General features: G+C 52.3%; 1 protein-coding gene across 1 annotated transcript; it reads left to right on the plus strand.

The window, feature by feature from the left end:
* Positions 1-2893: 2893 nt before the first annotated feature.
* On the plus strand, positions 2894-56901 carry RAB6B (RAB6B, member RAS oncogene family). The gene is made up of 8 exons (XM_082654795.1): positions 2894-2980; positions 28758-28816; positions 49579-49632; positions 49816-49921; positions 51178-51289; positions 52323-52416; positions 55047-55113; positions 56763-56901. Exons 1-8 carry the CDS (start codon positions 2911-2913, stop codon positions 56825-56827), a joined length of 627 nt encoding a protein of 208 aa, XP_082510921.1. The 5' UTR covers positions 2894-2910; the 3' UTR covers positions 56828-56901.
* The last annotated feature ends 5300 nt before the right edge of the window (positions 56902-62201 follow it).

Consider the following 62201-nt stretch of genomic DNA (forward strand, 5'->3'; position numbering starts at 1 on the left):
TATGAGCTCTTTAAATACATTGAATACTAACCCCTTATCAGTCATATCATTTGCAGACATTTCTCCCATTTAGTAGGTTGTCCTTTCATTTTGTCAATGGTTTATTTTGCTGTGCAAAAGCTTTTAAGCTTAACTAGGTCCCATTTGTTTATGTTTGCTTTTGTTACCTTTGCTTTAGGAGATGGATCCAAAAAAAACATTTCTGCAATTTATGTCAAAGAGTGTTCTGCCTATGTTTTCCTCTAAGAGTCTTATAGTACCTGGTTTTACATTGAGGTCTTTAATCCATTTTGAGTCTATTTTTGTATATGGTGTTAGAGAATGTTCTAACTTCATTCTTTTACACATAGCTGTTCAGTATTCCTAGTGCCATTTATTGAAAAGAACAAGACAACAATGTCCACTCTCACCTTTTTTATTCAGCATAGTTTTTGAAGTCCTAGCCACAGCAATCAGAGAAGAAAAAGATATAAAAGGAATCCAAATTGGAAAGAAAGAAGTAAAACTGTCACTGTTAGCAGATGAAATGATACTATCCATAGAAAATCCTAAAGATGCCACCAGAAAACTACTAGAACTCATCAATAAATTTGGTACAGTTGTAGGTTACAAAATTAATATACGGAAATCTATTGCATTTCTATACACTAACCGCAAACTATCAAACAGAGAAATTAAGGAAACAATCCCATTTACCATCACATCAAAAAGAATAAAATACCCACGAATAAACCTACCTAAGGAGGTTAAAGACCTGTACTCAGAAAACTATAAGACACTGATTAAAGAAATTGAACATGATGGAAACAGATGGAAAGATATATCGTGTTCTTGCATTAGAAGAATTAATATTGTCAAAATGACCATACTATCCAAGTCAATCTACATATTCAATGCAATCCCTACCAAAATACCAATGGCATTTTTCACAGAACCAGAACAAATAATTTCAAATTTTGTATGGAAACACAAAGGACCCCAAATAGCCAAAAAAATCTTGAGAAAGAAGTACAGAGTTGGAGGAATCATGCTCCCTGGCTTCAGACTATATTACAAAGCCACAGTAATCAAAGCAGTATGGCACTGGCACAAAAATCAGACACATAGGTCAGTGGAAGAGAATATAGAACCCAGAAATAAATCCACACACTTATGGTCAATTAACATATGAGAAACGAGGCAAAAACATACAATGGGGAAAAGACAATCTCTTCAATAAGTGGAACAGTTGTTCTGATTTGCGTTCTAGACATTCATTCAAACTTTCAACAACTATTTCCTAAGCTCTGAGCTAGGTCCTTGGGATTCAGTAGTGGAGCCTCAACTGCTGATTTCATGGAACTCACTCTCTGGTTTTTAATAAGCAATGAGAGACTCTAAGTAAACAAACCATGGAGCCAGACAGGGAGACATCCCAAGCAAGCCATGTAAGTCACAAAGAGGTCAACAAATGTCCTCTGGAAATCTCCAGAGATGAAGGCTGCTTCTCACTTTTCTCTCTGTATGAAATACACATATACACATGCAACTTGTTCCTAAACATTTGGGTTATAATCCCAAATAAATGTTCATTGAACAGTCCTAAAAGCATAGACCACGTGGTGGCAGCACGGTAGAGGCAGCTTTGCAAAACCTCAAAGCTAGCATTAGCCAGAATGCTAGGACTGGGTTGGGAGTGCTTCTAACACCTGGCACCTGCTCCTTGTTCTCACCCACTCACAACTTACTCTGTGTGCCTTAAAAGGTCGGATGAATACAGAGGCAAATGGGAGGTCTCCCTCCTGTGCTCCAGGAGCTCATTGTCCAGATACACCTAATTGCCAGGGCAAGGAGCGGCATTGTCAACACGGAGGCCCCAGGGTCCAGGGATCCAGGGCACCGTTCTGGAGATGGAGGTGCTGACATTCAGGGCCTCATTGTTCCTTCTCTCCCACGGGGCATTAGGTTTAGGATAAAATGATCCTTAGGAGCGGTTGGTTTGAAGGAGGTACGCCTTTTACTGGTGCTTCCTCTCTCACTGGGCATGTCTGTGGGGACACCTATGACCTCACAGATTGTGCCCAAGAGGAGGGATCTGGGTCTAGAGAGGGTAGGGAGGGCAAGAGACGCACAAGATGACAGTAGAGCCTGTCTGAGCACATACGGTCCACCACACCCTGGCTCATCCTCCACTCCTTTCCTTTCCACCCTCTAGGATGGCCAGGTTGAGTGTGCACTGGTGTTGCAGGAGGTGGAGGAAGGGACTAGCATCTAGGTTTAAAGACCAGAAACGAATATCCCCTGATAATTTCACGTCATTTTCTGGATTCAAAGGAGGGGTAGAGTGGGGAAGACAGACGTAGAGGGGCAGTGAGATAGGGCTCGATTCGGGGATCTCTCTGAGGCACGGCGAGGCGGTTCTCTCCCCCGCCGGGTGCGGGCTCCGGGTGGGTGGACTGGCGCCCCCCAGCCCCGCAGGCCCCGAATGACATCAGAGGCTGGGGAGCGCGCAGAGCGCAGGCGCGGGCGGAGAAGAGAGGCGGGAGGGGGGCCGACCAGTGCGGCTTGGGAGAGCGCTCCTCCGCCCTGCGCGCAGTCCCTGCGCCCCGCTCAGCCCGCGCCTCGCTGTTCGCGCCGCGCCTCGGGCGTCCAGAGCGCGCCCCTCGCACCGCATCAAGCGCCGCCCGCGGCAGCCCAGCCCCAGCCTTCCTCCTCCTCCTCTTCTTTCTCCTCCTCCTTCTCCTCCGCCGCCGGACACGCAGCCGCAGGCCGGGGCCGGGACGCAGCTGGGGAGTCAGGGACGCGCGCAGCCAGCCCTTCCCCCTCCGGCTCCCGCACCGCCGGCCGCCTCCCCTCGCCCTCCTCCTCTCCCCTCCCTGCTCCTTCGCTTCTCCTCCTCCTCCTCCTCTCCCAGCCCAGGCTGCCAGCACCATGTCCGCAGGGGGAGATTTTGGGAACCCACTGAGAAAATTCAAGTTGGTGTTCTTGGGGGAGCAGAGTGGTAAGTACCCCGCTTATTCTCTTGGCTTGGCGTCGAGTCGAACCCCCGCCAAATCATCCACCCGATTGGGACCCCGGCCCCGGCTCGAAAAGGCCCCTCGGTGCCTGGGTAGAGGGGAGGTTTGGGGATGAGAAGTCGGGGCCGGCTCGGGCGGGGCCGGGCAGGGGAGGGCCCAAGGGTAAGGGCCGAGGAGACGCTGGGGCCGGAGGTGGGGGTGAGGGTGGGATCTGGGGTGGGGGCTCGGGGTGCGGGTGCAGGTGCGGCGCGGCGGGGAGGCCGGAGGGCGGCGGCTCGCTCAGCGGCGCCGGCCGAGGCGTGAAGGCTCCGGGCTCGCTGGCTCGCTCGCACTGCGGCACCGGCTGCGGGCGACCGCGCAGGTGGCGGGGCGCCGGCGAGGGTCGCGGGGAGGACGGCGCCCCTCTTTGGAGAACGAGACGGGACTGGCGTCTGGCCGCTCCCCACCCCGCGGCACCGGAGGGGTTCCCTGGGGCCCCTGCCCGGAACCGTAATTACGGGCACGTCCAGACCCCAGGGCAGACGGCCGCGGGCGGGGGGAGACCCACAGATGTCTCCTCTGAAAAGAGCGGGTGCAGGTCGTGGGGGAACAGGGCGCCTACCTCCCCTTGCTTACGTCCGACTGGGCACAGAAGGTTCTAGACCCGCTGCCCTTCGCCAGTGTGTATTAGCCCCTATGGGGCTCAGGGATCTGGGCGATGACAGCAAGGGTTCCCCAGTGCGAGGCAGATTTGGGGGATGGTACGGGGCGCCTCACACCAAGAGCCGTGACGCCCGGGGCTGGGCAGAGAAAGGACCAGGCGACACGCCCTGCCTGGCTTCCCAGCACCCCTCCCGAGAGCGTTGGCGGTGGATTCTTCCCACCCCCCAGCTCACCGCCCTTCTTGGGGGAGGGGAGGTCACCGTGGCAGCGGGCCAGGGGCCGGGGAGAGGGGGAGACAAATGGCTTACGTACTGCCCAGCAGCCTCCCCAGGGAAAGCATCTCTGAAATCCAGGTTAGTCGCGAGGTGGGAAGACCAGGTTGAGGAGCATGGACCCTCTGACACTTGTAGGAAGGAGTGGTTTTTCAGAGCATCCCTCCAGAGGCCTCCCACCTGGGGCTGCAGGGAGACCAGCTGGGCCCTGACCAGCTCTGCTGTGGGAGCAGGACCAGCAGCTCTAGCTCTACAGACCAGTCCCGTTCACCTGGCTTGGTGCCTGTCTATACAAGGGGCCAAGACACACACAACCTTGGGAGGCCCTGGTGGGCTCCGGGAGCAGTGCTGGTGTGATGTGTGTGCCTATGGGCTGTGGAGGTCACACACCTGCCTGCTGCTGCTGCTCATTACAGCTCAGAGAAGGGTGTCGAAAGGTGGTCGAGTTCTGACATGGGTTTTGGGGCCAGGCTGGGCGTTTCAGAACAAAATCAACTCAGGCAGCCAGCCCTGTGTCCTGGACTCTGAGTTTCTGATCTTAGTAGATTCCAGTTTCACAAAACTAACTTTTCCTTGTGCCTAAAGGGGTTTGGGGGGTGGGGGTGGTCCGCACATCCCAGTGCTAGTCTTAGCGGGCCTAGAGCCCTGGGAGTTGAATTCTTAGCTGTGTTCCCTTGAGCAGATTTCAAAGCCTCTCTGAGCCTTAGTTTCTGTCTCTGTAAGATGGTTGCCTAAGGGCAGTTCTCTTACCCCTTCATGTTTCCTCAGTGTCTCCCAAAGGGCCTGGACCATGGGAGGTTCCCAACAAACACTTGTTTATTCCAAGTCTGAACATGCTTCAGCAAAGGACCAGGGGTTTGATGAGGAGAATGGTGTCTTTGAGGTAAAACTTTGGGCTCCCACGGAATCTCTGATGGGCTGAGGCCCCTACTGAGCCCTGCAAACCGCCTTTGCCCCTAAAATCACAGAAATGAGACCTGAAGGCCTCAGAGAGTGAGCCCCCACCTCTCCAGCATGTTTATATGGGAAGTTCCAGCCCCAGGGATGGGGTGTCGACCCAGAGTCCTATTGTGAGTTGTTAACCCTTCTGGGACTGGAACCACATCTCCTGTTCCCAGTCACTAACATGCCGTTGGGAAATAAGGTGACCTTGAATTGGGGAAGCCAAGAATTGGGGAGCTTTCCTGATAGGGGGTTAGGGTTGCCATACTCTGGCCAGGCTTGTGGCTATGTTGGGTGACCTGGTGGAGATACCGGGCTAGTTGGTTGGGAGCTTGCTTTCTGGGCCCTTTGAACATGGTCATTAGGGAAAAAGGCACTGCCATCAGTGCCACTGGCTATTAGCCACTCTGGTCCCTTCTGGCAGGGAGCCCTAGGACCCTGAAAGGCCTCCTCCCACTTTGTTGTGTCATTAGTGGGTTGTTTACCTTCAATTTTACAGAGCTTTTGGGGTCCCTGAGTTAGGCAGGAGACATGGGCATCTCTGAGCCTGGTGGGACAGAGGAATTGCCACCGCAGCCATGGCTTCCATCTTGCCCACATGCACTTTTACATGTGTTGGTCCTTTGTGCCCGCATCCTCTACAGCCTGTGTGGTGGAGGGAATTCTGAGTTCCCACTGAATTCTGGCCATCACCTCCACCCTGGGTCTCCCTCCCTGTGTGACCTTGGAGGTACCTCCCCTTCTGTACTCAGGGAACTTGGGTCAGCTGAGCACAGCAGGGACTTCTAGAACAGCATGGGCTGGCCTGTATGAGCTGAGTCCCCTGGAAAGGAGCCAGGGGAAGGAGATGGCCTTCTCCTGTTCCCTGTGCCTGGCTTACTGGTAGCATCTCTCTAGGCCAGTGGGCGAGGACAGCTGGATCCCAGAGAGGAGTGCCCGGCCTGGAGCCCAGTGATGAGGAGGGTGCCCAGGACCAGATAATCCCAGGGGCATCGGGCCTTCAGAGATTCCAGGGATCTGGTTTGGGTGGGAAGCCTTGAGGAGCCAATCTGGAGAGAATACCTCTAGCCCATGAGAGAGTACCACCTCCTAGCAGCCGAATGATTGCCTTACTGTGGAGCATGGAATACAGGCTGGCCAGTATCAGCCTGGCAGGGGGAGGGATTGTGGAGAGGTTGCTGTGGACCCAGGATGAAGGATTTCCTTGCAGTGTGGAGGCTGTGCAATCCTGCTGGGGCTCAGATGGCTCTCTGGGCCTGCTGGCCGTGCCCTTGTGCTGATGGCAGTGGAGGGTGAAAGAGGGGGTGATGCACACCAGTCCCGACTTGGGCACTTGGTGGCATCCAGAGAAGGCAGGCATGAGCAGATATCTGAGGAAGGAGCTCGACCTGGGGGACACAGCCCTCCTTCTGAGTTCTGATGGCGTTCTGTGGGGCTCCAGCTTCACGCGGGGCTTCTCCGAGTGTGTGTGGCAGGGAGGGGGAAGTGGGCTGTGTCTGCTGCACTCTGGCCTCTGCTCACCTCCCTTCCCTGAGACTCCTCCAGCCGGAGCAGGAAGATTGATGGACACAAGTTTGGTCTCCTTCCCCAGGCTGAGGCCAGTAGGCCAGCTTCTCCCTGTGACCAGCCACCTTCCTGTCCTTCCCTGGCAGTTGTGTTGCTGGAGGTGCCATCCATGCCGAGCACGATGTGAGTGGCATCCCTGGACTCATGCAGCATAGTGACCCAGCAGGCAGCTTTGGTTGTTTTCCATTTGTTCAACCATCCCTCTCTCCCTCCCCCATCCGCCTCTCCCACTTCCTCCTCCCAGCATCCGTTTATTCATTCAGTCAGATCTTTGAGTGTATCCCTGCCTCGTGGAACTTATAGTCCACTGGGGAGCACAGACATCTGCAGATATAATTACAGTAAAGGTCTGCGAGGGCCGTGACGAGGGAGGAACAGCTGCTGCAGAAGCACATAGCAGGACGTCCTGCCCACCTATGGGGGCAGGTGTCAGAGGCGCCTTCTAAAGGCGTCAGAGGGGGAGACGCTTCTATAGGCAGCATGCTGGTACTCCTTCTTTGGGCTGAGTGCGGGGAGTAGGTCTTGCAAGGGGCCCACCCTCTCCAGGGAGTTTTGCCTGCTCTTCTCCCTCCTGCATTGAGGAAGTGCGTGGGGTAGAGAGCAGGACAAGGGTGGAGAGCAGGACAAGGACAAGGAGAGCAGGACAAGTAGCAACTGCTGAGAGGGAAGGGTTGCCCCTCCACTTTCATCCCTGTCCTCACTGCCAGGAGGGTCCTGCCTGACCCCTGCCTCCCCGCAACCCACACTGCTGCAGCCCCACAGGGAGCCCACCGCTGGCTTGGTGGTTGTGCCTGAAGCCCATCCCAGAAGTGGACTCCTCCCAGATCTGCTGGCCCTGCTGTGCCCAGCCTAGCTGGGCACTCACCATGGTGGAGCTTTGTTTTTTTCTGAACATTTTTAGAAACAATCACATGCTGCCCCAAGACCTCTGTTGTCTTGGTTCCTCAGGATTTTAAAATGCTTATTAACTTCTTTTAGGTACAGAAACCCTAACTGAATTTTAAGCCCCTTAAGGGCAAATTTCAGCACCTTAAGGTGACTAGTCATCTTAGTCATCCTACCCCCCTCTCCGCCTGCAGGAGTTTTGTGCTCATTAAATATCTCATTTGAAAATGATGAGAGATCTTTGCTGTGTGGGATTTGCTGATGGCCCATCAGTAGATTGAAAGCGACAGGAGTCAAGGCCGCTTTGGAATAGGATTCTTCATCCTGACACCTGCCGCTTTCTCAAGCCAGAGGATTTTTATCTGCAACACTTACAGAGTCCTTCATAGAGGATTGGCTCATTTAGCCTTGGTCATGCCCACCTCACCGTTCATCTCACGGAAGCTGAATTTCTCAGGGCACCCCCATCTCCACCATCTCTGCAGAACTTTGAGAAGCAGCAAGGCCACCAGAGGTGGGGCGGAAGGGACACATTCAGACCTGGCAGAGCTCACTTTGAGATCTGAAGTGAATCACCCAGTGTCTCAGCTTCTTGGTCCTGCTTTCTCTCTTCCCAATTTTTCTCCCTGCCTCAGTGGCTGGAATGAGAGAGGGAACCTTGGATGTCAGGTGCAGGCCCGGAACCTTTGCTTTATTTGTTTAAAGAACTGGATGTAAGGTCAGACAGACAGACACCAAGATGAGAATTAACCTGTACTTGGTATAAGAGAAAAGTGGCACCCTCAGTGCTGATGATAGATGCTCGAGAACTCGCCAGAAGACAAAAAAGAAACTGTGAGAACACGTTCTGGTGGTGCAGGTGTAACAGTAATTACCATCGTTTGCATGGTCTGATTATCATTATCATTTGCAGCCTCCAAATTATAATGAATACCATTAAAATATAACAAAATAACCTCATTGTCCTTTCGTTACTTATTAAATCCCTAAAATCAGCCCATGAATATTTATCCTTATAGGTGTTGCCTTGACATTGCAAGCTCGCCCAGGGCAGGCCTGAGGGTGGTACCATCTGTGTCCCATCCAGGCTGCAAAGTGTTCCTGTCCTCCCCAACCGTTCTTCCACTGTTGCAGAATGAATGAGCCTTTGAATGTGCAGGGCTTTCTGGTCTCAGTGTAAATCATTTAGAGAAACTGATGGACAGACCCGTTGGGGAGGGTGAGGAAAGGTTAGGTGGAACAGCAAAATTCATAATCATCGGGGGTGGACTACTGTACTGGGCATTTCCTCCACTGTCTGTCTGTGTATCTGTCTGTCATCCTTTTCCATTTCTCACCACAGAGAAGATGGGGAAGGTTGCCAGGGAGAAGTACTTGACGCACCCTGAGATGAGCAGCTTTTGTGAGAGCTCAAAAGACAGGCTGCCGGGAAATGGGGCTGCAGGCAGGGCTGGGCACTTAAGCCCTGAGGGGACCGCGATGATGAGGAAGCCAGTCTCTGCTTCCTGGAACAGGGCAGGAAAGGATGCAGATTCCTAACGCCTGAGGACTCCTAAGAGAGCTTCTTTACTGAACTTGAAATTTCCAATTCCCTTTTTTATTTCGGTAACTTTGGCCCTGAACTAAGTGGGATCTTTTTTAAAAAGTAAATTTTCACAACCGTGAATATGTTATCGTTTTTAGTAAAATGATTTATTTTCAGTAGAAAAGCATATTTATCCTGGTCTCCTGGTAACAAGGCCGGTGGGAGCCTGAGTGACTCGGCCAGGTGCCTCCTGTTCCCTGGGGGGTGACATACCCAATGGACAGACCAGGGTTCAGGAGAAAACAGATGATGCCTCACCCCTGAGGGCAGAGTGGAGCCTTTACAGTAAAGGTTACCTCTATAAAAGGCATTAAAAGAGTGGCAGCCTGGAGCCCCAGCAGGACGGGCGAGGGAGGAAGACTTCATTTGGGTGCGCTCTGTGCTGGAGACCACAGCTTTCCTCCAGGGTCTGGGCAGTTGGGGGATGGGCTTGTTGCTTTAGTGGGGTTTCCCTCGAGAAAGGGGTTTCCAGTATTGGGATGACTGGCTCACCCATTTCCCCCTGTGGCTGGAGATGAGGTGAGGGCAGGTCACAGAGGCTGGCTCAGCCAGGTTCTAGCTGAGAACTCATTACTCAGAAGGGAAGAACCAGTCACACTGAGAAGCTGGTTCCTACCTTCTCTGGGGGTAGTCCTTCCTCTGGCCTCATTCTCCCTCCAGGCCTGGAGATATCAGGGCCCTGGAGACCCTGATTCTGTCTAGGGTCTGCCACCAGCTGGCCATGTGGTTGGATTAGCCCCAGCCCACCTTTCACTTTCTCAATGTGTCCCTGGAGGTTAGTGAACTTGGTGATCACTAGGGCCAGTGGAGCTCTAAGTGGTTCTATAATTCAGCACCAGCTTAGAGTATGACGCCAAGCCAGTAACACTCCCAGCCTGGGCACGGCACGGGTCAGAGGGGCTGCAGGGATGAATGAATGGGATCAGGGCCTCTGCCAACTCTTTCCCCTGGAACTGCCCTGGGCTCCAGTGCAGGGTCCTCTCCAGTCTGCCATCTCTTCTCTTGGCCAACATTCTAGGCCCACCTACCTGGGCCCAGCCTTACCTACTGTGCCCTCGGGGTGCTTTGATTCATCCCTTCTGATGATGTGTTTGGCTCAGGTTGCCAGGCAACAGGGATGGAGCTGTTTTGCCCTTCCTGCCGACAGGCATTTATCTCATACAGAGGACAGCAGAATGGGTGACAGCTCCCAGGTACTCCTACTCCGGGACACTTCCTTCTGTAGCCAGGTGGGTGGGTGGTAAGTGGGGAGGGCTGGGAAGGGACCAGAGCCAAGAGGGATATGCGGTGTCCCCAGTAGACCAGTCCCAGCTCCTACTCCAGCCCCATCACCAACGGCATCCTCTTGAGCCCTGGGCTTCCACCCCAGCCTGGCCCTCTCTGTCTGGGTGTTGGGATGTAACACCCAGACAGACAGGGGCCTCAAAAATGAGGACCCCCGGTGCTCATTTCCCTCCAAGACAGTAGGGTCTTTATGACCTTGTTGGACTTCCAAGATGTGTCTAATACATCAATATGTGGCACATGCTAAATGCTCCAGTAAGAGGTAATTTTGTTGGTGAAATAGTGACGGCACCCCCCCTCCCCGCCTGCTCGTAGATGTATGAGGGGAGGAGAAGTAGGGGTGCAAGGTTTGGAGAATCACTGATGGACCGTTTTTGTGTAGTGAGCTGCAGGGCAGCGTTCTTGTGATCTGACAGGTAGAGCTGCTTATCACTTTTGTAGATGAGGGAAGTGAGGCTCTGAGAGGCGAAGACGTTTACACAGGGTGCTGGACCCAGAAGCTGCTACTGCTGAGCTGGGAAGGACCCCCGGGTCTCTGACTCACTGGCCGGCGTTTTCCCTGCTGCCTGGCCTGGCAGGGAGGGGGACAGACTCACCCTGACCGCCTGTGGCCCCACAGCTGCTCACAAGCAGAGCACCTCAAGTTCACTGCCACTGTCCTTCCCTGAGGACACGGCCCAGGGACTGCAGGCTGGAGGGTCTGCGGTGTTGTGAGTGGGACAGTTCTTGGACCTCAGCCAGTGTTGATGTGAGTGTTAACTACACAAGCAAGGCTGCGGGTGTGGTCTGCTGGGGAATCAGGGGAGGCTTCCCGGAGGAGGTGGTGCACAGTGAGCAGGAATTCACTGGCAGGTGAGGGAGGCATCACGAGCAGAGTGCCCAGCTGTGCCAAGGCTGAGGGCTGTGATGGGCATGGGCCTTCTAGGGAATTGGGTATCCTTCATGTGGCTGGGCTCTGGTGTGGTTGGGGGAACGTGCTGGGAGGAGTTGCACCTGGGGAAGCAGGGTCAGGCCACACACAGGAGTCTGGGTCTTCCCTGCAGGCAGCTGGGACCCAATAGGGGGCTTCAACCAAGGAGGGACATGCTTATGGGTTAGAAGACAAGGCTATGGCCCACTTGCAGGCAGGAGATCCAGGTGGCCTGACCCAGGCCGGCTGGGAACATTCAGAGGATGGAATTTAGAGGAGGCCTTGTGACAGGTATCAGCTTGAGCTTCCTTCCAGCCCTGAAGTTCACCTCTGCTGCGGATGTATATTTTCTTGATTCTTTCTCTGTTGACTGAGGACTCAGGAACAATGAAGGGTTGTAGAGGAGGGACTTTTGTCCTTCTCTGCAAGACCACACTGTCCCCAGATGTACCCAAACTGGCTGCCTTAAGCTCCTCTGCCCTTCCAGCCTCCACAGTGCCCTGGGTGCTCTGGGACTGCTGGCAGCCCTTCCAGGCTCTTCCCGTCCGCCAGCTGCTCAGGGCGGGTGTATACCTGGAGAGGAGCGGGCCGCTGGGTGTGCGAGCTCCTGCCTCCTGTGCAGCCTCCTGCCACTGCCTCCCTTGCTGGGCTTCTCTTCCAGCGGACACCTGACTCCCTTCCTGTGCTTTCTTCCATAGATTCCCTTGCTCTTCTCTGCCAGCTTCCAGCTTCCCAACCAGCTCAGGCGTCCCTGAGGACTTGAGGGAGGACTGTGTGGGGAAGAGCTTCCCTCCGCGCCTTGGAAACAGAAACCTAGTCTTAAGCTGGCTGTGCAAAAGGCAAAGGGTGGGAGCCAGGGAGCTGGCGTGGAGACAGGGGGCTGCCTTCCTGAACCCGGCCCCCACCTGCAGGCCCGCTCACGGTCTGATGGTCTGTCCTCAAGGCCTGAAACGCCACCCTCCAAAGCCCTGGTAACCTCTGTTCCCTGCCCCTCGTGTCTTCCACCCATGGAGGTTACTGAGCCCCACCTGGGCATTCCTTTGCCAGTGTAGCTGGTAGGGGGAGAATACCCAAATTATGCATCGTCAGCGGTCACAGCACATTTCAGTGGCCCCTGTGGGCAGGGCCACGTTAATGGTCTGCGAGATCAGAGCGGGTAAGGAGACCTGTGCCCTCGGTTGGTGCTCAGCAGAGGTGTCACCCCTGCCCAGAGTTGCTGGACTAGAGAAAACGGCCTGGAAGCTGGCCGCAAGCAGCTCAGCCCAGCTTTGACCTGTTTGAAACCCCGCTGGGTACCCCCGTTGCCCCCATCCCGGGGCAGAAGCAGGACCAAGAGACACATCCCTGGTTCGGGACTGCAGAGCTGCGAGTGTGACCTCCACATGGGCGTCAGGTCCCTCTGGGGGCGGCGTGCGGATTCCGAGAGAGGTAGAGAAAATGTTCTGACCCTGTTGACGAGCGGGGAATAAACATCACACAGACTGAAGAGGATAAAGTGAAGCATTCAAACTCACATTTCTTGTGTATTTCCCCATCCAGTGAAGGATGGGGGGTGGGGAGTCGGGAAGTGCAGGGAAGAGAGGGCCATGGAGGCACTGAGGGGAGGCCCCCCCACCAGACACAGGTGCCGGAGCGCACCTTCACAGGCCTGCTGGCCGCCACGTGCTGCGGCCTTGGGAAAGCCCGGGTGGCATAAGGCTCTAGGCAATGGTGCTGTCCGTCCTGGGGCCCCAACCAAATAGAATTAAAGGGTCCTGTGGAGGCACTGATTCCGGTTGGGGCACAGGAGTGACGGGACTAATTCTGTTTTCACGTGGAGGATGAGCTGAGGGGTGGGGGCTGCTGCTGTGAGGAGGCCGACGACCCTTGGCCAGGCAGAGCAGGAGTGGAGAGAAGGGCTCTCACCTCGGCCCCGGGAGATGAGGGAGGGCATTCTTCAGCTCCATGGCCCCAGTGCTGGGACACCGGGCTTCCATGAGCAGACTGAGCCTCGTCTCTCCCTCCCCAAGGCCAGTTGGCTCTGCTCCCCTGGGACCCTGCAGTTCCCAGACTGGGCTGCTGCAAGTAGGGTCTTGGGGCCAGGAGATTATTTGGTTCTTCTCTTCTCTGTGTAGAGAGCGCCTCTGAGAAGGGTTTATTTTTAGGGGAAAAAAAAAGCCACTCTCAGATTAGCCACTTATTTTAGGGATATTAGCAGATCCTACTTGTAGCACCAGGATCCGGAAATTCTCCCCTGACTCTAATCCGTCACTCCCCCACATCCAGCCAAAGCACTGCCGGCTGCTGCCCACGTCAGAATGTGAAATGCAGGCCTGGAAAGTTGCCTTGCCAGCCCACCCACCCTGGTTCTCTCCCACCTGCATCAGAAGAGGGCAGAACCCCAGGTGTTGGGCCAGAAGAGCCAGCTCCTCCCCTTTCTCCGTCATGCAGCCAAAGGGTCATCTAAGCCAGAGTTCTGGTCTGGACAGCAATGTCCACTCATCTGTCCACCTCACCTCGGGGGGCTGGAAGTGCTGTGGGAAATGTATGGTGAGGTAGTCACAGCCCCTGCCCACCACAGCCACGTGCAGGGCAGCTGAGGGCTTCAGTCCTAAACAGAGAGACCTGCGAGGTTCTGCAGCAGGTGACCAGCCACTAACACCGCCGCAGGAGAGGAGGCGGGGGCTGAGGGAAGAGTAGAGGGGGCATCTTTTAGGAATGTGAGATGGTTTGACAGATACAACCTAAGGTGACCCTGAATGAGTCACCCCCTTGCCTAGTCCCTTCCCCTTGAATGCAGATGGAACCCAACACTTGCTTCTAGCCAGTGTGGTATGGCAAAGATGATGGGCTGTCACTCCCACGATTGTTTCTCTAAAAGACTCCTCTGCTGGCCTTGAAGGCGTGAGCTGCCATGTGGTGAGAGGGCAGTGAGGGGTCATGTGGTGAGGAACTGTGGGTGGCCTCTAGGGGAAAAGCAGCCCCTGGCCAGTAGCCCCCAAGAAGATGGAGACTCAGTCCTCCAGTCACGAGGGACTGAATTTGGTCAGCCACCACAGACAGGAGCTTGAAAGAGGACCCCGAGCTCCAGAAAGAAACGTAGCCCAGCCAATACCATGATTGTAGCCTTGTGAGACTGCGAACAGAGGTTCCAGGAAAGCCGTGCACAGACTCCTGCCCCAGGGGAATGTGATATAATAAATGTATGTTGTTTTGATCCTCTAACTTTGTGGTATTTGTTACACAGCAACAAAAAACTAATACAGATGGGGTGAAGATTTTTCCAGGGAAGACACACCTTAGAGATGTCCTCCTTTTGCAGACAAGGAGTTGGAGCTTCCATGAGGAACTATGACCTGCTCCTGGTTAAGCAGCTGGCTGGGGCCATGGGAGGAGGGAGGCCCTCGTCCAGGGAGGCCCCGGGAGTCGAGTCCTAGTTCTTGCTCTGCTACTTCTCTCCCTTTGTGCAGCTTTGAGCAAACCCTCCTGCTTCCTGGGCCTCCAGTTTTTCCTCTGTTACGTGAAGGACTGGATCTGATGATCTCTAGGTGACTTCTTGCCATGACTTGGCATTCTGAGGCCACTCTGATCTGTGATCCTTCTAGAAGCCAGGCCTCAGGGCCTTTGTGAGTTTTAATCTCTGCTGCTCCTCCCGTGTTGTGTTTCCACTGTGGCTTCAGGAGGCATGATCTTCCTGTCCTGGGCATACTTCTATAAGCCTGATGGGTTCAGGCAAACCTCTGAAGTGGAACTCTTGGCTGTGCACCAGGAGTTACTATCTGGCCGTGACCCTGGGGTCATGTGATCCTGGGCAAGCGGCCCCTCTTCTCTGACCTCACATCTCCTAGCTCAGTGAGAGGCTTGGACAGAATTAGTTCCAGAGTCCTCTATGGCTCACACCCTCTGGGGTGCTGCTTTGGAGAAGGGCTCCTTAAGGACCTGGAGCTTGTGGGATGGGACAAGTGAGCCTGGATACATCTTCTTGGTACCCAGGCGTCCAAGTCCAGGGGCAGACCTGAATATACGCCCAGTTTCTTGTTCCCCAGCCTGGCCCTCCGGCCACCCCAGTGCCTGGCCAGCAGTCATCTCTGGTCCACAAGGGCTGGAGACAAAGAATCCTCCTTGCCTGCTGGGTGGTCCTGTGCTCACTCTCAGGCCCAGGGGTCCGGAGATCTAGAGTGCATCTTCCACCCCCGAAACAATGGTCCTGGAAGGCCATCCCTACTCTCCAGGTGAATCTTGAGCAGGTGCCCTTGAGCCCATCCTGAGGGCAGGAGGGGTCTTCTTTCTATTGACTGAATGGGGAGGTCTCCACATCCACTCTTCCCTCACCAGCTGGCTCTGGACATGCAGGGGCTGGGATTGTGCCCATTTCCTCTTTGGCAAAGCAGCAAGGTGCACAGAGTGAGCAGGCTGTGTGAGGGTATGCAGGGACAGGAGGGGGCGCTGGGCCCCCACAAGTGCGGGAGCAGCTCCCTGTGCTTGGGGAGGCCTTGGAGTCAGCACCCTTGGTCAGCGCCAGCCCAGGGTTCCTCTGAAGGATGCCATGCCTCCAGCAGCCTGTGACCTTGAGGCCACCTTCCACCTGACCGGGCAAGCTTGATCTCATGGCCAGGCAACAGCTGGGCCCCCTTGGATGGGGGCTGTGGGTCCACTGTCACAAGGCCCCTCTGACTGGACCTCAGCTGATAATCTGGAAAACACAAGCCATGGCTCTCAGCGCTCTGTCTACACATTGTCACTGCCCCACTGTCCTCTCCCTGTGAATGAGGCTTTTAATAGCAATGCCACCAGCAGTTGGCCTTAGGAAGAGAAGTATAAATGTGAGCATGTACGTATATTACTTTGCCAACCTCCATGCTGTGGATGAACCAAGAGTTCCTCTCAGTTTAATAAACTACCAAATTGCATTAACACCAGCCTTGTCAAAAGATCAGCTGGTGGTGGGAATTTAGCATGTGTTTCTTCCTTCTCTCAAACGTACATATCCTCACTATGGTTGAATTCTTCACAGCACCCATGCAGCTACTCAGACATGTGACACGATTGGCCAGCGTAGGGTCGGACTAGAGTTGGGCTGAGCCTCAAGCCAATTGGAATGGAGTGCATCCTGCCCATCCAGGTCTGGCTGTCCAGGGAAGCCAAGCCAGAGTGTGTGCACTGCAGGCGGGAGCTCCTGTTCTAGCTGGGGGTGGAGAGTGGCTAGCACTCAAAGCTAGCAGGTGCTGCTACTGCTGTTGGGACCTGGAGGGGAGACCCAGCACCTCTTTGAAGCTGAGAAGAGTGTTCAAGATGACTCAGTGAGGTAGAGAGGGTCCAGACAGTGGGTGAGCTGGCCATGGTGGGGAGGAACTCTGCAGCCCACATGAGCTGTGTGCTCAGGCTCAAGTGGTTTTCAAGAAATCCTGAAGACGTGATCCTTGATGAGGTTCTCAGTTTCGTAGCTAAGACACCAGGGGTACTAGAGAGTCCCCCCCCCCCCCACCAGGGCTTCTGGTGCTTGCTGGGTTGAGAGAGAGAGAGAGAGAGAGAGAGTGTGTGTGTGTGTGTGTTTGCATGCATCTAAGTGAGCATGAGCTCACTTAGATAGCATAAGGCTCTAGGTGGTTATGCCAAGGTTCTGCCCACCGAGCTGTCCTGTCCAGGCTTACTCCATCTCCTGGCCTGTGGTTAGAAGGGCTCACAGCAGTTCCCCAGTGCCCAGCTAGGTCCCTGTTCTTGGTGAAGACTGTTGATGCCAAGTACAGTTATATTCTATTTCCTTAGGAAAATTTCACGTTGACCACAATGTTTAATCAGAACAAGCCATTTCCTGAATGTGTGCAGAATCTGAGACAGGGATATAACATACATATGTGTGTGTGTGCATAATTTTAAAAATCGTCATATTTCGTTTTTTCCTTTAACTTTTTATTTTGACATAAGTTGAGGCTTATAGAAAGTTGTAAGACTAGTATGAAGGCTTCCCACATGCCTTCCACCCAGAATGTTAACATTTTACTGCTCCTGTGGGATTCATAGCACTTCTGTGAGGTAGGCACTTCTGCCTCCATTGTACAAATGAGGATGCTGAGCCTCAGAGAGTATAGTAACTAACTCAAGATCACACAGCAAATAAGTGGCAGAGCCAAGATTAAAATCCAGGCCTGTCAGTTGTGTGTAACCATGTGTGATGTAAGCGTGAGTGTGTAGGTGTCTTGCTCCTTCTGCCCAAAGAACTTCCTTTCTTGTGTTGTAGATCTGCTAGCAAGAAATTGTCTTGGCATCTGACTTCTTTATATCAATTCCATTTTTGAAATATTTTTGCTGGGTATAAAATTCTATGTTGACAATATTTTTCTTTCAGTACTTCAGAGATGTCACTTCATTTTCTTCTGGTTTGCATGGTTTCTGACAAGGTAACAAAGATTTTTATTCTATATTTTCTTAGGCCTGTGAGCCAATATATTCTTGTTATTTTTGTTTAAACAGTCAGTTATCTTTTAAAGAGATTTCAATGATACAAAAGAAATCTTACACATTTTCCCATGTAGTGACCATTCCCTGTGTTCACTATTCCTTTATGTGGACCCACATTTCCATCTGGTGTCATTTCACTTTTTCCTGGAGTACTACCTGTACAGATCTGCTGATGATGAATTCTGTCAGCTTTTGAATATTTGAAAAAGTTTTTATTTCGTCCTTATTTTTGAAAGATGTTGTATATATCTGAAAGTTACAGAATTCTAGGTTGATAAGTTTTTCTTTCAGGACCTTACAGATACTGCTCCATTTTCTTCTTGCTTGCATTGTTTCTGAGGAGAAGTTGCTGTCTTCTTTATCTTTGTTTCCCTGTATATAGTGTGTCATTTTTCCCTGGCTACTTTTATGATTTTCTCTTTATCACTGATTTGGTGCAATTTGATTATGATGTGCCTCTGTGTGATGTCTTTTATGTTTCCTTTGCTTGGGGTTTGTTGAACTTTTTGGATCTGTGGTTTACATTTTCTCTCAAATTTGTAATATTTTCAGTAAAACTTTCTTCAATTCTTCGAGAACTCCAAATACATGTATGTTAATCTACTTGATGTCATCCTATGGCTCACTAGTGTTCCAGTAATTTATTTCTGTTCTTTTTACTCTGTTTTATTTTAGATATTACTCTGTCTTCAAGTTCATTGATCTTTTCTTCTGCATTTAATCTGGGATTAATCTGTTGCTAACCCATCTAGTGTATTTTTCATTTCCCACATTGTAGTTTTTACTTCTAGAAGGATGATTTGTGTCTTTTTAAATATCTTCCATATCTCTGTTTAACTTTTTGAACATATGAAATACAGTCATAATAATTGTTTTTTAAAATATTTTTGTTTGCTAATTCTAACATTTGTGTCAGTTTCGACTGATTTTTTTCTCCTTATTAAGGATTTATTTTATTGCTTCTTTTCATGCCTGGTAATTTTTTATTGGATGCTAGACATTGTGAATTTTGTCATGTTGTGTATTGGATGGTTTTTGTATTCCTGTAAATTCTTAGGATTTGTTAGCTGGGACTGGAGTGGTGCTCAGTCTGGGGCTAATTATTTCCCACTTTTGGGGCATAGCCCTTCAGAGTTCTCTCCCCAGTGTGCCATGAATGAGGAAGCTTTTCACTCTGGCTGGTAGGAACAGGCACTATCCCAGGCCTATGTAGATGCCAGGTGCTGTTTCCTTTTTAATCCATTTGGGTGGTTCTTTCCCAAGTCTTGAGCAGTTTCTTTACACACCTTTGCTGATCAGTCCTCAGCTGAAGACTTAAGAGAGCCACTTCGCAGACCTCTGGTGTTCTCTCTCTCTCTGTGCACCTCTTTCCTCTCTTGTGAACTTTGGCTGACTTGTTTTCTCCAGACTCTCAGCTCTATCTCCCCACTCCCTGTGCCATGTCCTGAAGTTTTCTCAAGGCAACAATTTGGGGGCAGTTGGGGGGCTCACTTGATTTGCTTCATGTCTCTCAGGGTTTACTGTCCTTTACTGCCCTTATGTACTGTCTTGAAAATCAGTTTCATATATTTTGTCTGTCTTTTGATTGTTTCCAGTGAGAAGATAAATCTGATGACCAGAAGCTAACATCTTGGGTCTTTGTTTTTTCATTTAATCATTTATTTGTAGGGGACACTGGTCTGGGCCCATGAGTGAGAACATTGGCTTGGACAGGAGTGTTGTCTAGTTAGTATTCTTTTTTTTTTTTTTTTTTGTGGTACGTGGGCCTTTCATTGCTGTGGCCTCTCCCGTTGTGGAGCACAGGCTCCGGACATGCAGGCTCAGCGGCCATGGCTCATGGGCCCAGCCGCTTCGTGGCATGTGGGATCTTCCCAGACTGGGGCACGAACCCGTGTCCCCTGCATCGGCAGGCGAACTCTCAGCCACTGCACCACAAGGGAAACCCTAGTTAGTATTCTTGATTTTCATCTGTGATATTCATAAAATTAATTATATAAATGTAAATTTGCTGCATGATTTCTGCACTCTGGAGTCTTGGCAAGAACTTTCTGCTATCCAGCTCTTATTACAAGCTCATCATTAACAACTAGTTTGGTCTTGTCTTATGAATACTGAGAATTGTACAGTTGATCACGTTAGCTTTTTTTTTTTTTTTTTTTTTTTGCTCTGACCTCCAGAGAGCTCAGGCAGTTTCTTAGTCTGACTTTAATGATCGGGTAATATATTTTAAGATGTATGTCTGTGAACAAACTTTTTGCCCCAGCCTTCTCTTTTTAGCTTATTTATCCTTTCCCTTATATCCCTCTTAAAATTCTTAGTTGCAAATAAGAGAAGTCTACTCTCACTCTCCAGCCGATTCAAGCAGTGTATCAGAGCAATGACTGGGGAGCACAGAGTCTCTGGGAGGGTCAGAGTCAGAGAACCAGGCTTGGAGCAGCAGCCTGACTCACACCAGCACTGGTCCAGGGGTAGATGCAGTCCCTCTGCTGGGTACTGTCAAAGGCTGGTGTTGAAACCCACATCAGAATCCAGGGACATCCCACACCTCACTAGATTCATGTCGGTCATTTCTGGTGAGTCTCACGTGAGCATCTGATGGGAGAATTCTAGGTAGGATGCCTACAACAGAGCTGCAAGGGAGGCTCTTGCATTGGGGAGGATGGCTTTAGACCTCCCCAACACAGTAGGGGCATTCAGAGGAATTGGGCAGCTATCCACTATTGTTATTGATAGGTAGCTACTGTATCTGGATATTATTTTAATTAATATAGTCACCAGTGATCCTTTTGTGGGGGAAAGAAGGAGAGGGTTAACCCAGGCTATCAGATGAGTGTGAGCTCTCCTGTGCACAGCAGTCATGCCAACGCACAGCCTGGTGCACCCTCCCTCGCCTCTGTGCCCCTCCGCCCTCTCACCAGAGCAGACAGCGGAGCACAGACCCTTCTTGGGCTCTCAGGGCTCTAGGCCTGTGGGGGTGGGAGTGGGAATGGGATGAAATGTTTGAAGGTTAGTGAGACCCAAGGGTCAAAGGGACTCCGCCCACAGCTGGAAATGAGCCCCTCCCTTGGTCCTTTTATCCAGCTGCATTTCAGTCTTGGTAAGCATTGTCACTCGCCTCAGACTGGAAGCAGCCCTTAAAGACCATCTAGCCTGACCTCATTGGAATAATGACCTCTTAGCTCAGTGAGCGGCAGAGGTGAGATAATATGTTGGTGGGGGAAGGGAGTGGATGACACCCCACAGCGACTGACCCAGGGCAGGCTTTCCTGGCATCACTGGGCTCAGACAGAGCAGATGCGGACAGTTGGAGGACAGTGGGGAAGCGAGAGCATCGGGGATGGACCAGGCTCCCAGCTGGAGTAGGAGAAAGGGCCTGGGCCAGACCAGCCCCTACCACTGTCCTGCGACCACTCCTTCCGCTTCTCCCCCCTCCTCCCTCCTCGGTTCTGTCTTCCCTGGGTCCCCGGGTGAGGCCCAGGTGACTGAGCATCCTCCGGCAGAGGGAATTAACACACTTAATTAAAGTGTCCAATTAAGAGCTTTACATATTTCTTAATTACCGCCTGAGTCTTTGGGGGGATGGTTTGAAATGGGATTTTCACGTGTTTCCTCATTTAGCCTATGGTGAGCCAGACAGCCCCTCAGGGCTCAGGTAGGAGCTGGCAGAGCTCTGTTCTGCAGCAGCTCTTCTGAGCGTGAGGTGGCAGGGTGGGGTGTGCAGCAGGACCCCGGTGCCCAGCCCCCCACGCTTCTCCACCTTGCAGGAGGGCAGGGCTGGGTTTTCTGGTTTGTGAAAATAGAACAAAAGGAAACAAGGATCAGACAGATGAAGCTGGTGTCTCCAGCTGTTCGTCTTATCACCACAGGGCCTGGGGGCTGTGCACCTCATGGTCAGGCCAGGAATGGGGGACTTTGTAGGCAGGGAGGTGCATGGGACTGGTGGAGCCATCTCCCCAGGCTCCTGCAGGGCAGGGACACTGGACCAGGAAGGGACTGGCCTCCTTCCCAGCACTCCCCAGCATTTCCCATCTGTGTTCTGGAAACTGAGCTGATGGGACACCTGAGTTAGCTGGGCCCATCGTAGGAATGGGTTGCTGGTCTGAGCCCTGGGGAAGCAGATTTGCCTTTTCAGCCCTGAGGGCCACCTTGTGACAGCTTCGGACCTTCTCTGACCTGGGCAGGCTGATGGGGCTATGGGCCAAGAATGCAGAGACCCTTTCCGTGGCATGGGGACTGCTTTCCTAAAAACACAAGTGTCTGAGAGGTGGGCAGCCCGCCAGGGCAGCCTAGAGATGGCAGTGAGGTCTGCCACATCTTTCCTGCCTGCCACCCTGGGCCCAGCTCTGTGACCCCGAGGAGGACCAGGGGAGACCCCACTGACCATCCAGCAGCGCCCCTGCGCTGGTGTGGGCGGCAAACGTGAGTGAGCAGCTGGGCACAGATGGTGGGGCAAGGTTCGGGTGTGGCTCGGTGGGGGGGGGACCCCAGGGGTGGGGCACACACTGCCGGGTCTTGGCAGACCCTCTACCAAGTCTCCAGCGAACTTCTTGCACTCTGCCTCACATATTGCCCCATTTCTGGCCCTCACGGCAGTCTTTCCACCTCCACCCTCACCCGCAGTGGAGGTGACAGGGCGGAGAGGGGTCCTTCCTGGAGCAAGACAGTGTCGGAGTGGGAGTCTGGGTGCTCACAGCCCACTCAGCTGTCAGCCTGTGGCCCGGGCCCCAGCCATGCCCGGGAACTCTCATAGGCACTGACCCCAAAGCCCTGGGAGTCTGGCTTCACGTGGCAGCCATGGTGAGATTAGGGTAAGGGACAGCTGTATGCAGAGGACACCTCAGCCTCACATCACCAGACCCCTCTGGTCCCTCTCCTGGGAATGCTGTCCCCCTGATGCCTTGTCTTCACCAGTCAAGACCCAGCCCAAATGCCACCGCCTGCAGGATGCTTCTGCAATTCCCCAGCAGAGAGTGGCCTTACCTTTTTGTTGGCCTCTTGGTACCCCCTCTCAAGTTGCCTCACATCTTAGGTGTTTGCACCTGAATCTGGCTCTGCCACTGGGTGAGGGCTGCTGTAGGGCAGAAGGACATCTGCTTCTCACTATGAATTCTGGGCCTAGCCTGGGCCTGGCACAGAGTAAGCCCCCACTGGGTGTTTGTTGAATGAACAGAGAGGCCTCACGTCCTCTGCGGCTACCTAGAAGCCACCTGAATGTACAAAAATCTATTTACCTGGGACCTGCCACTGAGATGGGGACTGGAGCCCATGGGAGGCTGGTGGAGTGAGTGGCCCCCATGGGTGAGGTCCAGGTGGGTGCTGCTAGCTGGCTATGAAGGGCCACCTTGCACTGGTTGAACTTCCAGGGTGTGTGGAACCGAGCTCATCGGGACAGCCCACGGGTTTGCAAGACCTCTGGGCCCGAAGCTTAGATGTGGGTAAGGAAAGGACTGTTCCGTGGTGACATCAATAATGGAAAATAAGCTTAGATCCTCAGCTCATGAGGTTGCATGATTATTACCCATCATTATGTAATGATTTTTTTTGGAATGTAGTGCTGGTATCTGTGCTTTGGTCTGACAATTTTAAAGAAAGCTTTTATGGGTGACCTGAATCCAGAGTGATGACCTGGTGTTTGCTTCTTGTCCAGTTCGCTTGGGCTTAAGGAATGGACCCATCGTGTGCTAGTCACAAAGCCAGGTGTCAGGGAGGCGTCCTGGGCTCTCCTCTGAGTCTGACCAGTTACTAGGTCCTGTCACTCTCCTCTGCTCTCCACTTCTCCCCAGCGCCACTGCCTTTGCTTTAACTGAGATCCGCCTTCCCTCGCTGGATTCCTGCCTCCAATCTGGCCCCTATAGGCCCTTCCCCCCTTAGAAGTGTAAGTTTTCTTCCTAAAGCACAGAACTGTTGCTCTGATTACCTAATACTCTATAACAAACCACCCCAAACTTAGTGGCTCAAGAGGATGAAAATATTTACTTTGCTCAGGAATCTATAATTTGGGCAGGTCCTAGCGGGGAAAGGGTGCCTCTGTTCCACTTTGATGGCTCCAAGGCTGGACTTGAGTCATCTGAAGGCTCGCCCACCCACAGGTCTTCTGGCTGTTGGCTGCTGGCTGGAGGCCTCCGTGGAGGTTCTCCCACGTGTAGGCTGCCTTGGGCTTCCTCACAGCATGGCGGCTGGGTTGAAGGGCTAGCTTTCAGAGTGTGAGGGAGCTGGAGCATTCCAGACTGAAGCTGTGCTGCCTTTTCTAACCTCGCCTTGAGTCACACACGGTGCCATTTCTGCCACAGTCACGGGCCCACAGATTTACCTCTGGATAGAGTGTCTGTGGTACATTGTAAGAAGAGCACGTGGTATGGGGCATATTTTGTGAGCCATCGTGGCCATTATGAGCTGCCACAGCTTTCCCACCACCTCTCTGCTTAAGACCCTTCGGGAGCTCCTGCCGCCCCTAGGAGAGAATCGTGCTCTTTGGTGTGGCCACATGGCCTGACCATCTAGCCCCTGGCCCACCGGGCTTGCCTCTATCGGTCCGTCCCTTCCCTTCCTCTACAACTGGCCCCATAGATGGATTTTGGTTTAAATCAACTCAGCGGCCACACGTAGCTTCCTTGAACAGTGCTTGTCGTTTACCCCTCTCCTTACACACCTGGTCTGGCCCCATTTTCCCTGAGCCAAAGGACAGGGGAAATGACCTTGACCTTGTTGCCTCCCATCTCTTTGCACAAGCTTTTTATCTTCCTGCCTGTGTGCATTTGCTCCCGCTGTTCCCTCCGCCCGAAATACCTGGTCTCCTCTAACCCCCGCTTCCCACAGTTCAACAGCTGCCCTTGCAGCCTTCCTGATGCCCAGCCCCCTGGGCCCCCGCCCTTTGTGATCTCCGCTTTGCTGCTGGTCAGACCTTCCCATAAACCAGCGCAATGTCATTCATGAGGTGAGGTCTTTGGCATCATATCTGGTTTTATATGTCAGCTCCACTGCTTCCCAGCCATGTGACCTTGGGGATACGAACCACCTCACTGGATCATGATGAGGATTAATGAGGAAACCTAAGAATTTCTTGTCTGGCGCTGAGCAGAATCCCAGTAAGAGTTAGCGTTTCCATTCCTTCTTTCTAGAGGCTCCTAATAAGTGCTCAGGAATGCATTTTCTCACCCTCATTTGGGTGAAAGAGGGAAAATGTCTCCCTGCTTAATCATGTGGGATTAAACCACCAGAAGATGATAAGCATATTGCTGAGCCGTGAGCAGAGAGAGAAAAGCTCAATAATGATTGCCTGCTTATTTTTAATAAAATCCTTCCAATAGAGCTGAATCTCTGCCCTGGGAAGGAGCTCCACGTTGCTGCAGTGGTGTCGGAGAGCAGTTGTTAGAAGGGCAGTGGGACAGTATGACCTTGAGGACAGGGCTGTGTGGGAGGCGGCCCTCCCACAGGCTGCAAGGGGCCTCAGGAGGGCAGGGGACCTCAGGGGGAGGGTCTCCCCCCCCCCCCCACCCAGCCCTGTCTGAGCTGCTTGAATGCGCTGTCCTCTTGGACCTCCCCTTGGCTGGCCCAGTGGTGGTGCCCTGTCAGCTGACGGCTCCAGCTGTCGCGCTGCTCTTTGCGGTGAGACGAGAGTGGCCAGGTAGGTGGGCTGTGCAGGCTCTTCATACCCAGGTTCCAGCACCTTCCACCCAGAGCAGTTGTTGAGGGTGGGGTGTGGGGTCAGGAAGTGCGTGGGGCGGCCCCTTTACGCAGCCAGCTCCTTTATGTGATGCCAGGGCAGCAGTGGGCGAGGGGCTCCTTTGTAAAGCTCCGCCTCAGGGCCCTAGGGACAAAGCATGGAGGCACCTTTCCTGCTGTTGGTGCTGCATAGTGTTGCCTGGGCTCTGCTCTGAGGGCTGGTTGGTCCCCTGCAGGCTGGTGAGCCCCACCCTGGAGCCCTGGGGCCATGGGTCAGGGTGGAGGCCTGGCTCAAGCTGGGGCCGGGGCAGGACACACCAGCCGTGGTGCTGATGCACACCTGCCTGCAGTAAAGGGTGCACACTGAGGCCGCGGGGAGGGTGAGCCGTTAGAGGCCTCTAAGCAGGGAGGCCAAGCTGACAGGTTCAGACAGGGTCTGAGCCATGTTGTCCTGGCAGCCATGGAAAGAATATGGGTGGTCTTGGGGAAGCTCTGAGGTAAGGAAGAGGAGGGCTTCTGCTCTGAGAAATGAGAAAAACCACCTAGAAGAGTGGGAAGAAATCATCCCCTTTTGATAACGAGGCTGTCATTCAGTCCAGGCCTCAGTTGGTGTGCTGGGCCCCAGGTGTCCTAACCCACCCATCCTTGCTTTGCTGAGCCCTCCGTTTGCCCAACCCGTGCCTGAATTCCCAGTTTCTGGCCTTGCAGGTTGGGTCAAGCACTGCCTGAGTAGGGAGAGGCCCTGCCTCCAGCCCATCCCAAGAAAAAGGTGCCTTGACTTGGCAAGGCTATTCCCGGAGCTCCGTGACATCTACAGTGGTGGCAATAATGACCCAGCAGAATCCTGAAACCCAGCATGACCCAAAGACGCTGAGGAGCGTCAGGGATAGGAGCTCAGTCCCTGGTCCGACCACCTTATCCTGGCGCTGCTCGGCTCTGGCCCTAGGCAAGGAGCTGTCAGCTCGTTTCCCCTTGTATAAAATGGGGGTGCATGAGTACCTGCTTCAGGGTTGGGGACTAACCAGGGTGGTCTTAAGGGCTTAGTACAGCATAGCTGCAAACACAGAAGTCCTGCAAGCTTCAGGTAGGCGGGTGTCCCGTCTCCTCTGTTTACTGCTGTCGTGTAAATCTGTGCCTGGCACAGTCTTGGGGTGTGCCTGACGCGCTCCGTAAATACAGGGTTCAGGTGTTGCCTGTTACGGTGACTGTGAGAAAGCTCAGAAAATATTGGCACTGGCCAGGACCCCACACCTAAAAGTTCCTCCTGCACAGTCCCGGGACACTACTTGTTCCTTTGGCATTTTCTCCTCCCACCTAGCAGTCGCCCTGCAAGCCACTGTGAAGCCACTGGCAGTGGCTGGCGCCCCAAGAAGGGGAACTTGGCAGAGAAGCCTTGCAGGGCTTTCTGATCTCTCAGCTCCTCCGTGAACCTCCTGTTCCTTTAGTGGCTTTTGGGGATTCTGCTGTCTCTCCTCCCTGCCTGCTCAGCTGCCCCAGGGGAGAGCCCGCTGGAGAAGAGGACCGTGTCCCTTTTGCCAAGGTGTGAGGTGCTGTGTGTCACCACAGAGGGGAGCTACCAGTGGGCCCTGCAGTACCTCTCTTCCCGAGGAGGAAGGAACTTTCCATTGTCTCTTGGAAAAGGAGGATGCCGTGCGCTCCCTGATTTCGTCCTCCTCCTGCTGGCTCGGGTTGCTCCACTTTTCACTCTGTGGTCGGTCCCCCCTCAGCAGTTCCCAGCCAGGCCTTTCTGTGGCCTCAGAGCCTCAGAGCTGATCCTCCAGGTGTGGGAAGCCCCGACTTCTCACCTTTGTGTGAGTTTGAGTGGAGATTTAAAGCAATTGGAAAGTACTTTACAGATTTAACTTTTATTAGAAGCTCAAAGGGCAGTTTCCAGGTAAACTTACAAGAGATCCTGGGTGTATTACTGCTCACCCCAGAGATACTGAGAAGAGAAACGAGGCTATTCTGACACCAGCGGGTGTACTGCAATTCAGTCCTGGCGCTACCCACTCTGAGCTGGTGTCAGGCTGCCCAGGTTTAAGGGCACAGTCCCCAGCTAGATTGCCACCCACCTCAGACGCAAGCTGTAAGTGGGGTCCCCAGGAGCAGTCGCACTTCTGACCAGCTGACTGCAAATCTGGGGGTGCCCACGACCCTCCTCAGGTTCCATAATTCACCAGAATAACTCACAGAACTCAGGAAAGCACTCTACTTACAATTACAGTTTTACTATGAAAGATACAAATCAGGAACAGCCCAATGAAAAGACGCGAAGGGTGAGGTCTGGGAGGCCTGGAACCGAGCAGTGTGTCTTCTCCCTGTGGAAGACAATTGCCCTTCCCTTACAAGTGCTGGCTGTTGGGAGAGGACTGCACTCACCTGGTGCACTACTGAGGCTTCCGAACTGGAAAAGGACCTTTCCCAGAGGAACCCCATTGGGTTGCCCTGCTCCGTCCAGGCAGTGACCAGCCACCCTTCCAGGCCCAGCCTGTGGACATCCCGTCCAAGAATTGGGGAGAGGTGGAATGAGAGCTCTTGGGCGCTGGCTCTCTTGCGTTCCCTGCCAGAGTTATCTGTCTTCAGCAGCCCGGAGCACAAAGAGCTCTGAGCCAAGCTCAGCTGGTCCGGTCCCCCTCTGAGCCTCCCAGGGCCATGGCAGAGACTCGGTGGGACGGAGTAGCACTCCTTGCTGGGCCTGACCTAACAAATATTCCTATCGCCCTTCCTTCCCACCCAGATGCTCACAAATGCTGCAGCAGGCATTTCCGCCACAGCCAGGCCTCAGGGGACCTGCACAGGGTTAGGTCAGAAGCCAAACCCTGCAATTTGGGAAATTAGCAGCATTTATGGGATTCCCAAGAGACTTCCTGGTTCTTTTAGCCATACCAGTGGTTCTCCGTTGGAGGTGTTACTGCCCCTTAGAGGGCATTTGCAAATGTGCAGGGGAGTTCAGGCTTGTCACGGTGACGGGGGATCCTGAAGGCATTTACCCAGCAAGGTCCGGGGATGCTAAACATCCTGCGAGGAGCTGGACAGTCAGGCACACGTTATGAAAAATAGTCCTGCCCAAGAGAGACGCTGGGGAGTCATTTACTTCCCCTGCCCTCTGGTTCCTTGGAAAGCCACGTTCCTCATCAGTGCCCAGGCTGAAATAAAGGAGGATGTCCCCATCCTAGCCTGTGACCAAGGGCAAGGCAGTATTTCCAGGTGAGCGTGGGCCCATGTGACAGAAGCATCTTGTAACGCACACACTTGCTCTGATTCTTCAGGTATGGCTCTTGCATCAGTTGGGCTCTTATGGGTCAAGGAAGACTTGGATTTGGGTGGTAAGAGTTCACAGGGGGAGGCCTCCTCCTTGGTGCCTGGCAGGAACGCCACTGCAGCCCACCCAGTGTAGGCTCGGCTGCCTCACCTCAATGTCCCTCTCTGGGGGTCCCACCTCCCACTTCTGTTTCTGCATCTCATCTTTTCCTCTGGGCTTTTTTGTTTCATTATCTGTTTTTGTCACATGAAATGTGTTTAGAGGAGCCTAGCTCGGATCACGGCTAAACCCCTCTCTTCTTGTTGTTTTACAGTCGGGAAGACGTCTCTGATCACGCGGTTCATGTATGACAGCTTCGACAACACGTACCAGGTGAGTTCCTGGGTCCCTTCCCCCCACCAAGCCCCGCAGTGTTTGCAGCCTTGACAGCCACCTGGACACCATGCCAGCCTCCCTCCCAGGGTTGCTGATGCTAGGATGAGAGTGGGGCATTCCTGGGACCTAGGGCATCCATCTTGCCTTGGAGGAGCTTCCCATCTGCACACTGGTCCCAGCCCGGTAAAGACCCTGGGCCCTTCTGAAGATGCAAACCTCAATAAGGGAAATGTTTCCAGTAGAGAAAGGACACCTTTCAGTCTGTGTTCTCTTGCCCCCCATGGCAGGTCTAAACTATGACAGTGTTTGGTTTCTCGGGGGCATCACCATGTGGAGGAGGATGGGCAAGAAGCAAAATGAGGGACGTGAAAGAGCAGTAGGAGAACTTGCTCCTCCAGCGTGGCTGTGTGCTGGACCTTCGTGAGTGCGTACACACAGACACACGCACACACACGCATACACACGCACACACGCCCACATACACACACACGCCCACACATACACGCGCACAGACGCCCACGCACACACGCACACGCACACACACCCACACACACACACACACAGTTGCTGGGACACTTCTTTCCCTGGAGAGGCTGGTGTGATGGGCCTGCACTGCTCTACATGGGCAGGAGGCTGGATAGAGTGACCTGTGTGCTCCTGGCTCTCAAGGGTGGTCTGGAATCAACCAGAGGAGGCTTCACGTAGCCTAAGGCTGAGCTCTTGAAGGTCAGTAACATTTCACTTTCCTGTCACCGCTGATGAGCAAATGAAGTGAATTTCCCCTGCAACTAAAGCTGTTATCACAAGGCACCAGACTTAATCATTTCAACTATTTTTAAGAAAAAATATATTGTTTTCTTCCTTAAGACAGACACAAATAATAATTCAATTTTCTAAGCCGGTGGGTTCTGTGAGATAGTAGTTCCAAGGGATGTTAGTAGGTGTTATTTGAGGGAAAAAAGGCAGGGAGAAGGGTTCGGGGCTTAGGGAACACTGGTGAACGAAAGTAAATCTACTTTTCTACTGCAGGACTTCTCAGGGCCTTTTACTACATCAGTGTATGGTTTTGATTTGCTGAAAGGGAGATGTAGTGTGCAGGATCTCCCAGATGTATTTGGTCATGGAATCCTTTCGTAATCGAGTCCTCAAAGGATAAATGTTTATAGAACACACTGGGGACTGCTGTGCTAAGAGGTCTCCCACATCCTGGGACCTACAGAGCATGCAGAGCACAGCCCACTGCAGATTACGGTTCTGTGTCTACTCTTTAGTCTGTCTGTCTCACTCTGGACCAGCCAGCATCTTTGCCTCATACACAGCTCCTTTCTCTGCCTCCCTCTAAATCCCTACTTTTCCTCTGCTGTCATCTGAAATACCAGATAACTAGCGGACTTGGTAAGAATTGACTGAAGGGTAAGGACATGGGGCCCCGAGTGCCGTACACAGCCTTGGACATCTGCTCTGGGATGATTATCTCAGCCACACTTTGTCTTGCTTGGTACAGGCCAGGCTCTGTACCACGGCAGGTTTGCAGAGCCCTCTCCTCCCTGTAAGGGGAGTCCTACTGCGTCGCTTTGCATCCGAATCACAGCTCTAACTTCAGTTCTCAAGTCTGACTTGGTATTTGCATATTTGTGTGTATATTCATGTGTGTGTGTGTCAGTGAATGATCTCACAGATATTGTTTTGATTATTTGATTTTTCAAATATTAAGTTACTTATAATACGTCTTGTTGATGTCCCATTGATAATAAGTGATGCCCTTGGCTGGCTGGTGTTCTTGGCAGTGGTGGGCAGTAGAGATGGCCTCAGAGCCTTTGCAGTGGTCTTCACTGGTGTGGATCAAAGCCTCAACTCCTCCCCATGTCGTTTGAGTCTCCAGTGTCACCTCCTGTGGCCCACTGCTTGTCCCATATCCCGTGGTCCAGCGGGCCTCCCTGCTTGCTGCTCCCCGCTCAGTGACATTGTCCCACTTCCATGCCTTGGCTCATGGTGTCACCTCTGCTGGAATGCCCTTCCCTCTTCTCTCCTCTGCTGTGGAAAATTCCTCTGACTCATCAAGGCTCAGAGCACATGTTTGTCTGTGGTCAGGACCCTCCTCATGCTCTGCACCCCTCCACGGCTCCATCTTCCCTAGCACACTGTCCTTGGGGCTCCTTTGCCCTCCCAGCCCTACAGGAACTCCTACTGCTCTGGCTGCTGGACGGGCTCTCAGCTTGGCCGAGGCCAGGACCCCTCAGATCCACCTCTGCATTCATGGGTCCAGAGCAGGGCCTGCCCACAGCTGGTGTCAGCTGGTGTCAGAATCCACCACAGTGGCTTCAAGAGGCCCTGTCTGCCTTGGTTTTTAGACTCCATCTGACTGAGCGGCCACAGTGGCCCAGTGTCGATGTCCAGCGTCCTGGCAAAAAGTGAAGAAAGCCCAAGTCCCTCCCCACTGTAGGCTCTTCTGACTTGCTTTTTGGCTGCAGGTAGAATTTCTCTCCCAATACCCTCTAAGATGGTAGTTAGGCTGGGAGGCTGGGGCTCCAGTTGTGTGCGCACACAGGCCCATTTTCATGAATTCTCTGGAGATGGAGAGGGGGAAATGTTACTTTTTCTTAACATGGTGGCAGAGGCACTTGGGAAGTAGACAAGATGCCCGAGGGCCCCGGGGGATGTTCCCAGTTGTGCCCCCCTACGCTGACCACTCCCCAGCACTGCCCACAAATACCCTGTGTACCAACCAGTACAGCCCAGCAGAGCGCCCCTGTCCCCGCCTTGATTGGCTGAGGTGCCCAGAAAGTTCCCAGGGCAGCTCCACCGCTCCACCGCTCCACCCCTCCCATCCTTATGTGTGTCTCTGGCTCTGTCTCCCGCCCCCTCCCCTATTCACTTATTCTGACAACGGTTGTTTGTCAAGTGCTTACTCTGTTTGCAGAGAAGTGGGAGAAAATGACCTGGCCACAGAATCTGGCCCTGCCCTGAGCCAGGCATGGAGGGTAGAGAGGGTTCAACCTCATCCTGGGTGGCAGCGAGTCCTCCCTCTGTCTGGGACTGAACATGCCCGAGGCCCCAAGGAGCTGGCATGAGGACCTGGGCACGCAGAGCGCGGTTCCCCGCCAGACCTCTCCAGGGTCCTGTCCGCCTGGCAGGCCCAGGGGAGATGCTGCCTTGTTGACCTGTGGCCTTGGGAGCGGGTCTCCTGCCGCCTCCTGCCTGGCATTTCCCCTGCACACACGTGTACCTTGTTCTCCTCTTGACATGTGCATTCCCCAGCCTCTCACCACCCACCTGTCACCCCATCTAAATCCACTCACTTAAAGAAGCAAAAAGTCAAGACTTACAGCCTGGTGAGATTCATGTCTGCAACAATGCTCTTATATAAAATCCCAACTAAAAAATGTCTTTCAAAATGTACTAAGAAGAAACCCCTGGTACCTGCGCCATGATGAGATATGGCCCTCTCTGTGGGCCAGACTCCCTTTCCCCTCCCGGTGGCCAGTGAAACCCACCTGTGGGCCTGGCCCTTGGTCCACCTGTTTGAAACCTGCACTAGAACCAGAATGGGAGGTTTCAGCCCCCCAGGTGGTGGCTGTGGGTGAGAGGGGGGAATCTGGGAGCAGCCCTCTTCCTGGGGTTTCTCATGGGTCCCCCATCTTGGCTGCACGTTAGCAGTACCTACTGGGGGGATGACTGGAGATGCACAGGCTGGGTCAGGCATTAGCATTTTTAAATCTCAGAGGTGACCTGAGATGAACTGATAACCAAGGCTGGAGCCCCCGACCTGTCCCTAGACCTCCCACCCAGCACAAGTTAGGAAAGCAGCCAGTGGGTCCCGGCCCGCTGGGGCTTACCTAGGTGCTCCTGGGAGTGTCTCTGGAGGACTGCACTGGAGCACTCCTTGGGTCCCACGGTGCCTCTGGGAAGGGGACAGCATGGCTGTGTCCACTGTGCCCTCACAGGCCGAGGGACTGCCTGAGTTGCTGTTAGTCCCTCAGTGATCTGGGGGCTTTCCTCTCTCCCTGCTAGCTGTGTATTAGTTTCCTGGGACTGCTATAGCAAATTGCCACAAACCAAGTGGCTGAAAACAACAGTTTATTCTCTCACAATTCCAGAGGTTAGAAGTCTGGAATCAGCAGAGCCACGCTCTCTCCAAAGGCCTGGGAGAGAATCCTTCCTACCACTTCCAGTCATTGGATTTAGGGCCCACCCTAAATCGTGGATGATTTTTCATCCTGAAACCCTTAACTAATTACATTCACAAAGACCCTCTTTCCAAATAAGGTCACATTCTGAGATTCCAGATGGACAGAATTTGGGAAGAGGACACTCTTCAACCCACTACACAGTGTCCCAGCACCTCCCAGTCTGATCCCATTGGGGACCCCTCCAGGCTCCAGGCCCCTCTGGTGCTTCACGTGCTACTGGCCCAGCATCTGACCCGGGGAAGCCATTTCCCCAGGAGCCTATCTGGCAGCAAGTCTTTTTGTTCTTACAGGGCTTTTCAGAATGATCAGATGTTTCTTTATGTAACATTTGTAAGTTGATTTAATAAAGTAAATAGGTTCACTGGGGCCTGGTCATTGACGCCATGGAGCTGCCCATCTGGCTGCTCAGCAGCCCCCAAACCAGCGCCTGCCCCACCCCGACAATTCACCCCTGCAGCACGGGTGGCCTTTCAGGGGAGCCGAGCTCCCGCTGGGTCTCACAGTAGCACATCCCAGGTGCTCAGGGAGGGGGCGTTTGTGATGACCTTGGTATGTGAGGGGTCGTCCGCGTGGGGCTGGACGCTTTGAAGTCTCTCTTTCTGGGGCAGCAAGTTCTGCTAATGCTTGTCCAACCAGACTCAGGAAGGTGGTCTGGAGGCTGCCAGGCTTGGGCAGCCAAGCCCCACACCTAAAGTGTCTCCACATCGCCTTCACTGGTGGGCCTGAAGTGGGCCACAGTGAGGAAGAAGGACCTGGGGATGGGTCAAGCCTGAATGTCCTCCTTGGACACCCAGCCTCACACTCATGGGCGCTGCTCTCTGATCCCCTCCCCTGCCGGGGCCAGGGAAAAGGAAAGGCCTGGGGACTTGGCGGTAGGTTGCTGATGGCACTGAGCACCTTTCTATCAGGGGGTCACTGTGAGGAGATGAGTGAGCCCACACAGAGCCCACAGCAGCCAAGACAGACCAGGAGCCAGGGTTCCCTCTGATAGGTGGGGAGGTGCCCGGGGCTCCACCTTGAAGAGGAGGTGCAGCCAGTCAGACGAGTGGATGGGTCGGCACGCAGGGTCCAGGGGAGATGGCTTTTGTGGCCACGGCATGGAGCACTTGGTCAGCAAGAGGCAGGAGGTTCAGAGGAGCCACATGGCGTGCTGCAAGGGCACCGGGCAAGGCAGCTGGCCCTTGGCCTACGGGGTGCATGGTGCAGCATCTGTCCCATTTGCCAGGGTGTGTGTGCACATCGTACTGTGCTGGGCACCCAGCTCTGAGGGCAAGGTCCGGTGGTGGGGTGGCCAGGCTGCAGCTCTGCAAGGACAGATCCTGGGCGGTGGGCGGGTAGAGGTGAGGGGGTGGGCCTCACGTGGCCGCCCTACCCCTCCCCGGGGAGCATGGTCTGCGGCTGGAGTGCTGACATGGGGCTGAGGCTCACGTCGTAACCAACACTGCTGTCCAGGTACTTCCCTGCTCATCCTCCCATTCTCTCATCCTACATTAATGCGTGAAGCTCATCAAGAGTGTTGTGGTCCTTGGGGGCGTGGAGCTTCAGACAAGGCAGGGATCAGTGGCTGTTCTAGTGGGTGTGGAAGACTTCCTGGAGGAGAGGGTGGGAGCTGAGTGGGAAGGGGCAGGGAGGATCTGATGCCACTGTGTGGGAGGGAGGATTAGTATGCTGAAGGAGAAGCCTTGGTGGGGGCCCCAGGTGCAATGATCCAGTGCTGTGCATGCGTGGGGGGCGGTGCCGGGGCGGGCTGTGCCCTTTTGGAGTGGAGGGTCCTAGCGGGCCTGTGGACGGGCTACTGGCTGAGCTGCCTTTTGACTTTCACGGCCTTAGGCACTTTTGCCTTCCAGGGCACTTTGCTCCTTCCTTCATTAAAAAGCTATATATATATATATACACACAAATATATATAATGTATGTAAATTATATTTTATAACTGTATTCTAAAGATGAAGACAATACAGGCTGGATTCATTATTATATGTCATTATTATTATATTCATTTTTTCTTTTGATTTTAAAAGAAATTAAAAGTTAAAAAGTTAAAAAAAAAAACACAGGGCTTCCCTGGTGGCGCAGTGGTTGGGGGTCAGCCTGCCGATGCAGGGGACACGGGTGCGTGCCCCGGTCAGGGAGGATCCCACGTGCCACGGAGCGGCTGGGCCCGTGAGCCGTGGCCGCTGAGCCTGCGCGTCTGGAGCCTGTGCTCCGCAACGGGAGAGGCCACAACAGTGAGAGGCCCGCGTACCGCAAACAAAACAAAACAAAACAAAACACATTTTTCTGGGCCTCTAAAAGTACTGTGGGTTCCAGGGTCTGTGCCTGCTGTCCCAGTGGGTAAGTGGGCCTAGTTGATGAGGCTGTGGAGGCCCTAGGAACTCAGCGGGGCTTGGGCTTCTGGGGCAGGGAATGGAGAGAGCTATTGTGGTTCCTACGGTGGGCACCGATGGGATCAAAGACCCCAGAGTTTGCAGGAGACAGGCCTGTGGGTCCCGGCCAGGGCAGGGACGGCAGTTGTAGCAGGGCCCGCAGACTTGGATGCAGCTCTGTGAGTGGAAGGGCGGAGCATGGGAGGGAGGAACGTCACTGAGTAGTCATGCAGGGCTGCGTGGGATGTGAGTGAGGGGCCTGGGCTAAGCCTGGGCCTAGACACAGGACAGTGGGAGGGGCGAGTGGACAGAGTAGGCCTATGGGGTGCAGAAGAGGGAGAGGAGTGGGCCCTGGGTTTCTGTCCAGACACCCCAGAAGAATATCGGTGCCGTCAACACAAAGCAAAATGAAAAGTTGAGTGGGAAGAGATAGTGGAACAGTCAAGTGAAGATGTTTGAAAATGGCTGTTATGTGGGTGGGCCCAGGAGACGCTGGAAGGATCTGGATTCCTGAAGTCCCAAGAGCTACTGAGTTTTCTGGGTCAGACTGTAGAGAGCAGGTGGAGGGCCAGGAGGAGGGGCCTTTCCCCATAGAATCCAAGATGCCACGTATCCCCAGGTGGTGTCCAGGTAACCACCCGGCACCTGGAGAGACAGGGGCAGAATCTTCCACCCCTGTCGAGGTGGTCAGAGTGGGGTCACACAGAGGAGAAAGAGTCAGCACATCCTCTTATATCAGCTCTTTTTTTCTCCTCCAAAACAATGCTGCATGCAGAGGCCTGGGTTCAAATCCCACCTCTGTCACTTAGCTGAGAGATTCTGGGCCAGCATCCCAGTTTCTTAGTATTGCATTTTTTAACCTGGAAATTATTTGGATGGCATTTAACCCCTGCATCACCTAGACCAGTGGCCTCAAACTTTAGCAGTAGGGATGTGGTTAATTTGTATTTAAACCATAGCTCATGGAGGTCTTAAAGCCTGGATGATGGAAAATTATAGGCCAGAAATACTGTTGATACAAATGTGCATTACCATGCTCTATATAGAGAGCGAAGCAAACCAACAACTCCACAACAAACTAAGTTGGTAATGATGAAGTGAAGCTAACAATAACTTACTAACATAGTGTTTTCATGGGAAACTGTGGGCCTCCCAACCATGCTTGCCTGTGCAGAGCTCTGGCACTCTGCCAGATGCTGCCAGGGCCCCAGACTTCTGGCAGAACACTGGACTCCATCTTTGGTTAGCTCTAGCAACATGATGATTTTATCATATTAATGCAGTAGAGTTCCACCTTTTGCAAACATTAGGTTCTGTGGTCAAAATGTGAGGTGACACTCTTATATAGTGAAATGCCCCTGAATGCCAGGCAGGCAGCTTGGCAAGATGACCTTGCCCTCAGACACCCACTTGGGCACCACCAGTCACCCAGGTGCTCCTTTTGGACGTTTACCTGGGACTGGTCTGAGGGCAGACTTGCTGTAACATCTTTTCTTTCCCTCCCTCCTCTCCCCTGCGCTTCTCTCGCTCTTTTGTCAAGCATATTGCAAATTAGGTATGAAGTCAGCCTATAGTAGAGAAACCTGACTAACCTGGCTTAAACAAGGAAGGGCTTTGGTTTTTCAGGTGCGAGAAGTCACGGTAGGACTTGAGGTGGCCCAGCTGCCCAATGATGCCATCAGGCAGGCCCCAGACCCCTGCTGTCAGTCTATTCTGCCTTCTTGTTCTGTGGGTTATCTTCATGCAGCCTGGCTCCATAGGTCACCTCTGCATTCAAGGCAGATAAAGATAGCAAGAGCTTCCCTAGAATCCCCTCCCCCTCCAGCAGACTGCAGCTTATGTCGTATTGGCGAGAACTGAGTCACATGATCACCATTATCCTTTAGAGAGGCTGGGAAAGCAGCATTTCACTTTTACTTCCAGGCTGGCAAGGGAGTAGGAGGTTGCCAGTTGGTATTGGGGGAGTCCAATAGCACCTGCTAGCGTTCATAAGTGAAGTGGCCCCATCGTGCGACTCTGACCCAGGTTTTAGTAATCCTTCCTAATTCGCTTCATAGGTTACTCATAGACAGCGCTTAGATGCCCTCAAAAGTCCATCCCCCAGAACATCTTTCTCCCTAAGAGATGAGGAGAGGACTGATGCATTGCATCCATTTGTGAGCCTGTGGGAGACCTCTCAGGGAGCTTCAGGCCACACATCCCTGGGCATCTGTGTGGCTTCTGGAAGGATTGACTAATTTTGATGACATTTCACCCCTTGTTTAAAGTTGTAAGGTGCATATTGTTTGGTTGATGTTTCAGAGCACAGTCAGGAAATAAAAGATCAATTGATAAATATTTGTATTGGGTGGTGACTGGCATAAGCCACTCCCCATTGGGAGGAAAGTGGCCACAGGGACTGTGTAGACTTTGAGACTGAGGTGTCTGAAAGAATCCTGGTACCTGCGCTGTGGCCTCCCAGTCAGCCGCCCCTCCTCCGCAGCACTTGGTTGAGCTGCTGGCAAGGCCAGACCGTGCCCAGCGTGTTTCCCAGAGGCTGCTGTCTCCTTCCCCCACAGCATCCACTTGCTGGTCTGAATCCGTAAGTTTTGCCAGCTTCATTTTGCATGCTTATTTGCATGTCTTTACCGATACTCTCATCTGATGGTTGGTGGTGCAGAGCACAAACAGCAGCTTCATTGTCAAGGGCTTGTCATGCCCAGCTGCTTTCTGCCACTTGGGGATGCTTCCCCAGCCACGGGCCAAGGCCTGGCCAAGGCTAAAAGAAGACACAAATACATTCCTTTTCATGATCTCTCTTCCAGAGAAGAGAATCTTGAGTCAATTCATGCAAATTACCATGCAAATTTCCACAGCACACTTTATTACTGTGTCTTGTCAGAATGTGGATGCAAAATTACATTTCATAATAAATGCACGTAGCAAAAACGATTTCAACAAGTGCCTCAGGAAACATCTCTTTCCTTGGGCATATGCTGGGCCAATGGGAGCTTTCGTGTAGAGGGAGGCGTGTAACGCACCATCATTCTGAACTGTGTGTCTGAGCCCCTGTTAACACTGGTTAATACCACATTCAGAAGGAGATAAATGTGGACGCAGCTATGAAATCTGTCCTTGTTAAGGTTCCACCTGTTTTGTATAAAACGAAGTGCCTGCCATTTTTCATAAGCAGTACAGTTGGCAAGTACAGCAATATTAAAGGAATAAATAAGCATTGCCAGGTTTGGGGTGATCTAACCACAGCAGGATGCAGTCCAGCCTCCTCGGAGGGGCATCGAGCCCATCGAGCCCAGGAGGCTCACCCAGCACAGTCGAGGAGGGAAGGAGAGGATCGTGGGGGTCATGTACTGGTAGGAGAGTCTCAGAGTCAAACCTGCTGCTCGTGTTGTCTTGATACCCTCTTTACATCCTTGTGGAAAAGTTTCCAGCAAGAATAATTTACTGCATACCTCATAAGAGGATACGGAATACAGAAAATGAATGCTGTGGCCAAGACTCCATGGTTCGTTTGGAACCCACCTCTTTGAGGGCCAGCCTTTCCTGAAGCTCTGGGAACACTCATTTATTGGGATGTGAATACAGATTACAAGCACAAAGGTTCCCAGGACCAAGTTTCTACAGCATCTTTTGGAAATCCCTCAGTCAGTTGGTCAGTCCTCATTTTGTTTGCACAGAGTACCTTCATGCAGTCTAACTCATTTGATCCAAGAGTCCTTGAAGGAAGCTGTGATTATCCCCATTTTAGAGATAAGAAGCTGAGGGCCAGAGAGGCTGTCATTTTTCCAGGATACTCCCAACGCGGTGTTCTTCCAAGCCCATTATACAGCATTCAGAGCCTGCCAAGGCACTGGCAGAGGTCCCTGAAGACGGACCAGGGCCCTCTGGGCACATGACCCCACCCAGGTCCATTTGGGTGGGGCACTCTGCTAGCTGCATGCCAGATCCTCTAGGCCTGGCCATGCACTGCTCTAGGAGGCACTGACAGGGAGCCTAGGGTTGCTGGCAGAAATCTGTCCCCCTCCCCCATGGAGGCTCCTGGTCACCTCAGCCTCTTAGCCTCCTGGCCTCACCAGGGCTGTGTGCATACATTGATCTGGGCTTTACCTTCAAAGGAGAAATGACTCCCTCCCTACCACACACTCATACCCACACAAGCCTCTTACACCTACTACCTTCCACATGCAGATACACAGTTGCATGCACACTCGTGTATCTCCATTCATCACGTGTCTACTCACATACACTCATGACCACATTCCCATCAATACACTCACACACTGTATGACCTGTGCTGACCTTTGAGAGGGAATGGAGGTTGTGGCCTACGTGGGTAGCTAGTTGTTCTTTTTGTCTGGTGTCCCCATATTATCCTTTCAGATAATTTCTATTGATCTGTTTTCAAGTTCACTGTTTCATCTGTCATTTGCTGTCTTCTGTTAAGCATTTAAAAATTTCAGATATTGTATTTTTAGTTCTAAATTTATATTTGCTTCTTTATAGTTTCTCTGCGGAGATGCACAGATTAAAATCTGTGTCTTCATTGTGAGCATGTTTTCTTTATATGTTTGAGCATAATTGTATTAGCTGCCGAAAAATGCTTGCTACTTTCAACATCTGGGTCACCTCGGGGCTGGTCTCCATTTATTCTTTTTTTTCTTAAATACGGCTTTTAGTTCATATGTATAGTAATTTTGAGTTGTATACTACACATTGTGATCAAGACTATGGACTCTGCTTGTTCCTTTGGAATAGTACCTGTTGAACCCAAATTCTCAATTCTCTCCCCCGTGGTAGGCAGCAACTTAAAGTTCTGTTCAGCTTTGTTTGTTTGGTTTTCAGTCTTAGGCTACTTGTGGTCTCTTTGGGCCAGAGATTTGGGTAGCATTTACATGCAGAATTTGGGATTTCTCATCTCCAGGATTTTCCACATGTTCCAGCTGCTGTGATAGTTTTATGATCTGCCCTCTCATTTTTAACCAGTAAGACTATGGGTTTCTTGCCAAGTTGTAGCTACCCCTCAGCTCCAGCCGGGGCTGCCTTTAGGTGAATGAACAGTCGTAAAAACAGGAGCCTTGCCCAGGGCCATTCTCTTCTTATAAGTGTTGACTCCCCTCTAGATTCTACCTGCTTTTGTCACTTTCTAGTGCCTTCAGTTAGTTGTTTTTTACATTCTGCTCAGAATTTATAATTGTAATCTGTAAGAGGGTTGGTTCTGATTACCAAAATCGGAACACCCCCATTCCCTCCATCTGGGATTTACTCCCCATACTTCCCATCCTCTACTATTTCCCCATCTTCACCTGCTGGTAAGTTAGTATTCACTCAAGGACTGGCGTAGTTGCCCTGCCTTTCCTCAAGAAATCAATCAGAAGCAAGGTCCGCCTCCTCTTAGAGACCCTCTAACTACAATAGTCCTACCCATCTGTCAGGGACCATAGTTCTGTGTGCTAATCTTAGCGCCTCCACAAGTTTGGAAGTTCAAGGCTGAATCGTGAACTGTGAATAGGTGTTAGCCATATGGAGGAGCATTCCACGGGAGGGAACAACTCCTTATAGGCTGGGACCAGGGCTTATTTTGGTCTAACACATAGTAAACACTCAAGAGTGAATAAGTGAATGAGTGCTACTTACTTACACCATATGCCAGAAAGGAGCTGCCCAGGAAAGACCGTGACCACCTTCTCCCTGCAGATCTGGCCTGTCTGGGAGCAATGGGCTCCAGCTGGCAGTAGTGTAGGGCCAACTGCTTATGCCTCGTGTCTGGAAAAATAAATGACGCCAAGGAGCTAGAAAATTTCTGGTAACCAAGGCCATCTTAAAAGTTCTTGTTTCTGTTCTGCCCTTAGAGAGCTGACTTTTGTTGTTGTTGTTAAAATGCAAATGAACTTCCTCTTAATGTGGACTCTGCCGAGCTGTTATGGCTAATGACCATAGATTCTGACAGGAGGGAGCCAGAAAGGATGTGACCCACACACACACACTCAGTGACAGCTTCAGAAATGAAGGGACTTCAGGAAGCAGAGGGAATACAGCTCAACAGTCAGGAGCAGGGGCTTTGCAGTCAGGGAGACCTGGGTTCTAATCCTGCCTCTGCCACCCCCACCTGTACGACCTAAGTTCAGAGTGAGCCTTGGTTTTTTCATCCGTGATTAGCCCCTTCTGCAGGCATGGGCATCTCCCTGTCTCTCACCCCAGGCAAGGAATCTGCCCCTCCTCCTGGATACCGCAGACTCCTCAGACCAATTACAGCAGGAGCTCAGAATCTACGCAGTTGTTTGCAAACTTTACTGCACAAATGAGTTATCTGAGGGCTTGTGTGGAATTCTGATTCCCAGACTGACACCCCAGAGATTGTGATTCTGTCTGTCTGGGCTGGGCTCAGCAATCTGCATACTTAACAAGCTTCTGATGTGATTCTGAAGCAAGTGGTCCATGCACTACGTGTTGAGAATTACCACATCACTGGCCACTGGGAGAGACTGACTAGTATGAGATCTTTCCAGTTTAGAAAGGAAACTGTTAAATGAGGGGCCCTGAGGCCAACCTGAGGGCTCAGAAGATGACTGGATTCAGCAGAGGAGCTGAATCTTGATCTCTGATTAGGTTTTAACCATGTGGAAGAGCGTTAGAAAAGGCACAGAAACACAAAGTGACTTGTGCGTGTAGAGTCCTGACCACAGTATTATTACTAAAGTATGAAGTGCAAGCTGGGAAAGAGGGGAACGAGGTCAAAGGAAGCGACGGGCAGACCCTTTGCAGGCCAAGCTGGAGTGTTCGGATTGTTTCCTGGGGGCAGTAGGGAGTGATATGATCAGATTTATGTTTTAGAAAGATAACACTGGTGCTGGTGAGAGATTATTTATCCAGGGAGAACCTCAGGGCAGAGAGACCAGTCAGGAAGCTGTTAGGCTGTTCAGGTAAAAGAAGTTGGAGGACTGAACTGGGGCAGTTCTGGTGGGGATGGAGAGAAGCAGACAGGTGAAAACACTCAGGACGCAAAGTATCAGCTCAGTGATTCCTCTGCTGTGAGGGGGTGGACGAGAGAGCAACGGAAGAGGAGGAACTCAGGAGGGCTTCTGGAGGCTTGGGCACCCATGGAGGTGGAGGTGCCATTCATTGAGATGGGGAAAGTAGAAGATGTAAGTCTGGAGGGGGATGAGGGGCTCCGGGTGGGACACATATGTTTAGTGAGAGGTCTAGAGGACACGTGGATGGACATGTCCAGTAAGCGGTCAGATACCTGGATCTGGGGCTCAGGACAGAGGTGAGGCCTGGAATGTAGGTTGGGAAGCCAGCAGCACATCCTTTTTGAAGCTGTGACAGTAAATGAGGTCCCCTGACACAGTAGGGAACACCAACATTTTAGGGACAGAGAAAGGAAGAGGATCCTGTAAGAGACCAATAAGGGACAGCAGTTAGAGAGGCAGGGAGAGCCAGAAACAAGTCACGTCATGAAAACGAAGGAAGAGTGTCAAGGAAGAGATTGGTCCACAGGGTCAAGTACATCTAGTAGAGTCTGGCCTATAGAGTGTCCTTACAATTTGCAGATGAATGGCCATGGCGACCACAGCCAGAGCAGCCTCAGTGGGCAGAGGGGCAGGAGTCAGACCACTGAGCAGTGGGTGAGAAGAGAGGAAGTGGGGACAGCTGGTTTGGGTCCTTTTCCAAGAAACATACCAAGGGAATGGAGGTGAGAGATTGGCAGAGAGCTGGAGAGCCACTTAGTGACAGGGAAGGTTTTTTTTTTTAAGGATGCAAGAATTTTAAGAATGTTTCTTGGATGAAAGGAAAGAGTGAGTAGAGAATGAGGGGTTGAGAAAAGAGAAAAGAACCTTGATGGCTGAGAAGCTCAGGGCCAAGAGAACCCCAAGGAGAGGCTTGCTTTGACAGAAGGAGCAAATGCTCAGAGCCTGGAGGGATGGAGATACGGCTGGACACACATAGACAACTTTGCAAATATCTTTGTATTCTGGCTCTGCCATTTCCAGCTGTTGACACTGAGGAAGTAATTTAGCATCTCTTATACAGTTGACCCTTGAACAAGGTGGGTCTAAACTGGGCTGGTCCACTTATATGCAGTTGTTTTCAGTAGTAAGTACTACAGTACTACACCATCTGCAGTTGGTTGAACGGAGGAACCGAAGTGCGATACTGAGGACCGACTGTAAGTTATACACGGGTTTTCCACTGTGTGGATGGCCGGCACCCCTAACCCACACGTTGCTCAGGGATCAACTTTACTCAGTCTTCTTAGCAGAAACGTATAAATACTAAAGAGCATAACTCATGGCACAGGTTATCAGGATTAAGTTAAGTAATGCATATTAAGTTCTTACCTGGCACATGATGAGCACTCAGATGTTTAGTCATTGTTACTGTAGTTATCATCGTTGTTATATTAGAGGGTAAAAGCAAGGAATTGAAGTGGTTTGTACTTGATGTGGTAAAGTAGATTTGAGGCCATCTTCTGAGAGTGAGTCTCGTGGAGGATGAAGCAGGGACAAAACAGGAGGATGTTAGGAATTGTTACTGATGTGGATGGAAACAGGAGGTGGTCGAGGACAAGTCACATGTTTTTATATATCACAGACTTACCATTTCTGGTGCTCCTATATTCCTTCTTTAAAGATCCAAACTTCCATCTGTAAAATTTCCCTTCAGCCTAAAGTGTTCATTTCCTGTAATGAGGGCTCACTGGTGACAAATGATCACAGTTTTCCCTTATCTGAAAATGTTTTTGTTTTGCTCTCAGTGTTGAAGGAAATTTTCACTGGCTTTAGGATTCTAGGCTTACATGATGGGGATGATGGTGGTTTGTTTCTTTTAGAATTTTAAAGATTTTGCTCCATTGTCTTCTGTTCTCAATTGTTTCTGAAGGGAAATCACCATCATTCCTGTCATTGTTTCCTTGTATGTATTGTGTCTTTCTGTTTCCTAGCTGCTGTTAAGGTTTTCTCTTTATCTTTAGTTTTCAGCAATTTGACTATGACTTGTGTGGGTGTAGTTTCCTTTGTATCCTGTTTTAGGTTCACTGAGCTTCTTGAAGCTGTGGGTTGATGTTTCTAATCAAATTGAGAAAATATCTGACCATTAGTTTTTGTTTGCTTGTTTGTTTTTACTCTTTCTGAAACCCCATCTACATGTATATCAGGTCTTTATATTGCCCTAGAAGTTCCTGAAGTTCTGTTCATTTTTATTCTTTTAAAAATCTGTGCTTCAGTTTGAACAACTTCTTTTGGACTGTCTTCAAGTTTACTGCCCTTTCCTCTGAAGTGTCCTAGCTGCTGTTATTCAAATCCAAGGCATTTTTATTTCAGGTATTGTGCTTTTTTGTGTTAAGATTTCTGGGTTTTGTTTTAGTCTCCATATATCTCTTGAAATTCACCCATAGTATTCATCTTTTTCCTTTATATTTTTCACACAGTTATAATAATTATTTTAAAGTTCTTGTCTGCTAATCCAACATCTGAGTCATCTGGGTATCTGTTTCTATTGAGTTTTTTTCCATTAATTATGGCTTAAATTTCCTGCCTCTTCATGTCTAATCCTTTTTTATTGTGTAGTGGACATCGTGAATAATAATAAGTTGTAGAGATTTGTAGATTCTGTTACCTTCCTCTGAAGAGTGTTGAGTTTTATTTCAATGGGGAATTAAATTATGGGCAACTTAATCCTTTTTTTTTTTTTGGAAGAGTTTACTTACCATGTTTTTTTTTGTTTGTTTTTTTTTTGTTTGTTTTAGTAGATCTTTATTGGAGTATAATTGCTTCACAATACTGTGTTAGTTTCTGTTGTACACCAAAGTGAATCAGCCATATGCATACCTATATCCCCATATCCCCTCCCTCTTGTGTCTCCCTCCCACCCTCCCTATCCGACCCCTCTAGGTGGTCACAAAGCACCGAGCTGGTCTCCCTGTGCTATGCTGCTGCTTCCCACCAGGTAGCTATCTATTTTACATTTGGTAGTGTATATATGTTGATGCTACTCTCACTTTGCCCCAGCTTCCCCCTCCCACCCTGTGTCCTCAAGTCCATTCTCTATGTCTACATCTTTATTCCTGTCCTGCAACTAGGTTCATCAGTACCATTTTTTTTTTTGTTTTTAGATTCCATATATATGCGTTAGAATACGGTACTTGTTTTTCTCTTTCTGACTTACCTCACTCTGTATGACAGACTCTAGGTCCATCCACCTCACTACAGATAACTCAATTTTGTTTCTTTCTATGGCTGAGTAATATTCCATTGTATATATGTGTCACATCTTCTGGGCGGGAGACCTAAATAGACATTTCACCAAGGAAGACATACAGATGACCAAGAGGCACATGAAAAGATGCTCAACATCACTAATTATTAGAGAAATGCAAATCGGAACTACAGTGAGGTATCACCTCACACCGGTCAGAATGGCTGTTATCAAAAAATCTAGAAACAATAAATGCTGGAGAGGGTCTGGTGAAAAAGGAACCATCCTGCACTTTTGGTGGGAATGTAAATTGGTGCAGCCACTGTGGAAAACAGTATGGAGGTTCCTTAAAAAACTAAAAACAGAACTACCATATGACCCAGCAATCCCACTACTGGGCATATACCCTGAGAAAACCATAATTCAAAAAGAGTCATGTACCACAGTGTTCATTGCAGCACTATTTACAATAACCAGGACATGGAACCTACTTACCATGTTTAAAGTTTGTTAAGATAGGTCTCTTTTGGTTTTTTCCTTAGTCCTCTGATATAACCCTTAATCCTGAGATGATGTCCTTTTTCCCAGAGCTGGCCCTTCTGGGGTTCTCATGAAATGCCTGAGGTGTTTACCAAGTTCTTCTAACTTGGTGGGACTAGGAAGCTACCTCAGGTTAAGCATAGGATCTCACTTCATTTTCTTCCCTTCCTTTAGAGATTATAACCCCTCCATTTTCTGCCTGCTTTTGATCACTTTTCGGTGATTGCAAATTGTTATTTGTGGCATTTGTGCAGAGTTTATAATAGTTATCTGTGGGTGGGTTAGTTTGATACAAACTACTTAGCCATTATTGGAAGTGAAACTTAGGGAGATGTTTTTGAGCAGAGCTGATGCCTCAGCCACATCCAAGGACAGTGCCTGTGCTTTGGCACCAGTGTGTGCAGCTGTGGGAAGGTCTTTTGTGGCTCAACGGCCTGGCTGGGTGGGAAGTGTAGCCAGAACAGGTCTGAGAGACTGGGCACTTAAGGAACCAGGTGTTTCCCTGATGTGGAAGAAGCATGAAAGTGGGAATAGAGGTGGGAGAGAGCTGGAGAGATAGGAAGTTGGTCCTTTCAGCCTTACTTTCATCATTACCACTGATCTGCTATTGTGAGGGGTAGTAAAGTATGTGAGTGTTCAGCAAATGGTGTTTATGATTATGGAGGCCACTGGGTTGAGCTTTACCAGAGCTTGATCCACAAGGCACAATCCTTGTCATGTCATCTGGTGACTTCTCTGTCCTCCATGGAAGCACATGTGAGGCGAAATGGGGTTGTTGTTGTTACATTATCATCAGGAACATCACTGTCACCATCCATGCTGCCTACCCTTGAGGGGTATGTTTCTCCGTGGTTCTTTGCTCTATTAGTTTGGATAGAGCTAGGCTGTATTAAAAGAAACTGCAAATAACAGTGGCTTAAGCGAAATAGAAGTCCAGTTCTCTGTCACACAACAGTCTGGGCGTAAGAGTCTCAGGCTGCTGAGGGGGCTCTACAGGCAGGAACTCAGGCTTCCTCTGTCTGGTTCATCTGTCGCCACTACTCTGTCACCTTCATCTGGATGGGCCAATATGACTTATTACCACCTGTCTTTATTCCAAACAGTGGGAAAGGGAAAGGGGCAGCTGTGGGTACATCGCCTCTGCCCATGAAGGACCCATCCCAGAAGATGCAAATGTCACCTTCACATCCCACTGACCAGAGAACTTAGCCACCCAGCTACAAAGGAAGCTGGGAAATACAGTCTTTATTTGGGGCAGCCATGAGTTTATCTATACGTTTGGAGCCGTAATACTATAGAAAGGGAGACTCCGTGTTGGGGGACAGCTAGCAGTCCCTGCTACCAATCCTGAGGTCATACACCTGGATTTTTAACTCAAGGGTCACTTTACAGAAGGAGCTTGGCAGTCCCTGGGGAGCCCACTGAGCACTGAAGTTGAGAGATGTCCACCTGCTCTGTACGTTTCTCCGTGACAGCAGACAAGGATCATTGCTCTAACAGATACCAATAAGTGGAGGTAGTGTGACTGTTAAGGAACAAGGCTCAGTCTACAAGCCGCTCGTCAATTCCAGACTTATTCCCCAGTGGCTACACCATGCAGGAAAGGTGTGCAAAGCTGGGGTTGAAAGAGCCCAAGTGATGCCAAGATTTTACACTGATCCTCCCAGCTCTGCCTCTGACTGGCAAAGTCACGCTCGGTGTGTGCTTTAACTTTCCAGGTCTCCAGAGTAGGGGATTGAGTTGTGTCTAAGGTGTTTGCTTAGCACGCATGTTGTAGAATTGTATGATTCCTTGACACTCCCTATCTTTGCACTAAAGCAAGCTTACAGGAGGATGCAGACACTTTAACTCCTTTGTGGAACGGGTGAGGGTGGGAGTGTACATGCACCTGCTTGCAGGGGCCTGCAGACATGGGTTTTTCTATTTCCTTGGGCTTTCTTGGTTGTGTTTTTTTTTTTTTTTTTTTTTTTTGCTGTATGCGGGCCTCTCACTGTTGTGGCCCCTCCCGTTGCAGAGCACAGGCTCCAGCCGCGCAGGCTCAGCGGCCATGGCTCACGGGCCCAGCCACTTCGCGGCATGTGGGATCTTCCCGGGCTAGGGTACGAACCCGCGTCCCCTGCATCGGCAGGCGGACTCTCAACCACTGCACCACCAGGGAAGCCCTTGGTTGTGGTTTTTGTAGTCAGAAGTCACCGCACAATTTTCCTTTCAATGAAGCTTATTTCTCAGCCCTATTTTTCTTTAAAAATGCTTTATTTATGCTTCTAGAACTATTATATGTTCATTGTAGAAAATAGAAAAAGGTACAATGAAAGAAGCCAAAAAAAAAAAAAAAGCACCCACAGTGTCAGTACTCAGACACCAGCACTATTAAGGCTTTAGTGTAGTCCCTTCACGTCAACGTCTAAGAAAATATGAAAAATACTTGTATCTCTACTTCAGTTAATCAAGTTGGGATCACACTATACATGATGTTTTGTAACCTGCTTTCTTTCACCTGATGACCATTTCCCGAAATCCTTAAATATTTTTCAAGGACGTGATTTTTAATGGCTGCCAAAGTTTCTGATCATTTGGATGAACCACCGTGTCCTTAACCAGTGCCCTGACATTCAGGCTGTGTCGGAGTCTCCATTATTATTAATTACATAGCAGTGACTGTTTCATGCTGCAAGCATCTTGCTCCCGTCACAAACACTGGGTGCAGGTTCGGCGCAGAGAGGTTGGAGGCCTGCCCCAAGCCACACAGCAAGTGAGTGATGGGTCCCAGCCATCTGGCCCAACTGCATCTCCTTGTGCCAGGACAGGGGAGGCACAGGCGTGACCTAGACAGTTGGCTTCCAGTGTGTCGATCTGGGTAGAGAAGAGCCGGTGGGTTTCGCAACGAGATGCTGCTGTGGGTGGCCGTGATGCTCCTGGGGAAAGCCAGCTGCTCTCTGCCCGCCCCTGCGGCAAGCCGCCCTGCCCCCGCTCCACCTCCTGGCCAGTGGTGATCCCCCGCCAGGCGCTCGAGTTCCAGGGCTGAGGAGAAAAGCTTTGGGAGACTCGAGTGGAGGCTGGGAGGGAAGGAGGCAGGCGGGGCCGGCAGGCTGGGGCAGGGAGACCACCTCGTTCCTGCTCCTCCGGGCTCCCCCCTGAGCGGGGCAGGAGATACACGTGCCAGTGGCCCTGCTGCTGGGGAAGCCGCCTCACCTGTTCTCTCCTCTCCTTTCCAAAGCACTTTTCTCTTCCTCTCCAAAAAGTATCACTCCCTAAACACCTATCCTCATCCTTGTTTAGCTCAAACTCACTCCCTCTGAGAGGGGCAAGAGGGTTAACTGTTGAGCTGGGAGTGGGGCAGCAGAGCAGAACCCACCTAAGGCTCGGCGTGGGTGACCCCTTTTGCTGGCTGTGTCCCCGCCTGGGTGTCTCAGCTTTTGCCCCTTTGCCTGAGACCTTTCGGGTTTGACCGTTCTGTGCTTTTCTCTAACAGGCAACCATTGGGATTGACTTCTTGTCAAAAACCATGTACTTGGAGGATCGTACGGTGAGTGCCTGACTTGACTCAGGAGGACGGGCAGGGCTCCTTGGGACCTATCCCCTGGGGCCCACACTGGGCACCGCTGAGAGCCTGTGCCTGGCCAGCGTCCCAGAGCCGGCCCCTCCCTCAGCCCCCACTCCCACCACGAGGACCTCACTGCCCCCTGAGCCTCCTCCCTCCCTGTGACAGGTGCGACTGCAGCTCTGGGACACAGCCGGCCAGGAGAGGTTCCGCAGCCTGATCCCCAGCTACATCCGGGACTCCACGGTGGCTGTGGTGGTGTACGACATCACAAGTGAGTGTGGGGCCTGGGTGCTGGGCGGAGGGCAGCTCGCAGGGGCTCCGGGGCCAGGTGCGGCCCCAGCCAGGCTGCAGAGTGTGTGTGTGTGTGTGTGTTTGTGTGTATGAAGATGGGAGAAGACGCTGGTCCCCAGGCCAACCTTGACCTGGCAGCCGTGGTTTTGTCAGCAGCATCCCAGTTCCTTACCGGGTTCCGTGGGAGGGGAGGCCCAGCGGGTCCAGGAGGGCCTTGGGTGGCCTGCACTTCTCACACACTGTGGCTCTTCTGGCCAAATCAGCTGTTCTCAAGAGCGACGCACAGCCCTGAGGGAGGCTCGTGGGGCTGGGGTGAGGGGTAGGGCCTGGTGCAGAGCCCCACTGCCCAGGCAGGTGTCAGGGCACACACCTGGCAAGCGCTTGGGCTGCAGTCATGGGTGTGGTGGGAGGATGCCCCAGCCGGCTGCCTCTGGCTCTGACCGCAGGCTCCCTGCACACCTGAGAGCGGGTGGGAGCTGGACCCTGAGGAGGCCTGGGCTCCTGCAGCCTGATGCTGAGCATAAGGAAGGTCAGGCTGCGAGAAGCCCAGGTTTCCAGGAAAGGGAGGCTCCGCTCCCCTTGGGTCTGCGGGCTGCTGAGTGGTGGGCATCGCCCTGTGACTGCTCTTCTGTGCGGCGGCGTGTCACAGCTTCTGACTGAGGAGGGGGCTGCCCTGAAATGCCTGGCCTCTCCTGGCTTTTATCTGCTCCTGGGGCCGCCTTCCCCGCTCCCCTTACTTTCAGGGCCTGAGGGTGCTCTTCAGAAATCCCTCTGAGCTCCTGTCAGCGGGAGGCTGCTCTGCAGGGCCCTCCTGCGCTGGGAGCTGCTGCGGTCCCACACACACACTGTCACACTGTTTCCAAGCTCAGCCAAGTCTACTGCACCCATTTCTCACTCTGCTGTGAGCCTCCAAAGTCAGGTCCGACTCTCAGGTGGGCCCTAGGACCACTACTAGGAAGTCATGACCCAGCGGCCTTCCAGATGCTGTGACTTCTCTCCCCAGAGGGTGGCTCAGCATATGAGGGGCCTTCGGGGACCCCGGGCACAGCTCCACAAACACGTGTGGACGTCCTTGGGAGGACCCAGGCCCGCTGGACTGTGCTCCCGCGCCGCCCAGGTGTCTGAGGGTGCACACACCCCTCCCTCCTGCTCCTGGTCTTACTCCCTTCCCGCCCTCTCCCTCTCCTGCCAGGGCTGCCGCTCACGCCCTGTTTTATCTGCACTTTCCACCTCCAGATCTCAACTCCTTCCAACAGACCTCTAAGTGGATCGATGATGTCAGAACAGAGAGGGGCAGCGACGTCATCATCATGCTGGTGGGCAACAAGACGGACCTGGCCGACAAGAGGTAGGTGCAGCGGGCTGCAGGCCGGGCCCCCTCCATACCTCTGCAGCTCCTCCTGGACGGGGAGTGCTGGGATTTGTGGGTGAGCAGCCCCTGTGAGCTACCCCCTGCCCAGCACCCTGTCTGACCTGTCCCCCTGCATCTGGGAAGGACCCCCTTGGGGCACCGGAGGCTTTGAAAGCACCTGGTAGACGCCTACCCACGGGTGTGTCATGTCTGAAGCCCCACCTTCCAGGCTGGCAGGGGCAGGGCAGGCCTCCACGCGTGGCCTGAGTGGAGCCATATGCGCCCGGCTGGCCCAGCAGCGCATGGTCTGGGCCCGGCCTCAGTGCAGACACAGACACAGCAGCCCTCGGGCTCCCACCGGCCCTGCGCCTGTGAAATGCCTGGCTGATGTGGGTGTGGGTGTGAAGGCCCTGGTCCTTCGCCGTGTCTGGGTGGGACGCTCTCCCTGAAGAGGCTGCTTGCTCCACACCATCCTCCAGGCACAGGGCTGACCCCAGCGCCCTTCCCTGCACTGGTCCACTCATCTCATGGGGCAGGTAGAGCAATGAGTCATGGACTGAGGGCTTCCTGAGATGTACTCTGCCCGTTTAGGGAATAATCTGAATTAGAGGCTGCTTTATTTGAATCTTGTCCTTGAAGTGAAGAAAACGGAGTTCAAAGCCCAGCTCCTTCGCAGTAGGTGACCTTGGGGCCGTTACTTTTAACCTCAGTGTTCTCATTTGGAAAATGGGGCTGATGGTACCACCCAGAGAGGCGGTCTGTGGCTGGCAGTGCTTTACGAATGTTGGCTCTGGCCGTGGTGACACTGCGAAAGGGACAGCAAGCCACCTGCCTCAGGGCCTGCTCCCAACCTGGACGGAGCTGCCAAGGAGTAGGGAGGGGCTGGTGTCCTGCTGTGCCCTGAGGGAGCCCTGGGGTCCAGCCCTGACCTCAGGGCTGACTGAGGGCCCCCATCATCTGAGGCTGCTCCCTCCGCCCCCACCAGGGGCTACTTCCCTACTGAACTGGTCCCCCCTCGCCTCCCCTCCAGGCAGATAACCATCGAGGAGGGGGAGCAGCGCGCCAAAGAACTGAGCGTTATGTTCATCGAGACCAGCGCCAAGACCGGCTACAACGTGAAGCAGGTGGGGTCTGCCGCCTTTGGCCAAGGGGCTAGTGACTAGGTGGGGCCATCCAGCCACCAGATGGGGAGCGAGTAGCCTCCAGAGCTCTACTGCTCGCCCTCAGGCCGTCGGGGCTATGGGATCAGCCACCAGCTTCAAGGAGGCCGAGAGACGTAGCATTCCCCTGCTTCTTACCTCACGTGGGGTGGACGTGCAGGAGAGTCTATCCAATCAGCATTTTGGGGTTCCTGCCTTGTGCTTGGCACATGCTCAAGGCTGTGGCGGTCCAGGCAGGCTTGGAGACAAGAGCCCACCCACGGTGCGGTCCGAGCTCGCAGTGGGGGGAGGCCTGGGAGTCAGAAGCCTCAGAGGAGCCGTAGAGGGGGTGGGGTTAGGGCTGAGCCTGGGAGCAGGGGGCTTCTCCTGGGTCCACAGACCCCCAAGGAGTCCACGGATGGAATTCAGCAGGTCAGTGGATTTAGGTGGGAAACAAGTGTCTCTGCACTAACCTCTGACGGGTCTCCAGCATTTCCTGCAGCTGTGAGCGTAGGCAACCCAACTCCGTATGTTAGCAGCACCTGGGGCTTTATCACCGTAGAGGTCACAGCCGCTTTCTTATCACCTTACGTGGTGTCGCAGGTCTCTTGAACTTTTTCCCACCTCAGTATCTCAGGGGCTGTCAGACCCCCTGCCGGCTTCTGCTCTTTAACAGGTTCCCGGGCTGCTAGTCACAAGTCTGTATCTTTAAAGATTTTAGAAGCTTGTTTCAATACTAAATGGTCTCCTTTACATAAAACTTATATGTAATTCATTTCACACACTTAAAAGGAGCCCATAGGCTTCGCCAGCCTGCCAAAGGAATCTTTTGTTCAAAAAAAGGTGAGGAACCCCTGTCTGCAGGGAAAAGAGGACTCAGAGAGGTGATGAGAGGGGGCGGCCTGGGCCAGGGGATCGGCATGGGCACCGGTGCCGCTGGAGGAGTGTCGGGGCCTGGCTGGGGGTCACTTCTGCCCTGCCGCCCCCAGCAGTGTCCAGGGGCACTAGACAAGCTGCTACTGCAGCAGCCGGCCTCACGCAGTGAGGCTTTACCCAGCCTGGGCAGTGCCTTGCCAGTGGGAGGTGGCAGAGGAGCAGAAAGGGACAGAATGGGAGGCCCCGAGCTCCCAGGACTCAGTGCCCCCACCCCAGTTGGAGGGTCATCAACGTGGCTCTCTTCCCTCCCATCCCCTTCCCAGCCTCCTTCAGAATAAGGCCAGGGTGGCCGTGGTGTCACCTGGAGGAGGGAGCTACCTGTCCCTGGAGGCCTGCAGGAGACACTGGTTGCTGCTCTGCGCGGCCCTGATGGAAAGGCTTGGGGGGCAGGGAAGCAGAGGGCAGCAGCCCCGAGGGCAGGTAGCCTCTGCCCCCATGGTCAGGGAGATGCCGATGCCCCCCTTGCTGGATTGCTCTGGAAGCCAGGCGATGGTCTGAGCCGGAGTTGTATATGGTCAGTTCTAAGCCTGTGTGGTGGAGAGGCATCCCCATGCAATGTAGCCTCCTGGACTCTGAACGTGAGCATATCTGCTCTCAGAAGCCCCCATGTGACCCCAAGAGCTTCCATCTAACTCCCACTTCTGCCAGCCACGCTCAGAGCCTCCCTGCAGCCTGCTCACAGGGTCCATACCACGCAGAGCCCACCAGTGGCTTCCCCGCCCGGACCCTTACCGCCCTTGGTCCTGTCACCCAGCCTGCGTGCTCACATGCGGCTGGGCTCTGGGGTGAGACCTTGAATAAGACTCACCCTGTCTTCAGAGAGCTCAGGCAGTGGAGAAGTTTTAAGCCCAGAGCTCACCTAGTTCCTGCAGTTGGTGTTTGTAGAGAAATGGGAGGGAATTGAGGATCTTCTGGTGCCTTGTGTTTCTGCCTTGTACTTGCCGTCACCCACTAGGTTCCACGCACGCACACACACACACACACACACACACGCACACAACCACACACACACAGTTCTCATGCACACTTTACAGACTTACATGCACAGAAACCCCACATGTGTACATGTACACACCATACACACTCATTCCCCCCCCCCACAGATGCCACACATCCACACCACACCACCCATACTCCTCTACACACAATATGCACATCGCACTCACCCACACCCAAGCAAACCCACAATGTCACATTCACACTCCTGTGTCCTTATTCCCTCCAAAAAAATCTCCGCTGTGACTGTGTGGCCCTGACTCCCAGCTGCCCCGATGCCCGTGGGGCTCCCTGAGGAGAGGGTCATTGTCTCAAGGGCAGGTCGAAAGTCCCTTCCCCACACCAGGTCCCTACATGGGCAGGGGGCCAGAAGCTTGTCTCCCAGGACCTAGATCGTTTTCTGCACTAGGGTAGGTCCCTGCCATCACCATGACCCACACTCAGCCCCTCATGACCCTGTGGCCAGCCTGCCTGGGTGAGAGGCCTGCCGGGGCCCAACGCCGTGAGAGGTGCTGGGGGCACAGGTGGGAGAAGTTAGGTGCAGCCCCTGCTGTCCAGGGTGAAGTCAGTGGGACAGAAAGAGAGCAGAGCCCGAGGTCAGGGTGAGAAGAGGCAGAGGGTGGAGACACCGGCAGCAGGAGGGGAAGGATGGGGGCTCATGCTGCATCTCCCCCTCTCCCCAGCTCTTCCGACGTGTGGCCTCGGCTCTGCCTGGAATGGAGAACGTCCAGGAGAAAAGCAAAGAAGGCAGTATCCTTTTCCTTTGACAAGTGAGTGAAAGATGTGCTGCAGAAGCCATTTATTCATTGATTTATCCACGTGGTATGTTAGAACAGTGGGCAGACCCTTGCCAGTTCTCCAGGCCAGCCTTCCTGGCAGATAGCTGTTCTGTGGGGCCTCCTCTGTACAGGGATGAGGCTGAACTCCAAGGTCCTTAAGACCATATCCAGCTCGAACCACCTAAGCTTCCAAAACAGTGTGGGAATGCCAGAGGGATGTGTGTGGAGTGGCAGTGTGGGGAGTGAGAGATAGTAAGTGCCCTTCTTTCCAGTGAACACAGACTTGTGTTTCACGGGGACAAGTGGAATCTCCGTTTCCGTGCACTCAGACGTGATTTCAGCATGGCCCAACCTCCTCTATGTGAGACGACTGCCCCACCAGGTGTCTCCTCCCCTGCCTGCCCTGCACAGCCCAGGCCTCCCCACTGCTCTGGGGGCAGGGTCTGCACACCACTCACACCGTCCACCCCAGAACTCAGGCCACACCCAAAAGCTGAAACTGAGGCTCAGAGAGGTGGTCTGATTTGCCCAGTGGGGAGGAAGGCAGTTGTTCATTGTCTATTTACTAATTTATAGTCTACCATGTTATAAATAATGTGTGTTTATGTATATATACGCTGCGTACACACAAAACAGGATAAAAATGTGCATAAGAAGATTGGGGTTTAGGGAAAATCAGGAAAAGTCATGGACAAAGTCATACTCAGAATATGCCATGGCCAGGTGGCCAAAAAGTGGTAAGGAGGGAAGGTGGTACGTGGTCTTTAGGGGAAGCATGGCTTTTTATAGTACTTAACTTCTGAAGAACCTTTCCCATCGTCCTTACCTAGGGACCACAAAACCTCCCTAGGACACGGGCAGCAGGTCCCATAGCAGGGCTGCTTCAACCCCTACCCACTCCCAGCCCCACAGGAAGGGCGATTCTGTGCAGTGCCGTGACCAGGCCTGGCCTGGCCTGACTGAGATTTCAGCCTGGTTAGGGCAGAGGGAGCGGCCTGGCTGTGCACTCTGCACCCGCTCCTCTGGCGGTTCCGATCGGTGCTTCTCCAGCCCACAGTCCCCACGGCGCCCGTGGAAAGGGCTGGAGAGGGGCTATGCTGACACCCTCCCCCAGGGATGTGGGTTCTCACAGCAGCAGCCTCAGGGTCTAAGCGACCCGTTCTGACGGGAGTTTGAGGGGTCAGGGTTGCTGTGCCCACCTGGGCAAGGCCTGTGTAGCCCTGTACTTTGTGAGGTGGGCTCCATGCCCGGACGGCAGGCTCCACCTCCTGGGCACTTTGGGGTGGGGCTGATAGGTAACAAGGCCGAGGCCGAGGCTGGTCACCGGGAAGCCTTCTAAGAAAGGGTCTGTCGGGCCTGTGTTTAGATGATGGTCCCACAGCCCAGGACAAGTTTTACTTCTGGTGGATACTGGTGAGGGCATGTGGAAGGGTCGGGGAAGAGGTGGAAGGGTGGGAACTGGTGACCCTGCATCCTTCCCACGCAGGCAAAGAAAAGAGCAAGTTCCTGGGTGTTTGCTGAGGGACAGAGGGGCTGCGCAGGGCAACTTAGGGGGCACCGGAGCAGGAGCGGGGGTGGGAGCTCCGAGAGAGTCATCTTCCTTAGCCCCGCCCCCTGCAGTGATCGACATCAAGCTGGACAAACCCCAGGAGCCTCCGGCCAGCGAGGGTGGCTGCTCCTGCTAATGCAGCCTGACCGCAGGCTTCCTTTAACACTACTCGCTTGTTGTGTTGCTTCCTATTGGTTAGCTTCCTAAGGGGGGTGGGAGATGAGCTTATCCAGATGGGAGGATTTTTCTTTTCTCTCTGTCTCTAGGAGTCGGGTGGGATGGGGAGGGAGGCTGGGCATCAGGGATCACGTCACTCTTAACAGCTGTTACTTAAACAACTATTTTTTGGTTTGGTTGTAATATATTGTACTTTATTAAGATTGCCAAAAACTGTTAAAATTAAAAAAAAATTTAAACCATGTGTATACAACTTTTTGCCAGATAAAAATGTAGTCATTTTTATTTGAAAGATGTGCTTTTTTGTTTTTGTATATTTGTAAACTTACAGAGAACCTTTTCCACACACCTCCTCCTTCCTGTCCTCTTTGAACGGTTCATCACCTCTGCTCTCCTCCCACCCCCAGACCAATACATTTAAACAATTAACTGGGCGATTTAATTAGGTTCCAATCACCGGGCTGTCTGGCCCAGACCAACCAGCATCCACCAAACAGGCCCTACCTGGTTAAATCAAACACTGATTGAATGAAACAGCCTCTGAAGAGGCAGCTGTGACTCTGTCCTTCTTCCATGGCCAGAGTGGGGCATTAGTCACGGCCCCGAGCTGAAATTAAGGCCTTGTGAACTGCAGGGGGCCCAGCCGCAGGCACACTGGAATTATTTCTGCCTCTTTCCCCTCCCTGAAAAGCCTTGAGAGGGCACTCGCCACAGGCAACCTTCCACTCTCTGTTGTCCGCCTAGTGATTGGCAGAACAAGAGGTCATGGGAAGGAAGGAAGGACGGGGTGCTGTTGGCAACTGTGGGCTGGTTTATAGACTGGGGGCACCATGTGTAGTTCTGAAAATGTTTTAGCCAACCTGTCCAGCGATCAGCACACACATCTGGGTTGCGGGGAAGGGAAGGGCAAATGGAATCTCAGTGTGTGTCCCCTGAAGCCCTCCTCCTTGGGTGCCAGGAAAGCTGGAGCCTGTATCACACAGTATTGGCCCGTCTGTGACTGGGGAAGGGAGGGTCTGCAGAACTGCCACCTGGAAGATGCATGTTTGCCAATCCTTGGTTGCTAATACTGTTGATGCTGTTCTGCAAAAGCTGACTTCTTGACGTGTTTCTGCCACTCTGGCACAGTGCAGTTGAAACCTTTGTGCACAGACCTTTGCAGCTATTGTAGCAGCACTCTGCTTGCCTGAGGGTAGGGCTGAAGTGGGGTCCCCAGAAGGCTTCCCAGAGAGACGTCCTTGCCATGTTTGACTCATTTCTGAGAGGACTTAGACCTGAGGACCTATGTGTAAAATCTCTGAAGAGATCTCTCTCTTTCACTAAGTGATGTAGCCTGCTTGGCCAGCATTCCAAATAGACCCAGACTCACCGCCCCTGAGCTGGCCCAAAGCCAGGCAGTGGGCAGCCACTCTGGCCAAAATCGGTAAGCCCTGCCCTCCAAGCCGGCATTGACTCTTCCTCCAGGCTGCTATTGGGCTTGTCATAATTGAGCTAAATGACCATCTGGGGTGTGGTAGGGGGTAAATTCCTCCATAAAGCAGGGCTCTGACAAGTTATTGCAATGAATTTGGAACTTCTCAGAAACTAATCCAAACTGGCAGCCTGTAAGTGCAGCAGGACCTGGCAGGACTCATTGATAAGTTGTCCAGTGGGTCTGTCACACACTCAGCTAAGGAGAGACTGTGTGTCAGAGTTGATCTTTAGAGAGGAGTGTATCTTCGGGTGAAGAAAAGAGGAAGCAGGATTCCCACTGAGCTCCTCTTCCAGAAGGCATAGACCAATGTACGAACGTAATTCCAGTGTCAAGTGTTGAGTTTTTATATGTGTGTACATAATTATATATAGAGATAGATTTGTGTATACACCTTCCACACACACATTCTCACAGAGATTCATGTGCTCAATGCATATTCTTGTTCTTCCTCCTCTCAAGTTGGAACTTGCATTGTGATAACAGTTTTGGAAATTCAAAAGTACTGCAGCGTGTTGAAATAAGAAATACTTAATATTGTCCCAAAACTTGTGATTGTCTTGCCATCAATAAAATACTGCATAGATTTGTTAACTACAGGCAAAACTAGCCCCTGGGAATATGTGCACTCTTTCTGTCTGTACTTGTATGCACAGGTGTGTGTGCCCACGTGGGCCCGTAGCCCCACCATGGCACACCCCCAAGTGGTGCTTGTTGGAAGAGTGCTTACTTACCTGGTGAGAATTCATAGGAGTCCAGGTGACAGCACCCGGCTTGGCTGGCAGTGAGGGCCATTGCTTGTGGCCCCTGGGACAGTCCCATTTGCAGGGATCTCTTTGGGTCTCAGTGAATGAATGGATGGTGGATTTTTATGTTCTTGGTACTAAGAGTACTTTTTCTTAAAACATTCTTGTCAAAAAAGGTAGAAAGTCCTCTTCTCATGTGCACACATACCCAAGGCACCACTTTTTTTTCCATCACAGCCTAGAAGAATAGTAAGAGACGCAGTAGATACAGTGTGGCTTGATGTGGCGTAGGTGAGCCCTCCTTTTCCAGTGCGTACACAACATCCTCTCTCCTGAGCCCGGGCTCTCCCAGCCCCGTGGGCCTCTGCAGGTGAGGGCGGTTGCCTCCCCTTATCCTCCCATCTTGGTGGTGCCACACCGCTCCATGGGCACCCTCCTTGGGCCTCATCTCCACCCCTCATTCCTGGGTCTGTCAGGGCAGCCAGACCTCCAGCACAGAAGGGTGTTGGCTCCTTGGCTCCTGTTTTGGGCAGGTGCCATCACTGCCCTCTTGCTTGTAGCTAGGATCTCGTCTCAGGGTTAAGGTTCAATAATGAAATGATCAGGTTCCCTTGAAGAAAATATCATGAAATTCCTCAGCATATGCAGTGAAGAGTATCCCACCGTTGCCAAATCCAGGCAAAGGGGAGGAATCCTTTTAGGAAAGGATCTCAGTTTAGCCCGTGGTTCAGTCTCTCTCCCCACAGAGCAGCCCTGACCTGGGAGTAGAGCAGGGTCATCTTCTGTAGCCCTCTTTTTTACTTTGAGGAATCTCAAAGAAAAGCTGTCGGTAAAGCTCCTGTTTTGTGGGCATCTGAAAAATTGAGCACACGGTGGGAAAAGCAGGAAGCATATTTATGAATGCACACATGTGCCGGAGTGAAAGTGTGGTACCAGCATCTTGAGTGCTAGAACTGCAGCTGTGTGGTCCAAGGCGAGCAAGTGCTGACTCAGTCAGAGGCCTCCCTGCCATCATCGTCACGACTCTCTTCCTGACAGCATCCTCAATCGGTCTGGAATGTCCTAGGTTTGAGGAGCAATGGCCAGATCAGTTCCAGTGTCTCAGGCAACAGAAACAAGGGTTGTATGGTGGTAGCTAAGGGTGCAGAACACATCTTGAGTGCAATGTCTCTGTCTTCCTGGTGGCCAGTCAGTGCTGGGAGCCCCTGCCCACAAGTACCAGGTGTGACAGTAATGGCACCGCTGGCTTCGGTGTCCTGCAGGCAGAGCAGCCTCATTCCTTCACATGGTGGAAGGCGGGTGAGGATGTCAGGATGTGAGAACAGGTAGCCGAGGGCTGTGAGGTATGTCTGAGCCACACAAAGGGCAGCTGAGCTGAAGTGTCTGTGCATTAACCCGTGCGCACTAGTTTCCTAACTACCTCTCCCCCAAGAATGTGAGGCATTGTCCCCTGGCTACAGCTGATCGAGGTGGAGAGCTCAGAACCCTTCCTATGCCAAGGCAGGAAAACCAAGACCGAAAAGGGTGACTTGCTTATGGTCACCCAGTAAGCCAGAAGCAGTCAGAACCAAGGTGTTTCCACTCTTCATCCATTGCTGACCTGTGTGTAACAAATGTGACAGTGCGCTGGCACACAGGGCTGCTGGGCACGCGTGCTCCTCAGGCCACCTCTACTCTGGTTCGGATGTAAGTCTGTCCAGCATAGCCGAGTGAGGCAGGAAAGAACCCATGTACATTTCAGGCTCCTCCATTGCAAAGAAGGGCCAGTCCCCAAGTCCACTCTGATTGTCAGACCAGGGCACCCTTTGGACTTTTTGTTTGAAATGGACTGTTTCAGTGTTCCAAAACCTTGAGCTCTCAGTGTGTAAACTCCCTGGACACCAGACCCCCCGCCTCCCTGTGTGGCTGACACTCCAGGCAGGGCGTGGTTTATCCTTGCAGTGGGGTTCAGACCTTCCTTCCAGTGCGAAGCCTCCATACATCGACGGCCAGCCTGTATCACGTGTGTGTCACCTTCCCCCTCGCCCGTCCCCATAAAAGTGATTGGCCGTGAGGAGCACAGAGGGTGGCATTTCCATCTCTCACAGGCTCAGCAGATTTAAATGGCCACATTGACTTTACATAAAACTGTGTAAAATGTGGAAGACTCAGCATGTTGATCAAACAATAAACTGTCCTAATTCTCAACACAAAGGCTCTTGTCTAATGCTTCTAAGTGGTGCAGTCATATATGGGTGGGGGGGCAGGGCATGGTGTGCACAACACAGGTTTCTTCAAGTGCATTCTCCACGAAGACCCTCCTCTCATGTCCCGGTGGTGTGTTCACCATCCATAGCCTTTGCTTCTCCCTTCTGTTCACCTGGGCTTTCCAATTCAGAAGGGGGAAAAGGCAGGACCCACTAATAAGATTAAATCCACACACTTCCATAATCTGCATTCTGCCTAAAGGCTGATGGAAACTCCAGGCAGAACTGAGACTCAGGGCTGTGTGATACCTCCTGTCATCCCTGCTTTCCACTCGCCATGGATGAGGGTTAGGAAGGGTGGGTACAGGGGCTGGATCTCCCTTCCGGTGATTTCTAGAAAGTATTTAAAGGCAAGAATTCAAGATGAACCATAATCACCTTTCAGATGACACTAAGCTGCCTCGTACCCCTCCAGCGGCACTCCACACCAATCAGAGAACCTCCCTGAGACGGCCCTTCAGGTCTCAGTCACCTCCAGACTAAAAAATGCCCTGAAGGCCAGGAGAGTGGTAGGACCAATCCAAAGAGGACACAAAGGCCAAGATTAGGCCCAGAATTGCCCTGGTCTGATAATGCTGGGAATCCGGGGCTATAGGGAAAGCCAAGTTCACCAGGTCTTATTCTTCAAGTTCAACTTCACTAAAATTATCTTTCCCCTTTAAAGGTACTAAAGTTTCTGGAACACCCTCCAATCTGCCACCTCAAGGAAGCCATCTCTGATTAGGAGGAACAGGAACTAGGTGTCCCTGCCCACTGAGCCTAACTTTCCTGGCTGCCAGGTGTAAACTGTAAGGTAGAGGAGGCACCGGGCCTGAGAGCCAAAGTGCACGTGCTTGTACGGACCAGATCAAAGCCAGAGCAAAGCTGTTC

Source organism: Grampus griseus (assembly GCF_964374135.1).
Source record: "Grampus griseus genome assembly, chromosome: 5".
In the NCBI taxonomy this organism is placed as follows: domain Eukaryota; kingdom Metazoa; phylum Chordata; class Mammalia; order Artiodactyla; family Delphinidae; genus Grampus; species Grampus griseus.

Excerpts from the sequence above, each read along its gene's own strand:
- RAB6B (XM_082654795.1), top strand. The coding sequence starts at position 2,911 with ATGTCCGCAGGGGGAGATTTTGGGAACCCACTGAGAAAATTCAAGTTG. Across the intron at positions 28,817-49,578 it reads GCTTCGACAACACGTACCAG|GCAACCATTGGGATTGACTT; the intron begins GTGAGTTCCTGG and ends TTTCTCTAACAG. Across the intron at positions 49,633-49,815 it reads TGTACTTGGAGGATCGTACG|GTGCGACTGCAGCTCTGGGA; the intron begins GTGAGTGCCTGA and ends TCCCTGTGACAG.